Source organism: Dendrobium catenatum, unplaced genomic scaffold (genome assembly GCF_001605985.2).
Source record: "Dendrobium catenatum unplaced genomic scaffold, ASM160598v2 fragScaff_scaffold_665, whole genome shotgun sequence".
In the NCBI taxonomy this organism is placed as follows: domain Eukaryota; kingdom Viridiplantae; phylum Streptophyta; class Magnoliopsida; order Asparagales; family Orchidaceae; genus Dendrobium; species Dendrobium catenatum.
In genome coordinates, this window is record NW_021319127.1 from 3,094,819 (window position 1) to 3,160,044 (window position 65,226).

Here is a 65,226-nt window from a genome sequence, read left to right on the forward strand (position 1 = left end):
AATGGTTGGATTGCAGTATCCTACAGACTCGAGGAAGCACCTAAACATTATTTAAGTATTTTAAATGACAGCTAATTTTATCAACATGACAGCAGTTTCATACAATCCGCCGGCAATTCCTTTGTTTACCTTAATATTAACCAAAGTATATACTTGAAAGGTATGTGACAAACACACAAATGAAATCAAAGTCAGAAGTGGCAAGTTATCCAAATTTATGGGAGATTTCCGTAAATGATAAGAGCATTTAATAAAGTACGTCAACTGTCCAAATGAAAAACAAAGAGTAAAAATATTAAATATCACAGCTAGGAAAAGGTACCACAAAGATCTTCACTATCACGAATCACTCCATGAAACAATACAATATGCAAACAACAATGAAAGATGAACAAAATAGTCAAAAACCTCAATTATCAAAAGAAGTTACAGTAAATTATGTCAATAAAAAAACTGTAATGCCTTGTGAAAGATGTAATTAATATAAGAGCTTGCATCAAATTAGGTTGGTCATCTATAGTACATCTCGCCAAACCTTTCTTGTGATAGAATAGGCAGTTTTGCATCGTTGCAGAAGTTTATGCTTTTTTATGTCTCAAGGAAGTAGATCAAAGGACATCCGGATATCTAGCATATACATGTGCAGACAGATATAGTTTTCTTACTGCTTTGGATAAGCACCCATAGAATTCATTTACTCCAAAGAAAGAAAAATAAACACCATAGAACTTTAACAGAGCTGGAAAATGGGCAAGAATGCATAATAAAAATACAATAATGATACAGTCGACCCTTCACAAATCCAGTCAAAGTCAAAGTCAACTGGGTTCACATGAAATTGATCCAGCTCAAGACAGGCTCGCCAAAGCTTCCAATGAACTCACCGTGGCCAACTCCCTCTAGTCAGCATGGAAACTCTCTCAGGTCAGGCTGGCAACTTCCCGAGGTTTTCAATTATTATACACATACGTAGTCGGACTATATCATTATTTTTGTAGTCATATATGTAGCCAATCTTATGACATCCCAAGCCCTTGCCTGAACATATAAATGGTCTCAGGTGGAGTTCAAGTTACATAATATCTTGAATTCAAGCCTATTTAAGGAAGTCCAAAGCTCCATTGTCTGGAATTCTTTCTCTCTCCTTTTCTTTACGTTCTCCACATCGTGCTCTTAGTAAAATTTGGGTGTGCTTCACATATATTTTTAGTTCCAACAATAACAAGATATAATTAGAGCAACTAACAAATGCAAATAAAACATATACAAGGAGTGTCAATTAGAACTAGAATTAGGCACCATATCATCTCCATATTCACAAGTAAAAACTCCCTCACTGGTGGCTTCTCCGCCTTTTTTCCCATCCATCATATCCTAAATCGTTGCTAGATATGAACCAAAGCACAATAAACTAAATAGTTGCCAGATATGACTCCTAGAACTCAAAATAATTCAAAAATTCCAGAAACAAATAGCAGTCATGGCTAGCAGTTTTAAGCCAAGCCAAAGGATACGAATCCTCAAAGTTGCCACATAACAAACAAACTAAATAGGAAGACATTAACGCCTAAAAAGCCTAAAACATAGCAGATTCCTAAACATATCTTACAGTTACCACGTATTTCAGAAATATGGATAGGTTTTACCAATTATTATAATTTGCCCCCAAATAATGTGATCTCATTCAGAGATTTTAAAACGTACACTTCCTTGTTATGTGTGTTGTTATCATATTTGTTATAGAGTTAGTTGCGTGTTATAAATTGACAGCCATGCCTTCCACATTTATAAAGCTTCTAAAATCATATTGACAAGACAAATGATTTGTATTTAGTTTTACCTTATTAATTGTTGCATATACTTGCGTCTTGAAAGTAAGAATGTTATGCATAACCTATTTTAAATTTACACAATCTTGGTTAATGTGACATAAATCTTGTTCATGCAAAACAAACTATATTAATATGGATAACCTTTGATCACACCCCCAGTAAACACAACAAACTTTGAGGTTTGAGACAACAGAATAATCAGAATGATCAATAGAATTAGATTCCACACATAACAGACTAGTCAACCTAAACTCTAAATGCATTAAAAAAAAATTCAGCGCACAACATAGACCGTTACAATATACAAGTGTTTATTATCTTAACTCTAAAAATATTATTCAGAACAAACCAAGCTACATACTATTTCTTGGAACATTTAAATAAAAAATAACATGGACACAATTCAAGACTTTGCCGAGGATGAAAATCACAAAATGTAGACGAAATTTTCAGCAGTAGAAGAGCATACAACTTTATAATGTCTGCATTACCTATTTAATAAAAATTAAATACGTCTCAAATTTGGGGTAATTGAGAGAAAATATAAGCTCCGCAGAAGCTGTTCGTGTCCATACTAAAAAGAAACACGACGAGACAATCAATATTCTCAACACAATATCCTAGGAGCTTGGAATGATGAAATAAAGCAAATTTAGAAAAAAAGGGTCGCAAAAGACTTTACCCTCAGCAGTATCATAATACTCGTCCTGGCTCCGTGGCTGGTTTCCCGAGCAACCACATCGCAAGCTATCTCCATCTTCAACATCGCTCCCGCTGGGACCAGCATTCGCAGAATCCTGCGGATCAAGGAAATCATCATTTACCTCCTCAACGATTTCTGCATCTCCAACCCATCCAACAAACTTCTTCTTCTCCTCCTCCTCTACCTTCTCCTTCCCTTTTCCCAAAATCCCAGACAAAGCAATCGCATCTCCTCCCTTCAAGACATCCGCCTCCAACTTGTCTTCAAACCCCTCCGCCCGGCTTGGAGCCGCTTTTCGGGATCCCCCGTCACGGCGTTTGTGGTTAACGACATAGATGTTCGGGGAAGAGGCGATCGAGGAAACATCCGGGATCGGCCCAGGGTCCGGCGTTGCATAGAGTGCCGGAGAGTAAAAATACCGCTGCGCCGAAGGCCCCGCCGCTACCTCCGAAGCCGGTAATTCCGCAGCCGTCTCGCGGCTCTCGGATGGTGAGGGTTTCTTGGCGAGGGATTCTTTCCTGTTGTATTGGAACAAACCATCTATGGCCAAGGCGGTGGTCATGGTCGGCATCCTACTCCTGCCTAATCTCTCAGTTCTTCTCCAAAAGTATTTCCGGCAGCTATCCTTCAGCCGGACAACCAAGCTTCGCCGTCGGAAAATTCAGCGGTGGCGGCGGAGCAAGCACGCATTCTCCTTGCTCCTCGTTCCTTGCGCGTTAGGACATGTAAACGTTTGGGCTAAATTTGTTTTGCGAACGAAGAGGCGGACGATTTATTTAGGTGCCGTTCACTGGCGAGACGTGGAACCCTAAAAGCAAGCGATTCGTTTGTACCGAAGCTCCGCATGCGAGCTATGCACAAGCATCGCACATTGTAGAGTAGAACAATTCCAACCATCTATGACAGAATTATGGGTACAAGATTTTGGTTTCGTATGCGGATAGGCAGATGGAAAGATTTCTATGCGGGCTGTTTGGTCGATGGAATTCCGAAAATGCCTCCGCGCGGGTCAAGGTGTCCGTGAAGATTTTAAAAAAGGGATTCTGAATCTCGGATACTCCTGCGGGTCCCAGGTAGACCCAACTGGCTAGATACCGGGTTCGCGGGTCGGATGGAACAGGTTAATCGAAACATGTGAACCCACAATAAACAGCTAATATTTTATAATAATATTTGTGATAATCTCACACAGATATAATTATAACTCATAGAAAAAAATATGATTTTTATTAAAAAAAAAAATTAAGAATAAGAAAATAATATAAAACGATTACTCAACTCTTGAGATGTTGGAATTGTCATTCAGAGGCAATCGGTCTCTTGCTCACTCATTCTTTGTACTAAATGTGAGACTAGCAATCAAGAAGATGGATATTGACCTAAATGGTGATGATAATATGAGTTGCGCGATAATGGGCGTCACCATATTGGCATTGCTCTTATTTGGGAGAAATTATTCTGTGCGGACACTGGACCATTTGGAGGTGAAACAGAATGTGCCACATCACTCGATACACAACAAACGGGTGATGTGGAGCGTTCTGATTAGCCTCCGGTCGGCGTCCGTATCCTCACAGAATAATTTCACCCTTTTTGGTATCGACAAATATCCGCATAAGATTTGATGATGTGCATTAGTAATATTTATAACACTGGGCATTGAAATTTGTGTTAATATGAGTGTGTAGCATTGTTTGTACTGACGAACCTCAAGATTTTATGTGGCACCAATTTTAAAATAAAGTCTAAGCTTAAGCTTCATCTCAAATACCACCTCTTAGTACACTCCTTATGTAAAAAAAAAAAGTGTAGGCCTATTTACAATTTTTTAGAGTGCCACTAATCATAATTATAATTAAAATTCAAAACATGTTAACAGATGTCTTGTATTGATCTCCTCAATTATTGTTTGATCTTTCAACATTTTGTGCCCTAATGATATCAAAATTAAATGATCTTATGCTCGTTGAATTCATATTATTGAGATAAACATATAATATTTGAAAATCATTTAAACACTCAAATTATGTCCCGAAGTATCTAACTATGCTTCAAATACTTGATTTGGGCTCGATCAGGGTTGGATCAAATCAATTTTGATGTCAATGAATTGGTCTCGTTGAAATATTCTTCTAGACTACACTTTGTCAAAATCAGAATTCGGATGGTGATTAATTTAATTATGAAAATTTTCAATTCAAATATGCATCGAGCTTATCAAAATTGTTTGATAAATTCAAATATTGATAAATTTTTAAGGGCATAAAAATATTCGAATTTGGACGTTGAGCTTATTACTTATTTACTTGGGATGATATTGACTAAAACAGCAGAGAAAGAATTGTTCGATTTTTTTTTAATAACCTATTTAAAAAATAAAAAAATATGGCCACACGTGTTGGGTCAAGTCATTTCTTGGCTTGCAATCCAAGCACGCCGTTTGTACTTCGGAAGTCGGTGCTATTTCGTCATCAATGAGCTTTATAGCTACTTGCTTAGAAAAATATTTTATTTTTTGTTTTTATTTTTAATTCTAAGTGATTTTCACTGCAAATTCATATGAAAATTAATTAAATTAGTTATTTTGAATTTATTATTTTCTTAACTCAATTTAGATTTGTGTTTAAGCTACATCTAATTTCACAATTAGTTATGCTAATTATATACACATAATAAGGCTGCTTTTATGACAGCTTTTGATCATTATTTTTTCGTTGCTTTAAAAAAAATTATACTTAAAAGCCGCTTTAGAAAGCATTAAGAAAACTATCTCATATGAAACCTAAATTACTCTTACTCTAATATTTTATTGAGTTAGAATCTTCATATAAGTTTTGGATGCCTCAATTGAGTTAATTGCTATGAGCTTCTTTTGCTCTTTAGTAGCTTCACTTGAGCTTGTTTAACAAGTCAATGCCTTTGGCATACCATTAGATAGCTATAATAATTTAATTATTGTATCAAAATACTTTAGTAGCCTTTATAGGGCTTATGAGGCTAGATGAAAAACATTCATAACGATAGAATATTCAGCTTGATCGAATCTAATAGGGTACATACTTATCTGGTCGAAAGAATAGTTAATTGCATTTAATATTGAAAATAATATATTAGGATTATCAAATAGGATTTTGTTTTAGCTACATGGTAGTCAAGTGTTAAACCCAATTTTATCCGTGTGTGACATTAGGATCTTATTGGCACGACTGACTAATAGTGAGAAAGAAAAAGAGGGAGAAAAGAGCCTACAGAAGTCGGAATCTAAAGACAATGTTTTCGTATGTTTTGTCTCTTATGTTCATAAACTAAAGAAAGAAAATATATTGTAAGCGGCATGATACTAGTTTTCGATTGTTTGATTTCGGCGTAAGGTATGGGTGTATAGATTGAACACTTATTATTATTATTATTATTTTTTACCTCTTTCATTATACATCATAAATTTTGGATATCTAAGATTTAAAAGAAATTTAAATCAAACTATCATTATGAAAATTGTGAGAAGAATACCTTAGAGTGTCTGTAACAGATATTTTCTTTCTTTATTTTAACATTATATATTTATGGTGTGTCTATTATAATATGTTAAGACATATTGACTATACTGACGAATTTTTTGGGCGTGGGCTCGTTGCTATTTGGTTTCTTGGGCCAATACGGGCTTTGATTGTATTCTCCTGATGAGTGGCAATTAATTAGTTATTTGGGCCATAAGTTGGGCCGTGAACCGTTGCTGGGTCATGGAGGTTTCTACAGTAGAAGGGTTGTTCTATTCCTGTAATTATGCATTATGGTTGATTGTTGTTGTGTTACTTTCATGCTTCACATGCATATGGAGGATTTCATGGGATGGAATCAGCTGTGGTACCTATCCGCTTTTCAGTTTTAGGCTTCGTTTGGGACGGCTTTTTTACTGATTATTGAACTAAATTTCTAGTATAAAATTAAAATTTTTGTACTACAAAGCTGCTTCAAGTAGCAGTAAAAAAGTCATCCCAAACGAAGCCTTAGCCATTATTGTTTGTGACGGCTTTTTTACTGATTCTTGAAGTAGATTTCTAGTATAAAATTAAAATTTTTGTACTACAAAGCTGCTTCAAGTAGCAGTAAAAAAGTCATCCCAAACGAAACCTTAGCCATTATTTTTAAGCTGCTTACAAAGAAAAAATTTGTATGTAAGTGTTAATTAGATGTAGATATTTCAAATGTAGCTACAAAAGTTTGAGTAAGTTAACTTTTTATAGCATCATAAGGCATGTATTAGTTTTTGGTTAGTACTTCTAGATGGAAGGGGTCGGTCATTAAAAGGAATGAATGTAGATGGCATCATCCAGAGCTACGACAATACTTCTCATGATGAACAAGCAGACACCAATGATGTTAGCACTAACATGGACGCTCATCATCGAGATTAATGGCGAGAATTGTCGTTGATGTCACCTTTGAGACTATCTTTTGCCAATAATACAGACACTTGGTGTTGCCCTCCATCACCAACAAAGCTGACTTTCATTGTCGTCACCGACGAATCTGAAGGAGAAAATTCAGAGCTATGCTTACTAATGTCAATGCTCGTTGTCACCAATAAATCAAACACCAATGACATCAACACTAACGCTAACACACGTCATCGACACCAATGCTGATACCCGTCATCGACAGTATGCTAACATCTATTGTCACCAACAATGCTTACATCTTCCGCTAACCTCCATGACGCATTAAGTTGACTCCCGTGCTAACACCTGTTGTCATCAACAATACTTCTAGTGAACGAGCATGACCAGCTGTCCAGTTTTCTTCATTTTTCTTCCTTGGCTTCTATTCAATAATAAGTTTTTTATTTCATATTCTTTCCCCTAATGATTTTTTATTTGTTTGGGACAATTTTCTTACTACTTTCTACAATAAAATTCTAGTACAATTTTTTTTCTTAAATAGTGAAAAAAAGGGGTCAAAAGCTGTCCCAAACGATGTATTAATGAGCAAGCATAAGGAAGCTATATGTTTGTCAACCACGGCTTGTCATATTTAGCTGGATTTCCCTGTAATAAAAATAGCAGTATTTCTGGAACATTGAAGATTATATATATATATATATATGACTTTCATAAGATACTTCAAGACTAAGAAAAGAAATTAGATATCCTTTTCATATTCTTGCCCTAATAATTTTTCTGCAGAGTACATTCATCCAATTGTCAAATCCAAAGCTGAATGCTTTCATGGTTGCAAGACTATTAAATTATTAGGCTTCATTTATGTTAATTTTCTTACTGCTTTTTAATACAGCTTTATAGCACAAAAATTTCTAGTTCAAGAATTTTTTTAACTAAAAAACTGCTTCAAAAAACAATAAGAAAGTCGTTCCAAAAAAAGCCTGAATCTCTTTGCACTTTGGCGCTCTTTGATTGCAAATATAACGAAATTCTCTTAAATTTAAATTCTATGTATTAATTTTAAATTCTATGTATTTGAAATACATTGCGGTATTTATTTACTTGTAAATTAATTTTACATGAATATGTTTTGTGCTTACGAAATTTGTAAATAAAAATTTTTTGGTTTACGATGGCGTTGGCAGTGGAAGGTGGGTGATGGCACTGGCTGTGGGTGCAGGTGACGACTAGCGATGACACCAGTGACTGTGTGGAGGCAGGCGAAGCTTCACACACTAATCGTATTTGAAATTCACCCAAATCCAATGAGTTCTACATACGCTACATTTGTTTTTCTTCCAACAAAGCACCTAAAAATTTAAAATATTTAGGGTTTAGCTCTTAATAACCAAACTAGTTAATATGTAGCTTTCAATTTAGATATTATAATATTAAGAAGTCTGCCGCTCTATCGTATGGCTTAAAAATTGAGAGTTTCTTCATAGTTCATTTATCTGCTCATCAATTTCAAAAAAAAAAAAAAAAGGTAAATTTCTATATTATATAAATTTAAATAACATAAATTTTACAAATAAATACATATTTTACTTTTAGAAAATAATTATAAATAAATATTATCCCTCCCATGAAGCAAATGGGTATTTCATGTGGGTGTGATGGTGCACGTTCTACCTATTGTTATTATGTTATATATGTTATTATAAATAAATATTATCCCAATTATTTATGAATTATAATCATTAAAGGTGGCGTTGAGCATTCCAAGGCGTTGAAGCCTTTGGATAATGCGTGAAAGAAACAATTTATTCTATTCCCTTACTTCACCTACTATACTACACCTTCTTCTTCAAACCATTATTGTAATCATCTTATTAAACTAAGCTTACACTTTTAATATTCTTGTCAAATTTGCAATTTAATCTTTGGGTCATACATAACATAAAATCTAAAGGTGTTACTATTTGATATGGCTTGAAAATCTGACTCAAACCCTTACGGAAATTCCGAGTTTGAATCAACCCATTTGAAATATTGGTCGGATTTGAGTTTCAAATCTTGATCAGATTGCGAATTTGAGTAGAATTCAAGTCAACTTAAAACCTGAAATCAATCCGAAAGCAATATGCCAACTCGCATCCATCCTTCATCACACACATGCGCTTGCCTTCCTCCTCGTTGCTCGTCGCACTCGCTGTCACCCGCACACTCTTGCCCGCACATTGCTTGTGCTCGCCCGAACTATTTAACACGCACGCTCTCATGCTATCCTCAATCAAACGCCTGCGGCCCCACACTCGGTCACCCTCGCTTGGGTCAGCGAGTTGTCTGGCTGATCAAATTTGAACTGGATCGGATTCAGGTCTGATTCTATGACCGGTTTCCTTAATTGGGTCAAGTTCGAGTCAAGATATTTGATGGAGGATTATTTTCAAATTTGCCTCAACCTGACCCAAAAAATCATTTTAACACCCCAAATAAAATATTTCATTGAGGTAGGTTGAAAGTTTTTAATTGGCTTGAATGGACAAAAAACAGAAATGTCCCGTTTATTAGAGTGAGAGATAGCATATATTTTTTTATACACATTGTAGAAGTTTTTTACATTCCATGAAACTATTTTTCATTCTATGAATTACATATGATGATAAATTATAATTGTTGCGGGCTAGAAAATACGCGGCGATAGAGGTTTAATTCTGTGTCTTAGCGTTGAACGGATAACTAGCAGGTGGCCTAAAAAAAAGAGAGAAGATAAAAAGAGAGTCGACTCCTCTTTCTCTTTTCCTTCTTTTTTTACTCCATTCAAATCCTTCTCCCTCCATTCTCACCGCCGCCTCCTCTTCTCTTATACGGTTCCGCTTCCCTTCCTTTTCATATCCTCCTAATCTCTTCCCTTGACCTTCCTCTCCCATCGCCGGCGATGGCGTCGCCGACGTCATCGGCGTTGAAACTAGAGTGGGGTTTCCCTGAACACTACATAGAAAAACGCCAGCTTTTCCTTCGCAGCTACCACTTCTCTCGAAAACGCGATACCGCCGCCGAGCGGCTCCGTAGCTCCACCGTGCGCGTCGGCCGACTCATCTGCTTCCGCCTGCGTGCTGCCCGCCGCCTGCCGCATCTGCTCTGGGCTGGGCTACGCGCAGCCTTATACGGCCGCCGCCGCCGCCACCGCCGTTTTTCCCTTCTCCGGCCCACCACCGCCGGTTTCTGCTCATGGTAGGGGGCAGCTAGACGTCCGAATCATCTGCTGCTATTAGGCTTATTTCTTTTTACCTTAATATTGTTATCTTTGTTTCTCGGTGATTTGGTTGAACTGAAAGCTTTGATGCTTGGTATAATTAGAGGGAGGGTTTGATCTTTTGCTTTGTAAAAATATTCTGAATTTGAGCTTCTTATAATCTGATGGAGAGTTCAGGCTGTGCTCATTTTCAACCTTTTTTTTTTCTTTCCATTATGGCTGCGTCATATTTCAGAAAATTATGGTTGATTTACCTCAGGATAATTGATTTATTATGTGGATGCATAATGAAAACCTAAGAGCAAGGTTCCGTTATGGACGATTTTTTACTATTTTTAAAGCAGCTTTCTAGTAAGAAATTTCTTAGTTGCTTTAGAAATCATTAAGAAAATTGTCCTAAAAGAAACCTAAATCATTGGGCTTAGATGGTTTGGCATCGGCAGCATGCCATTCGTGATTCTTTTCTATTTTTGGTTGAAGATTGCGGATCATCATTTGGAACGGCTTTCTTATGACTTATTAAAGTAAAATTTTTAGTAAAAATTAAATTTTTTTATTAAAAAATTATTTTAAAAAATAATAAAAAAGCCGTCATTAGTCACCTCTTTTTTGAGTGTGAATTCTCTTTTCACATTATCTCTAAGATCTTGCACAGTACTTCTTAATATCTGTTAAGGTCTAATATCTACCAAATGCTGGAATACATTGAGGGCTGCGATCATTTACAGGAGGATGTGATTAATGGTTACCATTTGCTGCTCTCTTTGCCTCTATTTACTACATTTTGAAGGAATGTTTGGGCAAAACATTTGAGCCCTTTTTTGCTGTTTTCTCCATCCCTTTTGTTCTCACATTTTCTGCTTATTTTTACTCTGTTTTGAGTTCTAACTGAGCCCTATAACTTGGTAATCTTCTTATATTGTAATGAGATGTCCAAAATTAGACCTTTATGATATTAGTACCACTTCTGCTTTAAAGCTAGGTGGGTTTCTATACCTAACATAAAATTTTTCTATTTAATGATATAATTTTTTTTTCAATTTTAAATAAAATAATAATATATATAATTTTGTTAGATATTATTAATATACATCCTAAATATTTTAAAAAATAGATATAAGAATTAAATGTTACTCTTTAATACATGATGCATGCATGAGCTCTGCAATTAATGAGGAAACGTAAGGGGATGTGCGAGTTAAAAGAGGCTGTGGACGGATTTTAATGCTTGGTCGGACCAACGTCACCAATCGTCAAAGTCTTAAAGTTCTATTTTGACTAATGCTTTACTCATATCTAAACTCACCAACCTTTTTCTTTTTAAATATTAAAAATTATACTCCTCAGAAATACCTTTGCTCTCATAATGATCCGGAGTTGAATCAGAGTGCGCGATGTTACATCACCTGATACACGGTGGGCATATAACTGCGGTACACAACAAAAAGAAGATATAACACGTTCTGATTCGCCTCCGGACGATCTGATATCCGCAAGATTATGAAGGAAGCATAATGAGCAGCTATAGCAACTGTGTTGTGAAGAAGGCCATTTATGAATTTTCTTTTCATTGTAAGTGCACAGAAGATGCTGCAGTCTGCTAAAGCCTATAACACTGAGCTCTGCAAATGATATGCTTTTGGTACATCGTGCAAGGGATGCCCTTTCTTATTTCTTTCGATGATCCTCTTGGCCAAAGCAACCTGCTTGCCTACCACAAACACAAATGCCTTGCCTCTTCCCATAGCTCCTCGAGCTGTCCTTCCGACACGTCGGACATACTCGCTCGGGTCGCGAGGAAGGTCGAATAGTATGACATGATCCACATTTGTAAAGTCAATGCCTCTTGATGCCCTGTTACAAGGTTCAGTAAAAAGAAAATCAATGCCCTGCTGAAAATTTTATGAAAACCTTCTTTGTTTAGATGGCAGTGTTAAAGAGGTTGATTCAGGAACCAGGAAAGTTGCCTATAGTAGAATATTAATTACCTGTCGGTGCAGATGAGAAACATTGATTCCTTTGATTCAGGTTTGAGGAATTCCACCAAGTTTGACAGCCTGAGTTCTTGAGCCAAGGCAGCATGGAAGGGCAAAATCTTCGAGTGAATACCTTGTCTATCAGAGCGTTTCAATGCATTCTCAACCTTCCTGCATGTTTCAATCTGCAATTTGATAACAATTAGCAGAGTTTAATTATGAGAAATTTGAAAATTATAATTTTCCCAGTGCATTAATATGTTGGTGATGCATTGCTAACATTACAGGATGAGTTACAGTTCCCCTATGTGCACATTAAGCAAGAGATGTATATCCAGAAAAACAAGGAAAAAGATGTAGGACAAACTTTGTTGCAGAATACAATAGTTTTTGGAACAGGAGATTCTTCCGCAAGCTGCAGCAAAGCAGTTTTCTTGTTCAGGAAAGCCGTCTCTGGATTCTTTTCCTCTCCCTCAATCCCACTGCAGTCCAGAAGAACCTGCATGCAACACAATTAGCATATATCACATAAAAAACTTCGGCGTAAGATTTTAATAATTAATTTGTTTCATAGATGTCACATTTTCCTAAAGAGCTACAACGAAGCAATAGAGGCAAAATCCTCCATAAAATTTAGAGTCGGCCATCCAAAATCCAAGCGCAAAAAAATAACCTCGTCTAGCCTAGAGCTTGTACGATGCATCCCAGGCCCCATCACTGCTTCAGTGTCTGGAAAGATTTCGATTAATTTGTGGTAGATGTCCACAGGAAGTGTTGCAGTGACAAAGAGATACTGCACCGACAATGGTGCAGATCTGATGAAACTTTGGAGCACTTGTTCAAAGTCTTCATCACCGAACAAGATGTCAACTTCATCTAGAACAACACTGAATACACAGAAGGTTAGATTCATTTACTGATTTATTTATAAGAATATACTTCATAGGACTAAACAGTCGCTGTCATCAATTCAAAATTAAGGTTTCGTTTGGGACAACTTTTTTATTTCTTCTTAAAAGAGCTTTATAGTTTAAAAATTAAAATTTTTACACTTAAAAGTCGTTTTAAGAAACAGTAAGAAAGCCGTCCCAAACGAAACCTGTCCCAAACGAAGCCTTAGACAGGAGGATAAATATTGACTATATGCCTTACCACTTCAGATTGTTTAACTGAATGTGGCCTTCTTGCAATAAGCACATAAAGCGGCCAGCTGTTGCTATGAGGACATCTACTTCTTGATGTAGGGCTTCTAATTGGGTTTTTTGTCGAAATCCCCCGGTCGCAACCACAGACCTAAATGGAACACCAGATTTTGCCATTGAACGGCAATTTTGAAGAACCTAAATGCACGGAATGATTAGATAATATAGGTTTATTTCCACTTACATTGTGCATTATAAATTAAATATACGTTTCTAATCACTTGACTGATTGGGTACCTAATTACAATGTCAGAGAACAACCTGAGAAGCTAATTCAGCCGTTGGTGACAAAATCACAACTCGAGGTCTCCTTGATGAAGATTTACCTAGCCCTGAAAGTTCTTCTTCTCTTAGGCGCTGCACTACTGGAGCAAGGTATGCCAATGTTTTCCCTGATCCACTTTGATCTGCAATGATGCAACTCTTACCTTCTAAAACAGGAATATAAGCCATGGCCTACACAACGATGATGGAAGTCAAATATGCAGTATCAAAGGAGTCATTCTCGTTCAAACAGAAGAAACCAAGGGTCACCTGAATATTTGAAGGGCGGATGATAGACTGTTTTCCGAGGGATTCAATCATAAAATCACTGCAACCCACATCTCTGAAGCTCTTCATACTAAAGAATCCACTATCATGAGGCAACTTTTTATGAAGTTTCTTCCAGGAAGCATCAATGCCTTGTGAGGTATTAGCATCCTTCCATCTTCTAAAGGGCAGATTTGCCCCTAAGGAAGACTCACGTGCATCAGTAAGACCAAATTTCTTTGTAAGGGTGTCTCTAGAGTTCACAAATTCCTTTGTAAGGGTGTCTCTCGAGTTCACAATTCGCTGTCTCACATTTGGCACTGGAAAGCCCTTCGGTTCTCCATCCGTAGGCATGCCTATGCTTGCTTCTTCTCCTGCAAAGTCCGTGTATGAATCCACAGAGTTTGCTTCATCCAACAGTGTAGCAAAAGCACTAGCTTTTGCGGAGCTAATACTGTTTTCAACACCAACCTGTAAGGAGTTCTTCATCAATGCCCTTATTTTGGGGACCTTCAATCTACTAAAACTTCCAAGCGAGCTAGACAGAGTCTTCCGACCTGTGGCATGAAAAATCTCGGCAACCTTTAGGACATGAAAATGGGACAGATCAGGAGAGCTTCAACTCTCATAGCTTATGAATGAATAAGTAGCCCCGTTAATCAGCAAGTTATGGAAATTTTAATTGGCAGCAGCAAGTTGCATTTGCTGATTATACAATTGGCGCATATTACCAGATTTTTGAACTGTGATTACAATTATAAAATAGTAGTAACTAATCTAGGGGTTTGATATTGAGAAAATAGAATGCTTATAGTTCACCTTTTTGACATAAAACACATTTAATTGCAAGAATAAAAAGATCAAACTGGATAAATGATAAATCTAATAAGCAGAAATCAATATCTTTTTTATTCGACAACCGTTTCATGGTTTATTAGCTATATTTGAATACAAATGCCGAACAGAAAGCTACAAATGGATCTGACCTCCTTGCTTAGGGCTACCCTTGGGTTTCAAGGACATTGCTTCTTTGGAAGGGATAGAGGAGTCACCATCATCGATGCCACCCCAAACTATCACATTCTCACCAGTTTCATCATCAATGAGGCGGTAGGCACCAGCTGTGTCCATCGGAATCTGCCGGTATGCCTCCGCAAGAAGCTTCCCCCACCTCCAACACTGGTGGACATCACTAGCTGGAACTTGACTTGCCTTACAAGGAGCTGATAGGGCATTGAAAGGAAAATTCTGTAAAAAGGATGTTTTAACCGGCTCAACAAAGTATTTCTTTCCCTCCTGGAAAATGAAGAAACTCATGAGAAAATGTATCAGTTTGTTTGATCAAGTTTAGATTACGTACTGAAAAATATAGAAGAACTTTGTCATGATGAAATCATTGGACCAATTTATAAATAAAAATAGAAGAAAAATACCAGTGAACTCGCTGATCTATTATAACAGAGTAGAAAGAACTTGCGGATCAATGTTTAGAGTAGAGATAAATTGTTGATTTATGTTTAAGTAGTAAAAGTTTTAATTCATACAATTGAGTACAACATGGCATAGAAGCTTTACAACAAATACTAAGCAAAATGCCAAATAAAATTGAACTTTCTCAAATTTAAGTTATCAGACATTAATGTATTGTTATGATGAAAAAACAAAATAACTAGCATACAAACTTTACTGTTAACTTAGAATATTATGAGAAGTGTGAGTTGCATTTCGTTTGGTCTGTTACCCAAACCTCTCCATGGTAAAAACTTTGAATGGATTTGATCAGTCATTCAATTATTTATATAAACTCTAATTGATCTAGCGGGTTACTAAATAGCACGAATGAACAAATTGACAGTGTCACAAAAATGTTCTTTGAGTGAAAAGGGAATTAAAATAGAAATGTTGGAATGATTAAGCTTTATTTTGTTTCAAGATGGTACAGATGCTCATATATAGGCAAATATAAGAAACAAAATAAGAAGAAGATTACTCTCACTTATGAGGATATATTACATCAATAAAAGTAAATATTGCAAACTAAAAAATTTTCAATCTTAATAAATATCCTATGCCAATACTCTCCTTCAAGTTGGAGCATATATATCAACAAGTTCCTAATTGTTGCAAAATTTAAAAAAAATGGAGTGATTACATTGCCTCACTAGAAATACCAGCTAATTATTATTTGCAGAAGATGTAATGGGCGATGATCTTCGTTGATAGAAAAACATCCTTGATGAAATGAGAATCTAGTTAAATATGATTGAAATTTTTAATAAGCAATGTGGATTGTTGCCTGATTATTGTTGTTAAAGATCATGACCGTGTTATAAGAAAGCCAAATTCTTCTATTAGAGTTTTGATCCACATCATTTTGCAAAAAAAAAAAAAAAAAACCCTAGCCTTGTATTTAGTTTCAAAATTGGATTTAGTGACAATCATTTAATTTTTACGTATCTAGGAAAAAAGATTACCTCCCACAAAAATATAGTATCCTGAAGTTGACTTTCAATTTTTAGTGGATCCAATATAGTTAACATCAAAATAAGATTCAATATTTAAATAATTATGTTTTTAATAAACCATATATTCTAATAAAGATTTCTTAATACATGAAATTCTTAACAGAAAAATCCTAGAGTTTATTCTTTGAGTTTTGCATATGTTGATAAATCATGCCAACATAAAAGATATATCAGGTATTGTGATAGCTAGGTAGATAAGATATGCCAACTAGATGTCAGCAATGAGAAGCATCTTTGAAGCATTGATCATTATTGCATGTTAGCATGGTATCCATACAAGAGTCAACAAGTTTGCATCTGAGAAGCCTAGTTTCCTTAAGCATACCTTTACCATAAAAAAATTCGACGCCAAGAAATTATTTTAGACATCACATGTTTATACTAACAAAGGTTTTCTAAAGATGTTGTTTTATTTCCTCCATACCATAAATAACATTTTTAGTTAGAAGAATGTTATCAGCATACATAGTGAAAATCTTTGTGCGAGAGCATGATGTGATGCATAAAGATGATTGCACAACCGAGCTAATTCAAAGACCAATATCAGAAAAGACCTTGCCGAGTGTAGAAGGATGCCCCATCACAGTAGACAAGATGGAACAAGGCACCTCAAAAGGAGGCAGAAGAGGCTAGTTAGCAGAAAATAGTCATCAAAGAGTAGGCTTCATAGCAATAGGAGATGCCTCTGGTGTTGAAATTACAAGTGTAAGGTGACAGTTATAATAAGCATAAACTAATGCTAGTTTTGCTTGGGATTAATCAAATGTAATGAGAAACTAGCTACTAGATTTAAATGAGAAAAAAAAAAACATGTAGCCGACCCCAAGTAGTGGGATAAAACTCATAAAAGCGTGTTGTATTTGCAATGAGAAACCAGCTAGTGACTATTAATTTTTTTCCTCAAACCTTCATAACTATCCCTAAGACCACTAGTCTTGCTTGGGATTAAAACCCCAACTATGTTTCAAATATGAGGTTGGGAGGGAGGCATAGCTTCGAATATGATTCTTTCCAAAAAAACAAAAAACAAAAAGATAAACAAGAATAACCCCCAACTAACATGGCAAGAAAGACCCATTAATATTAGTAAACATTGATGTTATAAGAAAACATAGATGGGTTGGTCTGGCAGGGTTGGGCATCTCCTGCCTCAGCTAAGGAAGTGGAACTTCAGGGGTGGCTAGATCACTACCTCCCCTTCCAAACCGCAACAGCCAGCAGCTCTCTTCTTGTTGACTATGCCGGTGACTAGAGCTTAATTATTTTGCCGGTCAGCATTCAAAACATCTCTCGGGACAGTGAAAAAGCTATTGCGGCAGCAAATGGAGACGACGTGCAACGGAGGCAACTTAAGTCTTAACTGAAGGTCACTTCAGACATTGACAACTAAACAAATTTCTCCGAATTAAATTATTGTTGATTAAAGCTATTAGATCAAGATAATCAATTGGATAATCCCAGAATACCTTGAGGCTACCTTGATTAAATGGACTCTAAGCAGGCTATGAAAGCTGACGTGCCATAACCGTGATTATCAGTTCAACATCTATAATAAACATCTATCAAAGTGCCAAGAAAGCCCTACACTAAAGCTGTGAATAGAACTCTACGCGGACACTTTTGAATTATAAGAATTGCAATCTTTAGGTTTGAGCTAAAAACCAAAGCATAAGAGCACCCTAACAGGTAAGACCTCCTAGTTCAGCGGAACTAAACCATTTTGGGTTTCCATAGCTGATTTTGAGAATCTATGCGGACAGATTTCATTTCATGCTAACTGCCTAAAAATTCTAGTCCAAGCTACAAGCGCATACGCTCAGATTGTTCTATAAGCGACAATACAAAAAAAAAAAAAAAAGGAAGCGACAATAAAAAAAAAAAAAAAAAAGGAGAAATTATAAGTAATTGAATGACCTACTAATCAACTCCAATGGATTACAGAGCCAAAGCAGCAGGGAGCTGGGCATTTGATTACAAATTACAAGAGTAGCTTAAAACTAGTGATAAATTTTGAAGCACTTGATGCTAGTCTAATCACCCAGAGATAACCTAATAGCAGTCAAATGACAACAAAATAACATAAGAAATGATTCCATGAACACTAACCCTCCAACAGTGTTCGTGATGTGCGGCGCGGTTATCTCCGAAAATCATGGCCTTCACATTGACTAAAGGAACCGCTGACCATGGCGTCGTTTTCCGATCGGAGATTTTGCGGAGGAAGAGGCGCCGGGGCAAAGGGAAGATGCAACTTTCATTGGAGGAGGAGAGTGAAAGAGCTATGAATGCCGGAGAAGCCGTCGATGGCATTGTAGAGATTGCAGACTGCATGGATACAAGCGAACGCTCTTCCGCTTCTTCTTTATTCACCTCGCCCCTTTCTTCCTCTAGTCGAGCTTCTCCGCCTTAAGTCTCCTGAGTCTGACCTTATCCTGCCCGGCACCAAGTCTGAACTATATATATTCTCTCACAATATTGATCAAATTTTATCAAAATTAGTATAAATACATATATAAATTTTTATTATTTTATAACATAAATGTAATACTTAATTTTTAAGCAAAAAATTCAATGGAATTGATCTTCAAGCTGCTGAATTTTTATTTTAAAATTAATATAATTAATAAAATAAATTTAATAATTTTAAAGCTCATATTAACCAGAATTTAATTAGGAATTAGGATACAACTTTGCCAATTTATAAATATCAACACATAACAAATTAAAAAACCTTCTCACCAATCTTTTCTCTTCTCCAGAGAGCGATGGAGTGATGCTTGAAATAAGAATATCTATTTCGCAACAAATCTAATAATATAATTTAAAATAAGGATCCAATAGTTAACAAATTGATAAATCAATGACAAAATAAAAAAAAATAAAAAAATTAATTTAGCAGCTACTTTTATTTTACAAAAAAAAAAAAAAGAAAAAAAAAATTTTTTTTAATAACAACTGATCTCTTATAGATATCTTATTTGCTCAGCTAAATTTTACTCAAAATCTCATCACTCAAATTTTATTGAGTTCTTGAATCAATTCTATAAAGACCAGTTGTAATTTTAGAGATTATTGAAAAATATGATATTTTATTGAAAAATATTTGAAGTTTTTTAAGATCCTGAGATGAACATTCCAAGAACAAACGTACTAAAATAATTATTTTTTGTTACGTTTTTATCTTAATAAATTATAATTTTGTTTTAAATGTGAAGATACTTACAAAATAATTATTTACATTTAAATTAAAAATCATATTCCATGAAAAAATTATGACTAAAAATAAAAATAATGATTTTTTTTTTCAAAATCTTAAGAAAATGTATAATTTGTAACTAAACTATTTAAAAAGTAATGATAAATGCTAAATTTAATAGAAAGTTTCGATATAATTATAATAACTTGAAAAAAAAAAAAAAGAGAAGAAAGAGTGCTCGCCAGAAAAAAAATGGAAATTCACGGGAGAATTAGCCGAAGCCATGTTAGGCTATCTATGCCGGAAAAGTTGTTTGAAGGCATTAAAGAAGCTTTGGGCATTAGAATCCATATCTGAGCCAGAAATAGCATGAAAAAAAAAATTATAGAAAAACAAATTAGTATCAATAAATATCAATTACTTCGCCTAATCAAAGTAGGAAAACGAAAACTTATTTAAGCGCTATAATCAAGAGAGAATCAGACTCCTACTAAGAGATTTCAAAGAGAAATTGGAAAACCACATGGTAAAACATTGATCTAATTTAATTTAGAGAATTTTTTTTTTGGAAGAGATGTACATTTACGCACGAGCTCCAGGTGAAGAAGCTTGTTCAGTAATTCTTTCAAAATACTTCTTCACGTGAAGCACGGGAAGCCAAACTAGAAAGGCGGAGCACGTTCTCTAATGCATCTTTACTACCTTTCATCCTATTACGGTACGGTTAGTTATATGATATACTAGGTTGTATGCTGAAGAAGAAACGAATGAATATACTCTCATTTTGAAGTTACTGTTCTATTGTTTCTCTACTCTTCCGGTTAGCTCTTGGTTCCCTGTTCTGATTGCTACACCATTCTGGTATCAGAGCCATGGCTGTAGGAATTTCTAGGCAAGTTCTTGACGACAATCAGAACTCGGATGCCCTGTGGGCAGCAATAGCTAGCATCACTCGGCAACTTGAAGACCTAACTGCGAAGTTTGTTCTCTTCTCTACGGATATGCATAATGACATGGCGCAGCTGAAAGCGTCGGTATCTATAACCCATGCTGACCGCCCTCCATTGCCGGTAACCTTACCGGTACATCAACCCCCTGCTAGAGGGGCTAGGGGGAGACTACGCCCTATACAACCTCCAACTAACAACTCAGATTTGGAAGAGGATAATGCTCTGGGCATGCGTCAAGAAGGTTCTGAATCCTCTCACGACGAGCAGCTACAATTTTACGGCCATCAACGCAAACAGAGCCATCGTTGTAAGGGTCCGGCGGAATTCCGTGTTAAACTTGATCTTTCTTACTTCGATGGCCATCTTCACATATAAGACTATCTTGATTGGGAAAGAGCTGTGGAGATGTTCTTTGAATACATGGAAATCCCTAAGGAGAAACACAGGAAGTATGTGGCTTTCCATTTAAGAGGAGGCGCAAGCGCGTGGTGGATGCAACTACTTCAATCACGATGCCGGGAAGGCAAAGGGCAAGTCTGTAGTTAGCCTCGAATGAAACAGCTGCTTCGTGGCTACTTCTTACCTACTAATTTGGAACATAAATTGTATCAAAAATACCAGCATTGCTCACAAAGTAATTGAACTATAAGCGATTACACATAAAAGTTTTATCGGTTGAATGCCCACAATAACTAAAATGAATATGAAAACCAACTCCTTGCAAGGAATATTGGAGGCCTTAGAGATGCTATCTAGGATAAACTTGAATTGAATTCCATCTGGTCCCTATCCCAGGCAATTAACTTTGCTTTGAAGGCTGAATCCCAAGTGCAGCAATACTCAAGCAACTATACCTCTGGGCATCAATGCAATGAGGCAACAATTGAACACTCAAAACCTCAACCAGCTACAACTAAAACTCCTGCTCCGCAACAACAATCGGGTCAAGGTTCCACCGACGCCAAACAACCCAACAGAGCCAAAATTCCACTTAAGGACAACCCTTATCCGAAACCCACCACTTTGAAGTGCTTCAGATGCTTCCAACCGGGCCATAAGTCCAACAAGTGTCCTAGTCGGCAACAACTATAATCATTGGAGGGAGATAATCTCGACGAGGAGTCTAGATTGAATATTTCAGCTAAATTAGATGTAGAAGATGTACAAGGAGATGAGGGAGAACCGGTTATCCTCTTAGCCCCACGTCAACCAATCATGTCCCAACATAACTCCTTGTTTAGAACCCATCGTACCATCAATGGGAAAATTTGTGAACTACTAATTGACAATGATTGCACTGAAAATATAATTTCACACTCGATCGTTCAAGCTCTGCAGCTGCACACAGTAAAAAAAACCTAGTCCTTATAAAATTAGTTGGGTAAAACATGGCATCGACATCGTAGTGGCGGATATGTGTCGAGTAAACTTCCCCATCGGCAAGAATTACACATGAAGTGAGTTGTGACGTAGTTGACATGGATGTATGTCACCTCATTTTGGGTCGCCCTTGCTAATTTGACGTGGGCGTCACCCATGATGGCCGAACGAATACTTACTCACTAGAGTGGAGAGGACAAAAATTGCGATTACTACCTCACTCTCCCCAAGCTGCCCCGAAAAATGACAAAGGCAAGCAAGCCACATTCATTATCTCCAATAAAACCTTACTGCAGTCATGTGAGCAGGAGTCCTTTGTCTTGGCTCTAATTATCTCCAACCAAAGTGAAGATATGCACAATCAACCTCTCATAAGGCAGTACAAGATATGTTATTCGAATTTGTTGACATCTACCCGCCAGAGCACCAAATCAATTTCGTTCCAGGAGCCACCATTCCACATCTACCCCATTACCGAATGAGCCCCATGAACATGTTATCTTGCACGAAATTATGGACGAGCTCCAACAGAAACAATTAATACAACACAACCTTCGCCCTTGTGTCGTGCCCGTCTTGATTGGGAAAGGATGAAAGATGACAAATGTATATAAGTATATTGACAGCAAGGCCAACAACAAAATAACTATCAAATATCGTTTTCATGTTCCTAGAATATCATATTTGCTGGATAAGTTGATTGCTAGAGGGGCTGGATCATATAAGATTGTTAGAAAGAAAATGGATAATACTATGAACTTGATCTTTCAATGAATGATGGGATTTTAGAAGTATTAAATTTGTTAGACTTGACTTTAAACCATGAAAATGCCACCAATAATATTATTGATAGTTATGCTTAAAGTTTTCCGGAAAACATGCATGTAAGATCCATGGACATGTCGTCATCACAAGCATCATTGCTGACTTTTCGTTTTAGATCTCACTAGCCTTATCAAATCTTGAACGACCAAATCATATCAAATAAAAATGGTGGAGCCTAACGATTGAAAAGGTTTCACTATTGGATAATTTGTAATTGACACTTGAGAAGCTTCAGCAACCAACTTACTTATAAAATGCTACACGAATATCAAGAACTTCATTCATCTCAGTTGAATCCTTTTGAGGTATGAAGAGCTAATATAATGTATTACTGTTGTTGAAATCATTGTAGAAATTCTTGTTGATCATATTAGGTTATCAGATATTCGTAGGTTGTCAATACTTTAAACACACAAATACTATTGTACATACTTCAACATGCCTTGATTAGTGCTGGACAAATTCCTGAGTATGAAAGTGATTCCTTTAATATTAAGATTTACTTTCATGCACATTGACTCTAATGAATAACAGAAATTTTATCTCTACATACCACATTTTATTGTGAAACTAGCAATTGCTATGTTGACTTTACAATACCTATCAAAAAGTTGCTTATACATAGAGATTGAATGCCTGTGCAATGAATATATATATTTGCATTAAATGGTGACGTCGGACTTTTACTTCTGTCTGCTCCAATATTATAAATGTATCAACTTATGACAAATAGTAAACACAATTTTAGAATAAACCATATGAGAAAAAAATTGTCGAGAAAGATGTACAATATCCAGTTACAATATAGGCCCATATTTATTATAAGATTTGAGGTTCCCAGAGTAAAGTGTGCTTCCGAATCAACAAAAAGGTAGTCTAGGGAACATTGAAGATAATAATAACAAATATCAACACAATATAGTGGAAAAGAAGATAATTATGCCAAAAAAACCATATTAAATATAATAAAAAATGAGCTGAGATTAAGCTAAAACAACTGGGAAGTCAACAAAACGTAACTAGTCAGATCTGATAAAGCTCAAAATAATCCCTCAGAATACCTGATCACACTATGTTATGAATCTCAGCTCCTCAGTTTCAGCAGCACAACTGAGGGAGTACCAATAATTCAAGGTTCCACTATGAAGGTTCAGACTAATAAACTTTTCGTAGCAGGGATAAGCATTTATATGGACATGATAAATAGAAAAAACAAAATTTACTCGCCTTGCTGCTATTTTGGTTGTCCTAGACCTAAAAAATATGTATAAATTACTTGCATGAAATGTGAATTTAGGCTTTTGCTTCTCTCAGGTCCAATGCTACTAGGTTTATATAAAAGAGTGAAAAACATTATTTCAGAATAAACCATATGACAAAATAACAGTCCAGGATATCTAATTATAATACAATCTCAAATTAATTTTACGACTTGAGTTCTTCACAGCGTGCTTCCAAATCAAGCAAACTGAAGTTTTGGGAACATTGAAGATAGTAATAACAAATATCAACATAATAGAGTAGAAAGATTGATTGTAATGACAAAAATATCTTATTGAATGTACTAATAAAATCAAGCTAAAATAACGAAATCAAATCAAGAAAAAGCAAAAAATTCAGCTCTGATAAAGCACAAAAAAATCCCTCAGAATGCCTAATCTCAACATGCTATGAATCTCAGTTCCTCAACCTCAGCATCATAACTAAGGGAGCACCGATCATTCAAGCTTCCACTATGAAGGTTCAGATTACTAAACTTCTCGTCACAGGGATACGCATTTATATGAAGACCATGAGAAGAAAAAAACATTTCACCATTAAGTATGAAATTAAAAGCAGAAAATAATTCATGTCTAAAAAACAAAATAACAACTAAAACGCTAGAATAAACATAACGCAACCCAGAGTTTACAACTAAAACTGAAGTAACATCTTCAGGAAAAAAAAATCCAATAATTAGCTCTATTAAACATTGCTTCATGCAGATTTATTACCTCATTAGCAGGAATGCATGGAGATTGAGGATTCAAAAAGCCAACTCCAAAAGCTTGGAATAAAACTTATGATACTCTCCAGAAGGATGTCAGCATGGCAACACTTATTTTATTTTCAAAGTATGCAACATACCCGATAATCAGATGAATTTTATGTATTTATTTTTTTTAAAGTTAATCGTTATCAGCTGTTCTAACAGCATAGCCATTATTTGGTTTTAATTTTTCTATAATAACTGAGCAACTCACGCAAAGACTAGGGCAATCTACGAGCAAGTTGCTCACTTAACATTTCTTTTTGATAAAAATAATCTAGTTATTTACCTCCAGCCTTCTAACTCCAGCCACCACATCCATATAAACCTTTTTCATTTCTTCATAACAAATTTAAATCTCTCTTCTTTCCCTCTAGCTTACAATCCAAATTATCTTCCTCAAGCCCTCTATAAAGCTTTGAAATCTCCTCTTCAATTCAAACTATCAGCACCATCACATCATCAGCTAGAAATTTGGAGTTTAGTTTTTTATCATTTATTTATTACTGTTTTAACTCTAATAAAAAATTCATACAATGAATATATTGGTGTAGTTTATTAATATATTTCCGACTAATGACAAGAGATTGCAAATTTTCGTTAACATGCAATTAGTTTTTTATGGTTTAGGTAAGATTGTTTTAACCCTCATTAATGTTTTATTTTTATTTATTTTTTTGCATTTTTTCATCAATTTTATAAGCACAGAGATTATTTAAATATAAATAATTTGAAAATAATCTCCCCTTCAAAATTTATCATATTATATTTATAATATTCATTTGATTAGTGTTGCAATAACAGTAGTATATATTTTCTACACAACATGATTAAATTTTAGGATGAGCAGAAAACTCATGATCGATGCTTGTTTTTGGTGGCAAGCTAAGTATTATAGATGATTTCACTCACTCCTACATGAATGGAAGAAATCATGCCATTCAAGTTCAAATAACAACCCCCTTGGATGGTCTTAAATGTAGATTAACACAAGCCTTACACTACGATAGTTTCAGCTAATATTATTTGTTGCTATCTTGTTAGCAGTGGTTATGTGTCGACCAATATTTTAGATGATGAAGTGTGTGATAGTTCAATTGGAGGCTAGTCAACAAACATTAATTATAAATGCGGAAGCAGAGGTCGTAAATACAAGTAGATGTTTTGGGTAATATTGCAACCAACCAAACATTGTTTCTTGCGTTTGCAATGCTCTGGAAGAATTACAAGGGCTTTCAATATTATTACTATACAGCACTGAACAATAATATAGATCAGTAGTTCAGTAGTTCACCCTTATAATAGCCAATCTTCTAAACCTTAACCAGCACTCCACGCATACACCAAAGATGTGATTTTGTCGGAGCATCTCTTCAGCCATCAGAGTTGCAGTTAGATTATGTTAATTAAGCATAAGAAACAAAGGATAATACGTTACCAAGAAGAAGGAATACATCAAAAAGAAACCCTAGAAACTATATGAAGTTGGAACAGTAAGATGCAAGAACTCGGATAAAATTTTAACCAAGAAATCAAACAAAAGAACAAACTTCATTGAATTATAGCTTGGTTTAGTAAATCTTGTAAATTCAGATATAGTAAATTTGGAAACTTGAAAACTGCTTCGCGGATAATTGTTAAATCCTAGAAGATCGTTTGGCCATTTATTTCAGGATTTAAGATTTGTGACAGTAAAATCCTAAAATCCGTTAAATTTTGTGAATGGTGTTATGGTGGGATTTGAAAAATCCTAAATTTAATCAACAACTGGACTGACATAAGATTTATCAAAATATTAGGATTTGAAGTCCCCAAAAATCTGGTCGTCAGGATTTGAGCTAAATCTTGTTAAAATCCTGCCTAAGATAGGCAGCAAACAGCCGCTTATGGTCGCAATCCTAGCTCTTACACAGTAGTCAAATTTCCGAAGCCAACATTCCAGTCATGAAACTAAGGAGATGCAGGTAGGATTTAATTTAAGTAGAATTTCTTAAATTCTCTAAATCTGGATTTACTATATCTTGAGAGGGTTAACTCCTCAGAATTGTTTGTTAAGAAATATATTAAATCTTGAAAAATCCTATAAAACTATTTGACAACGCTATTCAAGATTTAAAAACTTAATTGGTATAATATTTGTTAATAATTCTAATTTTAATTAACACAAAAATTATAATTATAAATCCTATAATTAGAATGTTATTTTAATAAATATTTTATTAATAACTTATTAAGGTGATATTTTAATAAGTATATCAATGCTAATTATAACTATCTAATAAATTATTTAATTATAATTTAAAATAATTACTCATTAATTACCATTTACACTTATTATTTCATTAATTTTTATATTATTTTAATAAAATTAAATTACTAATTATTCTCATAATTATCAAATTAATTGATTAAACATTCCATTAATAACTAATTATTTAATTAATATTTACACTACTAATCATCTAATTAAATATTTATATTTTAAATTATATCAATTAAGCTAATTAAATTAATGCAGAGTTAAGAAATTAAGAATTAATCGAATCGTCATGGTCCTCATGGAGGCGAACTGGCTTTACCTCTTCGGTTTCTTTGTTGCCGTTCGCCTAAGGTAGAGCTTCCCTCTTCGCCTGGGGTAGAGCTTCGAACGAGTCGCTTGCCATTGCTTGTCTAGGGTTTGCTTTTCCTCTTCTGCATTTATTAGTTGTTGTTCTGCTTCGCGTGAAGTAGAGTTCTGAAAGAGTCAAACTTCTATGCCTCCTCCTACAGCGTTGTTCCTTTCGGATCGGAAGTCGCGCCGGGAGCTTGCCGCGAAGGCAACGATATTTCTCCCCTTTGGCTTCGGTCAGATTTACGAAATCCGGGATTTAGGGCAAAATGGCGAAAATGCCGTGAAGTAGAGATTAGACTTACCGTGAGATTTAACTTTGTATTTTTTGGCGTTTGGCAGGATTTACTATTTAGCTCAAATCCTGCCTAAATCTGACCTAAATCCTGCATCCAAACAGGCCCTAAAACTTCTTAATCCGCATTATACGAAGAAGAACTCTAGATGTAGACGAGAATCTTACCAAGAGAAGAAGCATAAAATGTAAGCAGGAGTCGGTATGTACGCTCGGAACGGCGGCGAGCCAGCAACCCTAGCTGTGCGATGACCAGAGTGCTTTCCCTCTGTATCCTCTATCGCTCTCAAATGTTGTATATATATATATTGTAATTTAGCACCTTAAAATTAATTCAAAGAAATTAAATTTAAATCAATTTTATATCATAATTATATTACAAAATATTATTTTTAATCAATTTTATATAATTAAAAATATTAATTTAAAGCAATATTAATACATAATACTCTGATATTAAACTAATTTGAGAATTATTTTATAAATTTTCTATGTAAATAGGCGCTGTGATGATTTTAAATCTAACTTAATGTCACATCAAAAATTTTGTTAACTTTAATTAATAGTAGAGTAAAATTTTCTTAATTAGGCACAAACGAAAATATTATAATAAAATAAGGAGAAATAAATCTAAAAATGATAATGATCAGATTTCTATTAAATATAAAATTCATAAAAATTCAAATTAAATTGAAAAAATATATATCTAATTCTAATAGTATATAATGAAAATCAATTAGAAAATAATAAACAAATGCTCAACTTAATCATCTTGAGCATTAAATTAAATAAAAAAAAAATCAACAACAACAACAATGACATTAATAATAATAATAAATATGCAAAAATCAAGCAATCAAAATCCTTTTAATTTTTATTTTGTAGTTTTACTTTTAGTAAGATTCGATCACATTAAGACTTCGTTTGAAACAGTTTCTTTACTACTTAAAATAAATTTTTAATAAAAAATTCAAATATTTGCACTGAGAAAATTATTTTAAGAAGTAGTAAAAAAATCATCTCAGATTAAGGCTTTATTTAGGACGGCTTTCTTACTACTTTTAAAACAACTTTATAGTATAAAAATTTTAATTTTTTAAATAAAATGCTATTTTAAAAACCAATAAAAAAGTAGTCCCAAACAAAACCTAAACCTTAGTCAATTCAATTATAAACAATTAAAGAAATTTATAAAAATATTTATTCGATTACAAACTTTTGAATTGATTACCATTGAAATCATATATAAGCAAACAAAGGATGTGAAATTCCAAGTTTTTCAATTTTAACATACAGGTTTTATAAATTTATAAGTATTTTTTTCTTTTATCCAAACATAAGAAAATAAAAATAAAATTAAAAAGAGATAAAAGATAAAGTTGATCCTTGACTTTTTACTAAGGGTCAAAATAATCCGACTATTTAAAAATCTCATTTTAATTCTTTGACCCATTAAATAAGAATCTAAATTATTAAAAAAAAACTAATTTGATTCATATTTAAAGAGTAAAGAGATAAATTTGAAAATTTTACATAGTTTAAGAATATTTTGATCATTAAGACAAAGTTAGGAGATAAATTTGATTCTGACAAAAAAAAATCTCAATTTCCATATAATCATTAAAAAAACATTTTTTTTACTGCACATTAATTTAAAACAATACAGCCGCCTCTACAAGAACGCAAATGTGGAAATTTATTTAAACTGTATCCAGACAAAAGTTCATCAACAATGAAGAAAATAGCCAAATAGGAGAGAACATACGCAGCTGCACCCAAGAAAGCTGAACAGTTGAGGCATATTTCCTTAAAGAACTACACAAGGATTGGAACTAGCTGAGACTTAGGCTTCGTTTGTGACGTCTTTTTTGTTACTTCTTAAAGCAACTTTTTAGTACAAAAATTAAAATTTTTATACTAGAAAGTTGCTTTAAGAAGCAACAAGAAAGTCGTCTCAAACGAAGCCTTAGTTTGGGACGGCTTTCTCACTGCTTCTTAAAGTAGTTTTTTAGTACAAAAATTTTTAATTTTTGTATGAGAAAGCTGCTTTAAGAAGCAAAAAAGCTTGTCTCAAATGAAACCTGAGTCATCAAATCAAGATTTTCCTGCATTTGCTTTGGAAGCAGAAGCCAGCTCTGCAGAGAGGATGAAGGCTGCCTTGTTTTCCTCCCTCAGATAACGCACATCTCCATTCATGAGCTTCAGAAGCTTTCTGCAAACTAGCAGACTCATACCCTCTTCTTGAGACTCTTCCTTGCTTCCAAACATTTGAGAAATTAATTCCTGCGGCACTATATTTCCCTCATGGATTATCCTGAGCCAGAAGCAAAAACCATTAGCTTCAGAACGAAGCCTATCTATATACACTTTAAAGAAGATCACTGAGATATTTCTATACACACTTTAAAAAAGTTGCTTCATTAAGCGATAAGAAAATCATTCCAAACGAAGCCTAAGTAAACTATTAATATTTCTACATTAACATTCTGTAAATTGATAAGTTTTATTAGATGGTTAGGAGTTGTTATTAATGATATTTCAATTTAGTGCTAGTTTTCTATAAAATGCTGTGAAATATTTCTATAGAACTAATATAGCTTATGATACATGTTTTTAGTTCTAACTAGGAGGTCTACCTACCTGCAGCAGAACTAGACAGTGCTAGAATTTGGTGAAAGGAATTTGCTCTTATTGTTGTTAGCAAGTAACTCTTGTCCATTTAGTCAAATCCTATTGGTATTGTTTTCCATGATTAGAAGCAAGAATCACTGGATCATCTTGGTGCATTATTTAGTGAACAAAGATTTATCCCATTAATTAGCTGGCTGTTTGTATTATTACAATTAAATAGTTTAATCTAACTCTTTAATTTCTTAATTCAAGATTTTACTAAGACAGTTTTATCATGTTCTAATTGTAGGAAAAGTTATTTGGCAAATTTTAATCTTTAGTTCTTTTAATTCAGATGGTTTACGGGTGCGTATTTGCGACCTTGAAACAACATGTTCTTTTACGCAACTCAAACCCTTAGATTTAATAGTCTTAGTTCCAATCATTTAGAAAAGATCATATATCAGTTGGCAATATTGTAGTGAAGCCTTTATCAGGAGGGTCAGAAAGATTTTAAAGAAAATTAGCTCGTACTGCAAGAAAGTTACAATAAAAAAACACTTGAAGCTCCACCAAAATAACATCCTAACCATTCAGTTCAAACTGAATCTGAACTGCACATCATATTTGTCTGAGTTAGGTCAGTCAAGCAATTATGAGAACCTAAACTAGATTCAACACGTTAAAGATTGTGAACTAGCTTGAACGGTCTAAAGATTGGAAGTCACAAAGCATGAAATCATGTAAAGCCTAGTCACCCAAGAATAACCTTAACTCTGCCATAAATAGCGAGAGATTAAGCTCACCTGAAGAACTCACAAACTCACCTATTCCCCAATGGTATTCGCCCAAGGGGCTTAGCTGCTTGCCCATAGTCCTTGCGATCTGACTATGGGTTCTTGGCAGGAGAACTTTGATAGTGGGACGAGCTCGACGGCAGACAGTGGGACGAGCTCGACGACGATCTCAAAAGTATAAAATTTTGAGCTCGATGATGATCTCGACGACAGACGGTGGGACGAGCTCGACGACTATCTCAAAAGCAGAAAATTTTAAGCTTGACGTTGATCTCGATGGCAGACGACGGGACGAGCTCAACGACGATCTCAATAGCGAAAAATTCTGAGCTCGACGAAGATCTTGACGGCAGACAATAGAACGAGCTCGACGACGATCTCGACAGCGGGAATTTTTTGAGCTCGACGACGACCCCGATGGCAAATGCGACGGGACAAGTTCGAGATGATGTACTCGACGACAGACGCGAAGGCGAGCGATCTCAACAACATACAAACCTCAAGATGTCCACGATTACGCTCAGACCGCTCGGTACGACGATCTCGACGGTAGATGCGACGACGACGAGGAGCCTCGGGAGGACGGACGCTACAACCAGTGATGGATTTCAATCTCGACAGCGGAGCTCGACAGCAAAGCTTGACGAGCTGCTCGACAATAAGACGAGTCGAGCTCGAGCTCGGATTTTGAGCTCGACTCGAGCTCGAGCTTGGTCTTTGAAAGTCAAGCTCGACTCAAACACCCCCTGACTCGAGCTCGACTCGACTCGTTTGCACCCCTGGTGGGGTCCAAGGGAGTGGCCGACTCCCCTCTCTCTCCTTGCTCGGGCCGGCGGTGGTAAACCCAAACCGGTCCAGTTTAGGAATAATAGTCGTCCCCTCTTGGGCCAGAGTAACAAACTTGCTAATGGTTCTTGTCCGCAATCTGGAACTTACACAAAGTTCCTGACTAGAAGTCAACTATCAGACAAACTCACCCATCATACAGCAAGCTACAATGATTTCAATTCATGTATTTTATGTGTAATCGCATTATGTAGCCAATCATATAATATTGAAGTTGACCCTCACCTATTAACAGGAGGTCAATGGTCAAGTGCAGGCGCATGCAATCTTGAACCTTGAGCAAAAACTCAGTCGCATCTAAGGTCATTATAAGATTATTCTAAGATTCTCTTGAATCTCTCTCTTTCTCTTAAAACCACTTCTCAACAACTCAGTTTGACTCAATTTCTCTGTCAAAAAAATTCAATATTCTTTTATAGAATTTTCGCCACGAGAATCATCAAAGCCTAGCTTCTTGCTCATTGTTTCTGCTCTCTAGGCTTGATCCATATCTCTAATAGGATCTTTGACATCTTTTCACAGATCATATTGGATCCAATGTACTCTAAGATAAGGTGAGCGGGGACAATGACCAAGACAAAGAGTCAGATGATGTAGCATCATGAAGACAGAAAAGTCCTTGCACAATGAACTGTCTAATGATCACATAACTTTGGAATAGTTGTAGAACAAATAGGATTGCCTAACTAGGATGGTCCATGGGATCTTTAAGCACTTTCCACTGCTCAACTCTGATGGATCTGTTCCTCATGGTTACTGCTTGACTGGTCCATCTTGAACCGGCCAGGGTATGCACCAAGCAAAACAGAGCCCGCCCGGAATGAATGCCTCCCAGGACAAAAATTTGAATTGTGGTGTTGCGGGGGGGGGGGGGGGGGGGATGGGATATTTGGAATTTGCTAAAATTAACTCATATAGTTTAAGTAGGTTATTTATCCTAGGGTTAGGATTGTGTTATATTTGGCTGAATTTAGTTTTACCAAGGTTAAGAGGACTCTAGCTAGTGGCTAGGGATTTGGGAGAGAGGGATCTTCCTCTCCAATTATATCTTATATTTCTTTCATAGCTATTTCAAACAAATTGTTCTTGTGAGTTCTTCCTATTTTCTTTTGTCGCCAATTTTTTATTTGGCTGAAATTAAATTTCAGCCAAGGGATTTCACAAATTTTGTATCCACTTCCTATCAAATTGGTATCAGAGCGTAGATCCGGGTACCTATGGAAGGAAGAAAGATAGAAGTATTGAAAAGAGAGATCGGACAATTAAAAATTGATTCCAAAGAAAAATTTTCAGATTTCCAATCTCAAATTTTAGTCATCCATGAGAAGATCAATGGGACATTCGCCATCATGGAAGAGATGATGAAAAAGATGCTCGAGGTCCAAACCAAAAAGGCGTCATCGCAGGTGAGGAGAGCCGCTGACAGCCAAGGGAGTGGGGGAAATCGTAATCTGATAAGGAGAGGGAAAGATCCGGAGGTGGAGATTGTGGATAGACAAGAGAGAAGCCCTCCTCTAGAGCCTATTCCTAGGGAGCATACAGGAAGAGAGTATGGGGAGAGGGGTGACGATTTTGTGTACGACCGAAGGGGTGCTAAATTTGAAAGGAGCGGGGATGACTATGACAAAAGGGGTGCTGAATTTGAAAGGAAGAGAGAGAATTTTGATGAAGGGTTTGGGTACGAGTGTAGAAGGAATGATCAGGACACTTGGGAGACCATCGCCTTAGGGAATGTGAGGTTATGGAGAAAATAGGAGGAACAAAGGAGATCCGAGGGTGAGGAAGCTGAAGATGTCTATTTTGAGTGAGAGGATATGTATTGGTGGATCTGCAGGGTGAAAATGTACTTTGCCATCAATGGATTGACGGAGCAGGAGAGACTGAATTTTGGTCGGGCCATGCTTAGAAGGGAAAGCATTGGCATGACAACCACCTTTTTGGCACCCAAGAGGCTGACACCGGGTATTCTTAAGGAGACCCTAAAGGAGAATACTGTAGAATGGAGACATGAGGGAAACATCAAGAAGCTTACTGAGACGGAGTTACAAGAGAAGAGGGCGAATGAACTGTGTTTCATATGTTATGAGAAGTATACATCAGGCACATGTATAAGGGTTAAACTCTTCAAGTTCTCACAGTCTATGATGACGAGGAAACTGAGAGAGGTGGGAGTGAGGCAATGGTGGAGGAAGAAGAGGACTGCATTTAGATATAGTGGAGGTCTCCTTGAACTTAGTGGTGAGATTCACTCCAAATCACATCATAAAAGTGAGAGGAGAGATAACAAACAGGGAGGTAGTGGTGTTGATAGACAGTGGGGCTACCCACAATTTCATCTCTAACTAGGTCGTGTGTAGAGGGATGATTTTGACCATACAGGTGATCTAGGTGAGGGAGAACTTCCTTCGATTGAAGTCAGGAAGCACTGATGTCATCCTGAGGATGAAATGACTGCAAACCTTAAGAGACACCAAGGTCAACTGGAGAGCACTGATGATTGAAATGATGATGGAGGGAGGAGGGTGGTGATACAGGGTTATCCAAAGCCATGATTTCTATCAAAAACATGGTGAGGAGCATACAAGAGGTGGGGGGAGAATTTTCGATGGAGTTTTAGAGCCTGAAGGGGAGTGAAGACACTCTTTTTCAATACAGCTGCTTATACAGCATTTTAGTGAGGTCTTTCAACCACCTCGAGGGTTGCCACCACTGAGGGAGCTGGAGCATGCCATCACCTTGAGGGAGGGGGTTTCACTGATTAGTGTCAGACCTTACCAATACCCTCATATCTAGAAGGATGAGATTGAGAAGTTGATTCGAGAGATATTAGAGACATGAATCATCAAGCTGAGTGTTGAGTCCTTTTTCTAGCCCAGTCTTACTGGTCAAGAAGAAGGATTAGAGATGAAGATTCTGTGTGGATTATCAAGCCCTAAAAAAGGAGATTGTGCTAGACAAGTTTCCTATACCAGTAATCAATGAGTTACTTGATGGTTTTTGTAAACGGTGATGTTCATGAAGATTGATCTGAAGTCCATGTACTATCAGATCAGGATGAGAGAGGAGTGTACCATCAGATCAGAATAAGAGAAGAAAATATTCTGTAGACTGCATTCAGGACACATGAAGGATACTGCAAATTCTTGGTGATGCCATTTTGTCTCACCAATGCATCTACTACATTCCAGTCCCTCATAAACGCAGTGTTCCAGCCATATCTCAAGAGATTTATATTGGTCTTCTTTGATGACATGCTAGTATACAACAGGTTGGATAAGGAGCATTTGGAGCACTTGAAGATAGTATTAGTTACAGGAGCATCAGTTGCGGGCCAACCTAAAGAAGTGTTTCTTTGCACAACTCACTGTAGAGTACTTGGGGCACGTGGTGTCTTAGAAGAGGTTAGCCACTAATCAAGCTAAGATTGAGGTTATGTTGAAATGGTCACTACTTAAGACTTTAAAGGAGCTGAAGGGTTTCCTATGGTTGACCGGGTACTACAGGAGGTTTGTGAGGGGATACAACACTAAATCATGACCATTGATGGAGCAGCTGAAGAAAGATAGTTTTCTGTGGAGAGAAGCAACTACCCAGGCCTTCGAGAGACTGAAGTAGGTTATGACCACAATACGAATCCTGGCCCTACCAGATTTTAGTGGTAGAGACTGATGCATCAAGGTATGGATTGGGGGCAGTGCTCATACAAACTTAGAAGCTCATAGCTTACTTCAGCCAGGTGTTGACAGCCAGGGCTAGGTTGATGTCAGCCTATGAGAGAAAGCTAATGGTCATTCATAAGTAGGGGTGTAAGTGAGCCGATTCGGCTTGCAAGACGGATCGAGCTCTACTCGTTTATGGGCTCGCGAGCCAAGATTATCGAGCTCACGAGTTGAGCTCGAGCTCGAGTTTGAATCAAGTTCGAGCTTGAGCCAGCTCGGCTCTTGAGCTTGCGAGCCAACTCGAATAAATATTAATATTTTTAAAAATAATTTAATTTTATTTATTAAATTTAAATATTAACAAAATTAATAAAAATCACCTAAGTTTTATTTAAATGCTAAACATTTCAATTTTTTTTATAAATTTTGACTAAGTTTTAAAAATCTCGCTTAAGTTTTAAAAATCCCGCATAAATTTTAAAAATCCCACCTAAATTTAAAAAATTCCGCCCATGCCTCGAGAGCGAGCGAGCTCGAGCTCGTTTACAGTGAGATGAGCTCGAGCTCGAGATCGAGCTCGCTTTCCATCAAACAAGCCGAGCTCGATAAGAGCCAAACCTTGACTCAACTCGTTTACACCCCTATTCATAAGTGGCAGCTTTACCTACTGGGCTAACACTTCATCTTCAGGATAGACCAGAGGAGCTTGAAGTACCTCTTAGGGCAAAGAATGGTGACTGAGGAGCATCAAAGGTGGTTATTGAAGCTCTTGGGATATGATTTTGAGATCCATTATAGGCAAGGCTAGAGAATAAGGAGGTTGATGTCTTGTTTAGACGCATGGAAGAGATCCATTATAGGCAGGGCTAGACATTTCGATGTTACTGATATTAGATTGGGGGGGATATTAAGGAAAAAAGTGATCAGAATGAGGAGTTGAGTGGGATTAGGGCATATTTACTGAGGGATGAGAGTAGCCACCCTGACTATTCCCAAAAGGGGGAGAGACTGCTATTAAAGGGGAGATTTGTGTTGCCATAGACCTCGCTCCATATTCCTTACCTTCTGCAGGAGTTCCACGGTAGTGCTGTCGGGATCATTCAGGGGTGCAAAAGATGTAAAGGAGGTTGGCGGCGGAGTTGTATTGTGGCTAGATGTGAGGTGTACCAGAGGACCAAATATATGTTCAGGCTCCAGGAGGGCTACTACAATCTCTGGCTCTTCCGGACAGAGTGTAGGAGGAGGTCATCATGAATTTCATAGATGGGATACCCAGGTCTGAGGGTTTTATAGTGATTTTGATGGTGGTGGATAGATTGAGCAATCATGCTTATTTTATTCTCCTATGACATTCATATATAGCTGTGACAGTGGCAACAATATTTATCAAGGAGGTGACCGGATTGCATGGGATACTAGAATCTATAGTGTTCGACCGAGATAAAGTGTTTCTCAGTCATTTTTGGAGAGAGTTATTCAGGATGCAGGGGACATTATTGAAGAGGAGCACCGCTTACCACTCCCAAGCTGACAGACAAACAAAGGTGGTAAATAGGAGCCTAGAGACTTATATGCGAAATTTTGTTTCGGATATGCCTTGGCTGTGGGCCAAATGGATGGCTTGGGCGGAGTATTAGTGCAACACTCCATATAATTCGACGTCATGGATGACCCATTTCAAAGTGTTGTATGGGAAAGACTCACTTCACTTGGTGCATTTTGGGCAGAGTAATACACTAGCCTCATCGTTGGAGTAGTATTTGGAGGAGAGGGAAAGGGTGTTAGCAGAATTAAAAAGACATTTATTGAGGGCTCAGCAGATCATGATAAAGCAGGCAGATGGGCACAAGAAGGACATGCGGTTTGAGATAAGTGATAATGTATACTTGAAAGCTTCATTCCTACAGACAAAATTTGATAACAAATAAGAGGAATGAGAAGCTGGACCTGAGATACTTTGGCCCCTATGAGATACTTGAGAGTATTGGAGTAGTGGCTTATTGATTGAAGTTACCCCCGACCGCTACTATACACTTAATGTTCCACATGTCACAATTGAGGAGAGCTATTGGTGATCATGAATCCAGTTCAAAATTACTCGTGACACTGATAGAGGATTTGGAGGTGATTTTGAAACTATTGGAGCTAGAAGGGGTACGACGGGGAGACTGAGGGATCGAGAAAGGGCTAAAAAAGTGGAAGAACATACAAGATTATGATGCCACGTGGGAGCCATACGAGAGGGTGAAGCAGCAGTTTCCGGCTTTCCAACTTGAGGACAAGGTGGGTTTTTGGGAGGGGGTATTGATGGACCGGTCCCTCCTGGACCAGTCAATGCTAGGTCGGTCCACCCTAGACCAGCTAGGGTTTACACCAGGTGGAACAAAGCCCGCCTGGAATGAATGCCCACCCCCTTGGGTGGGGCCCAAGGAAAAATTTGAATAGTAGAGGGGGGTGGCTAGGAGGGAAAATTAGTATGGGAGGGTTGTTTGGAGATTTGCTAAATTATTGTATACTTTAAGTAGGTGTTTACCCTAGGTTAGGTTATGTTTGGCTAAATTTAGTTTACCAAGGTTGAGAGGGCTCTAGCTGGCGACTAGGGATTTGGAAGAGGGGGATCTTCCTCTCCAATTGAAGATTCAATTGTATCTTGTCTTTCTTTCATAGCTACTTCAATAATATATGTTCTTGTGAGTTCTTCTTCTTATTTTCTCTTGTTGTCAATTTCTGGTTTTGTTGAAATTAAATTTCAACCAAGGGATTTCACAAATTCTGCATTCACTTCCTATCAAACTCCCACCCTAAACAAGATCATGTCACTATAGCTCAAGAACTATTATCAGTTGGAACAATTAACATCCACTTAAGAAAATCCCTTCATCCCACTGAAAGTTCAGTAAGCCACCATTCGGTTGCTTGAAGTTAGAAAGCATGTTTTAAGAAGTCATTAAGGTTAAATCTACTGGCAGGGTATGGCTGGAAAGTACCATTCACTTGAGCTCAACAAATAATCTTGAAACTAAGTCAAACAAATTTTATAATTTCAAATTCAAGTCAAAATAAAATCAGAATGTTTCAAAACATATTTCAATCTACAAGAGACCAAATGAGCCCGAATATAAATTGCAGACTTTGCACTGGTATCAACAATTATGCTAAGATTAGATCAACCGCCCACCAAGGTTCCAGTCGCTGTATTTCATTACACAAGAAAAGAAATAGAAATCCATTCTACCTTAGTCAACATTATTAACTTCAGACATAGCAACGACAATAAATTCATGCACCATCAAAAACGACCAAAAGAATAAGCAATTATATTTTTTTTTTTGTAAAAACGATTGCATCAATGAGAACAAACACCTGATTTCCATGTTAATAAGCTGAAGAGATTCACCCAACTTATCTTTCATTAGTCCAGCCGTTATCTCAATTTGCCCTCCACCAGGGGAATGCTTCACACACACAAGCAAGAAATCAGCAAGGATTTGCTGAAGCCTCAGACTGTCCCCATAGACAAATTCATTTTCTAAGTCTTCAGGTAAGTCAGAGACTAATTTTATTCCCTTCCCCATGCTTGGAAGCATCACTTGGCTTACTGCAGTAACCACCACATCTTTCAGAGTAAACTCATTCATTTCCAACTCCAAACAGCTACAAGTACATAAACAATGGAATAAAGTTCACAAGATTTTATGCAAGTAAAACAAAAATATATAGATAAGTTCATAGAAGTAAATGCACTGATAAAAAACCAAAAACTTAAAGAGATTTACTAATTTGACAGAAGGGAGTTTGAAAAACTTCATAAGCATCTAATATAAGATTTTCTGCAATAAGTTATGATGCAAGACAACTTAGGGTTACATTTTTTAATGCAACTAATATAATTTTTGGCATGTTTTCATGTAAAAGAAAATAGTAGATTCACATGTCACGAGTTACATATTATACCAACGAGTTACTTTCCATTAAAATAGACAATCGTTCAGTATAAGCCCAATTGATAATGAAGTAGTTATAAATATTTAACAATTTCAGTAAAAATTTGTAAGCAAATAAACCAAGAAGCAAACGAATTAATACACACCAAATTAAATTTCTGATGTAACCCTTTTTGACCAAAAGAGGGCACTAAATTAATCAATAAAAAATTATATTAAAAAGAAATTAACAAAGAATGAAATTATCAAAGTAAATAAAAACAATACCTCATTATGTTATAAGGAGAGGACCTCTTTTGAAATTATGTAACTACACTTATACCGCACTTAAAAGAATCATACATTCAACTAAAAAACACAGGGTAAAACTGAAAAAAGAAATTTTATTAAAATTGAAAATTATGACTTACATAACTTAAACCACTATTTATAAACTTCTTATAGCCTAGGTTAGCAGATATTGGCATAGAGTTAATCTTAATTTATAGTTGAATAATCCCAATTTAATTTTAAAACCCCAAATCAACCAATCCATTATTAAATTAATTTGAAACTTTCAAAGCAACTAAGTCCAAGTCTCAATATCAACATCGAGACCTAAGGTCAGATGAAGAAATTCCGCCACAATAATCCCTATAGCTGATGTTCCCAATTCAAACCACCATCTTTTTAGGATATTTTGAATAATTTCAAATTCCACTGCTTCCACCCAACAACAATTTAGATCAACCGAACAGCAATCCCTCATCAATTTGCCTGCATTGAAAAATCTTGACTATGAGGAATTGAACTTAATGTTCAAAGTAACATAAAGATCTAGTAAAGTTCAACATAACCTCCTCAAAATTTTATGACAATTAACCTAAACTAAAATGAGACTAAAATTATTCCAATCAAATAATCTAACCTAAAGCTTGAAAAATAAAATACAAACTTTCTTGGACACTAAAACCCTTATCGATCAAATCACCAGCAATCATCAAAACAAAAATAAACTCTCAAGAATTTCAACCATTAAAACTCTCCCCGAATAAATGCGGAGAGCCCGGGGCCTTAAAAGCTCAACTTTCGGAGCCCACAATAAGAAGTTTTGGATAACAATTTTAATTTTTAAATTCATTGTAATTTGTAGTTTCCAAGTATTTTATGGGCATTTTTGTGCATAAATACCCATTAGGGCACCAAACAAGCAACCTTTCTAGCCATTCCCTCTTTTCCATATGATAACAACAACATCAAGCCTTTATTTAACTACATGGGTCAGCTACATGAATCTTTTTTTCTCCATTGTGTCATGTTAAGAGTCAAATTCTCACTTAAATTTAATAAAAAAGGACATTTCTAATATTTTTTCTAGTCAAGTCTTCTTAGGTCTACCTCTAACTTTCTTAGCATAGGTCAAATGCAATACATCTACTCTAACCAGAACATCAGAAGGCCGATGTTTTAGTGTCCAAACTATCTAAGACAACTCTCTCTAATCTTATATGCTGTTGGAGGTACTCCAACCTTTTCACATATAAACTCATTTCGCATTCTATCTCTAAGAGTAAAGCCATTTATCCACCTGAGCATCCTCATCTCTGCAACCTTAACTTAATTTTATGCTTCTCTTTTAATGACCAATATTCTGCGTCATAAGAGCATTGCAAGTCTCGCCACCATCTTATAAAATTTTATTTTAAGTTTGACGGGTACTTTTCTATCACACAATAGGCCTGATGCATTCCTACACTTCAACCATCCAAATTAAATTTTACTAATAATATCCTCATCTATTTCACCCTCACTTTTGTAACAACCCAAAATATGAAAATATATTTTAAAATGAAATTTTGTATTTCTGTTTAAACTAGAGCGCTTCAGCACTGTCCTTTGGAGCGCTACGACGCTAAGTTTAAGATCTTATGGCATGACAACTTTGAACAATAGACCCAAGGTATTTAAAACGTGTACTCTTACTACGCGTGATTTGGCAAAATTTTTGAATGTAGGCGCGGGATTTGGCGGAAATAAGTGGTTTCGGGTTGACCCGAACCCGAACCGGGTCGGGTTCGGGTCCAGAAAACTGACCCGTTTTCAAAAACGGGTCGGGTTAGGGTTGACCCGATTAATGCCGGGTCAGTTCCGGGTTCAACCCGAACCCGACCCGAGACCCGAAATTGACAGGTCTAGTCCATCCCTTGTTGTGGTTATTCGGGTGGGGGTTCATCTGTGCCTTTAATCCTGTTTTTTCCTCCCCTTTGGTTGGCTATAGTGGGCGACTGAGCATGACTTTTGACCTTCTTTTCTTTCCTATTTATCGAGGCTGTTTGTGGATATTTTAGAGGATAGATTATGGATGATTTTTGGAGCATGAAACCCGTGGGTTTGGAATAGCTTGCAAGCTATTGTCTTCTACCTTCCTCTCTTCTTAAACTTTGTCTCGAACTTCTAATCTTGTTATTCCCTCCATGATAACCCTTCCTTGTATCTTTCTTTTTTTAAAACATTTGTAAGGTGTTGTAGTGTCTTTTTTAAGTTTGTTTTGTCATATTTAAGTTATTTGGAAAGGAAGCGATTATTTGCATACCTGGTATGCTTCTCGGTTTTTTTTTTTTGTGTATCAATTTGGTATCAGAGCCTTAGGTTTTGTGTCTTCCTTTCTAATTCCAAAAAAAAAATTATGGAAACTCATCAACAAATAGAGGATCCAACTCAAGAAGAAGTCGAATCTGAAGTTGGAAAAAAATCGGCCAAGTTATCTTGAAGAAATCATTCCAAAGAGCAGATGGATCCCGCTGTAAGGAAGTTCTACAGATCCAATCCAGAATGAGCTATACAAAATCCATGAGAAAATGAATTTGTTTATAGAAAAATATGAGAAGAGAAAGAAACTTCTTCCAGCCCAATTTAAGCAAGAAAGAGAAAAAATCCAAAGAAAGAATACAGTCTTAATACATGAGCTGGATGTGGATTATTCGATGTGTAAAAGAGATTCTGAAGTCATCTCATCTGGGGATGAAAACTCTCAACCAGGGGAGAATTGATGTAAGCTAGGATAATTTTGTGAGGGGGGGGGGCGTGGGGGGTGGCTGCTTTGGGCTGTTCGGTTCCTGCTCCCTGCTTTCCCAGTTTCCTTTGCTGAGATGTTCGATTTCTGCTCCTGCTCCATGCTTTCCTGGTTTCCCTTGCTGGGTTGTTCGGTTCCTGCTCCCTGCTTTCCTAGTTCCCTGCTCCCTGCTTTCCCAGCTCCCCTTGCTGGCTGTTTGGTTCTTGCTCCTTGGCTGTCCTAGTTCCCTTACTGTGACTATTCGGGTGGGGGTACATTCGTGCCTTTAATGCTATTTTTTCTTCCCCTTTTGGTTGGCTATAGTGGGCGGCTGAGCATGGCTTTTGGCCTCCTTTTCTTTTCTATTTATAAGAATATTTTGTGGTTATTTTAAAAGAGGAGGAAATGTGCTGGTTTTTTAGAATAAAACCTTAGGGTTTTTTCTAGCTTACGAGCTAGTCTTCTATCCTTTTCTCTCTTATATTTTGTCTCAAGACTTCTACCTCCTCCTTCTAACCATGATACCCACCTCACTTGTATCTTTCTTCTCTAAACTGTATATATAGTGGTAAGGTGTTGTGTTGATTTTATGTTTTATGTTTGTTATGAAGACGTTTAATTTTGCTATTTGCTAAATTTTGGTCGCATCAATTTTTTTTAGTTGCAACACTTATGAATTACTTGATCGCCCAAAGTCACAATCCCTCCACTAAATCTATTACTACTAAAATTACACATTTACACACCATGTAGTCAATTTTAGGTCTACTAAAAGTCTGAAATAATAACCTGTAGACTCTAAGGTTGACATCCATAATTCAAATTTTCTTTCAACTCCCTCTATAATCTTATCAACAAGAAGAATGTTATCAGCAAAAAGCATACACTAGAGTACATCCTCTTGTAAATGTCTATTAAGAAGATTTATGCATAAAGCAAAAAGATATGGGCTTAAAGCTGATACTTGATATAATTCAACTGAACACAAGTAACAGCTCCAACATACATATCTTTAATGACTTGAGTATAAGCATTATTAACTCTTTTCTTTTCTAGAACTCTTGAAAACACTTCTCTTGGAACTTTATCATATGTTTTCTCTAAATCAATAAATATCACATGTAGAACCTTTTTATTCTCTCCAAACTTCTCCATCAAACCTCTTAATAAATGTAAAGCTTCCATAGTAGACCTACCCGACATGAATCCTCTTTTCCATATCACATCAAAGCAAAATTAGGATTCTCTTTCCTAACTTTCCTTTTCCATTTCTTTCTTTCATATCCTAATCATGTCTGGTTTTTCAACTACTTACAAAAGAGTCAATCATTATAAATGAAAATTTTGAATTGCCCTATCAAAATAGAATTTCAAAGGCTACAAACCTAGAAAAAATTACACCTAAAAATCATTGAGTTACCAAAAGGAAAGAAATTTAAAATACAAAACTGATAGAAACTTGATATGGTGTAAAGGAAGGTTAGTAGCAAAATAATACACTCAAACCTATGAGATAGACTACCAAGAAAATATTTCTCCTATTCTTAAAATAAATACAATTCATATCCCAATTTATCAGGTTGCTAACATTAGATTATCATGTAATAATATGATGTGAAAAATACTTTTTTACATAGGCATGCAGAAAAAGTCAATATGGATAATCCACTATGATTCAACGGATCCTTCATAGAAAATAGGTGCATAGATTAAAAAATACATTATATGATTTTAAGCAATCCATAAGACAACATATTTACGAAGGCCATATTTGAAATGAGATATAACATTCTAATGACCAAAAAATTTCAATACTTATTGTGCATATTGATGATATTTTTTAGATAAGATACAACAACAACAACAATAAAAAGAATACTCAAGAACAAGTTCGCTACAGAGATTGAAATCAAAGAACTCGGCAAGCTCAAAATACTTCTTGGTTATAAATGTGGCTCAATTAGAAAAGGAAAGTTTATCTTTCAACAAAAGTATGTCATAAATATTTTGGAAAATTTTAAAATAACTGGTTGAAAGCAATATGAAACTCTAATTAAATCAGGTTATAAATTGGACACGGATGAAGAATGAAAAGAAATCGACATTAAACAATATCAAACAATATGAAATATTGTTTGAGAAATTAAACTATCCCACACCCTTCTTAACATAACTTTTACAATAAATCTCATAAGTCAATTTCTATATAAACCAAAGAAATCTTACCTTTAACCAGTTTGCAAATTAGTTCTTCGATATCTAAAATCAAATTTTGAAGGTTAAATTTTCTATAAAAAACATAAAATCCTACAACTTGAAAGTCATATTGATGTTGGCATGAGATCACTAATGGATAAGAGATTCACTTTAGGATATTGCACACCACTAGGAGAAAATCTAGTAACATGGAGAGGTAAGAACTAACATGTTGTCTAGAGATCAAATGTTGAATCTAAATTCAAACCAATCACTTAAGATGTCCGTGAACTCCTATGGATTAAAATTATGCTAGAAGATTTTAAAATAAAATGAAAAAATTGATACAACTCGCAGCAGCAGTCCAACTGACCAGGTGGGGCCCATGACCTCTTTTATCACCTATAGGAGAAGAGGCTTTGGGAGGAAACTTCTTTGAAAGGAGGGGACTCATTAGGAAAGATGTAAGGGGCATTTATTAGGGGGATTTTGAGCTGTTTAAGGGGGGAGATTATGGTGGGTTGGGATTTTCTATGTTATGTTTGGAATTTCTGCATCAGTTTTTGTGAGGTTTTTGGTTACTCGTAGCTGCTAGGAATTGTGAGAGAGACGATTCACCTCACGAATAGTGAATCAACTTGTACTGTGTCTTGCTTTGTTTGAAAATTAGTACAAACAGCTCTCTTTGTGTTATTTCTGGATCTACTTTGAGTGAGTTGTTGTTTTTTATATTGCTATGTTGTTTTGATCCTCAAGTCCTATCAAAAACCTATATGGATATATTATGAAAATAAGTCTACCATCAATATTGTCCATAATCCAATACAACATGATCGAATTGAACATGTGAAAGTTGATAGGAATTTCATAAGACAAAAATTAGAAAATGAATTGATTTGCACTCCGTATATTCTAACTAGAAGTCAACTCGCCAACATATTTAGAAGGGTAGATCTCTATTGCTAGCTTGAGGAGTGTTGAAAGTATCAAAGGCTTAGCAAAATTGGTAGCCTTAGGATTACTGAATAAGAAATAAAAGGAGCCACAGATGTATGTGTTAAATAAGGAAAAACAAATGTCATAGATTCATATGCTTAACATGGAAAGGAAAGTTAATTTTTGAGTCGGGTCTATTTTGACTTGAAAATATGAAATTGATCTAATTATCATTTGGGTTTAGGTTAAACGGGTCAGGACCAGATTAAGCAAATTATTTTTTGGATTAAATGGGCCAAATTTGTGTTAAAAGGGTCATTTTGATCTGACGATAGTATAACCAATATGATAAATGGGTCAAAACCAGTCGGGCTTAGGTTAATCATGTTTGAGCCAAATATTTTATCCTTTATGATAAATGGGTCGGATTTGAGTCGAGCTTATTTGGGTTGTATCAATTTAAGATTAAACTCAAACCTGACTCGCTAACCTGAATTGACACCCCTATTCTAAATATATATACTAGTAGGTTTTGACAATCATTAATTACTTTAAACTTATCTGAATCAACAACTAATTCATTCTTAAACAACATATATCCTAAGAAGATCACAAATGGAATCGCAAAATATTTACTTCAAATTTAGGTATTTCTTCTCAATTAGTAAAACCTCAAATAATCTCCTAAAATTCATCCAATGATCATCTTCTATCATGTTATTAATAGAAATAAAAAATATCATAAAGTAAATAACTAAAAAATTGCTATAGTGCTCCTACAACACTACTGCAATAACCCTTAACTATCATGATGGCAAATATCATCGCTTGAATGTCACAAAGGCCAAAAAAACCACAACAAACGTCCCTAAGTCACACCATCACAATCAGGTGGGGCCCAGGACCTCTTTTTCATATATTTTTGTTTTTTAATTCCAAACTCCACCACTTCAACCCAAAATTAGTCCCACGTCAGGTCCAGCAGCACACTAAGAAAAAAAACCCCTAATCCTACAATCAGTTTATTGTAAAACCAACACCTGTCCATTATGTTCTCTAGGTCCAAATCATCAAGGATCCTGTTCAACTGATAGTGACACTTTGCTCCAGTGCGCAAGAGTAGCATTCGCTCTTCACCCAAATTGGTCCCCTCTAGCATTTTCCATGAATACATAATACCAGAGAGAGGATTTCTAATTTCATTCCTTATATATGCTAAAGCCTTCAATCTCTTTATTGTTGCTTGCTGTGTTAGCTTCTGAATTTGCATTTCTTGCTGGAGTTCATGGCTAGCAGCATGGAGAAAGCAAAATACTCCAGTGGTGTTACCCTCTGCATCAACTTTTTTGCTCACAGACAGCAAACACTCTACATGTCTCCCACTACGATTAATGAAACTAAAAGAGGACTCTTCTTTCTCTTGATCAATCATTGCATTGTTTATTAAAACGCAAAGATTGACAAATAAATCTTGGTTCTTCATTCGGCAACAAGCCATATTAATCCCAAATACCTCTCCCAAGAGCATTTTGTCAATTACTTCATCTCTCTTCCATCCTGAAAGATTAGCCATAGCCAAGTTCCACTCGGAACACCAGCCAAACTCGTCTGCACCAAAGATAGGAGGAATAAGTGGGCTGGGGTTCTGCACTATGGCCTTGTAGTCTCCTTCAATTCTTGTAAACTTATCCATAATCATCTTAAGCTCAGTAACATCTTGAGCCACAAAGCATACTCCAATGACATTATCATGGATGTCCCGACTAGTGCAAGCATTCACAACCAGAATAATTGGACCATCATCTTTTGGAAGACCAAAAGTTTTTAAATGAAATTCAACATTTTGCTCCTCCTTTCCTGACCAAGAACAAGAAAGGAGGAAAAAAATTACATATTGATCCGCTTTTATCAGTTTTAAGATGAACTCTGAAGAGGAAAGCTATGGAATGCAAAGACTACAAGAGAAAAACACATGAACATACCTTGCAATGCTAAAAGAAGAATCTTCTTCATTGCATCAACAGAAGAATCCTCGGCAAGAGTAAGCAAATGCTTCCCGATGGCTTCATCAACCGAAAGGCCAGTTAATTCAGCAATTTTCATATTCCATCCATTTATGAGACCATCAATATCCACTGCCAGAATGGGCACATTTGCTGTCTCAATCAAACGAACTATTTCATTAGTAACTACTTGAAGCTCGAGCATTCCATCAACTTTAAGATCATTCATCTGAGAATCAATTGTTAACTTCTTGATTTTACTTTCAATGCCATTAAATGTCCCTCTAAGTATAAGCTGCAGGGAGTGAATGGCATCCATCTCATGGTCACTCCATGACTGGCTCTTCATCTTAACAGCATCAAGAAATGCCTTGAATGAGGATCTTGGATGCATCATCCTCTCATCATCCACACCATCTGGGTCATGCTTAGCACCTGCCCATCTAATGTCAGTAGCTGTGGGTGAACGAAACCAGAAAAGTGTGTCATTAGAAGTAATTCTAGCTGCAGCCATTCCACAAACCATATCGCCAAGAGACAAAGCGCCAGGATACCCAGCTTCATGCAGGCTATCTGTACTCAACCCCGTAGAATCCATGTGACATTCATCGAGCCAATAAGCAATGTTACTAATCTGAGACTCGCTTGGAGTAATCCCCAGCCGCCAGACCTTGTTTTGGTAAATAATTGCGGCCCCGTCACATTTGACCAAATCCATAATGTTAGGAGTCTTTGTGATAATTCCTAGAGGAAATGATTCTCTGAGCAGCATATCACACAACATTGTTTGGGTTCTTAGGATGTTCTTTTCCCTTACCCGTTTCTCCAGCTCAAACTCTTTGTTCACATGTATAGCAAAGACTTGCATTAAAAATTCACAGGCATATCTTAATGGAAATGGAACAAACCTTCGAGTCTCATTATGGCAAACCACAAGACCCCAAAGCCTCTTACTCTTCTGCTGCTGCTGATGATTCTGCCCAGTCTCATCATCGTCATCATCTTCTCCTTCATTCACTATCACTGCCATGACCAGAGATGCTATTGAATTCATATTCTCCATATACTGCAGATGGCAACTGTGAGGTGCCCGGAGGGTACTGCCACAAAAACTGATATCAAATGGAAGCATCTCACCTTGATATATCTTTACATGTTTTGCTCGGCAGTCACATATCATTCGAACCTTATTCTTCATAAAGAGAAACCTTGCAGCCTGAGGTATATCAGTAGCCGGATAATGCAACCCCAAATATGATTCCATGCCTGGCTTCGTGATCTCTGCATAAACTTCTCCATGATCATCTTCATGGAACTTGTAAGTCATTACCCTGTCATACCCTGTCAGCTCGAACACCTCTTCAACCACAGTGTTGCAAAGCTTCTTCATGCTCCCATCAGGTAAAGACTGAAGTCTGGCGATTGCTTTAGCAGCAAGCTTGTAGGACTGCAAAGCCCCAGCAGCAGACGTGGGCTCATCATTAGGCTTCACAGGCTCAAAATCTACAACCAAACAACCAGTAACCCTATGTACAATTGCATAGAATGGCCTACCAGATGTCTTGCAGTGAACAAGAATTGGATTCAACAGAGAAACCTCTGCAAAGCCTAATGCTTTCCGAAGTGCTGCAGTGCCAGGGGGAGTGAAGAGGCTCCTCACATCAGTGCCTATGCCAAGCGCTGGGTGATCACCAACACTAGGAACTGCATGGCTTATCATGGTGAGCATCTCAGGAGCATTCTCAGAGAAAGCGATAATTTTGAAGGTTTTCTCATCAAGAGCCAGCAAACAACCAAATGGCTGGATTAGCTTCCCCTTTTGGATGCCCTGCAGGTAAGCTGTCTCCTTCTGAGACTTTCCTTTGTCAGGTGGAGGCCTGACAGACTGAAAATAGTCAAAGAAAGTGCCCATAGTTTCAAAATCAGCATCTAGCTTCACATCGACATTGGTTTGAGCTGTAATTCTAGAACTGTGCTTGCTTCTGCTAGAGCTGGAACAAAACTGTGAAGGACTTGAGGAGGACATTCTTTCTCTCATTTTCTTTTAATTAAAGGAGAAAATTCCTTCCAAGACTGAACACAAACTATTTGTCTCTCAAAGTCAAGTAGGGAGGGGCTCAAGCACCCCTGATAACCAGCTAAATATGTCTAAGAAGAGCAAAAGCAAGCGTAATCTCCACTATAAAGATATCCTAATTTACCAAAGGATAGAAAGGCATACTTTGCAACCTTCAAATCTCTGACAGCAACAAAGAAAAGGTTTAAGGAGAAGAAAAGCCTTCAAGTCTTTAAATTTTCGGTACAAAGAGGCTGTAGAATCAATCACAAATCAAATTTAAACAGCAGTCTCTACAACCAAAGGAATACTTTCAACTCCAAAGTTCATAAAAGGACAAGAAACGCAACGTGTCAGCTCTAACTGGAATAAACAAAACAAAACAAAACTTTTTCAAAACCCGGAATCCCATGTAAGAATAATAAAAAAACATGCACACACAACTCAATCCTCCTTCATTCTACTACCAACTCTCCATCAAACATAAGTTTCGGTAAAACCAAAAGCTATATGGAACTCATCTTCTCCCAGGATTGAAACCGGCGAGTGGCTGACGAAATATAACTGCAAGCCACACTTTGAATAGGCGATGACGTCTTCTGCTAAGGAAAATATAAAGAATTCTAGGTGTAATTGATTTTGTGTTTATTGCTGTGATTAATTTTTACTGATATTATAGAATAAAACTTATTGTATAGGGCTGACCTTTTCGGATTCAAAATCATCTTTCTCACGTACAGCCTAAAAGAAACTTATCATTTACAAAAATCATTTCATTATGTAATCAGAGTAATTTCTAAGCTAGGAGCCTCTCTCTCTCTCTCTACAAAGATGAAGGTAAACATATCAGTGATCCTTCTTCCTACAACAGACTCATTCAAAGGCAGATGTATCTAACCATTACAAGTAAAAGCCTCGTACTCCATTACAAGAATCTGCATAGGACTTCTAAAAGTAATTGATTTTGCATTTATTACTGTCTTTAAGTTTAATCCTGTCTTACTGTTATGAGATAGAACAGAAAACTTAGCTGTGTGGCTGATCTTTAACGATCTGAAATAATCTCTCTCTTCTTTACAGCCCAATGGAATCAAGCGGAGCCATTTTATTATCTTCGGGAGCAGTGAAGGGCGAAAGCGCCTCGTGGTGGCGGTCTGCTGCACGAGGAACAACAGAACCGAGCAGAAAAGGCCGACAAACTCCATGGCAAGTGGATAGCAGAAATCAATTAAAAATTGCGCCAAGAAGATGACGCAGATTTCGAGGGAATGAATATTCGTCGCTGTTCTACAAGCGATGGGAATAATCGATTAGATGTGATGGCATTAAATATAAACAAATGATACAATTATTGAACTGAAATATACGAAAAGATTCAGTAGAATACCAACAATTTTATAATGAATAAAAGGTTGATAATTTCTTTTAGATTCTTGAAAAAAATTCGACAACCAATTTTTCATTAATTTGGGCCGATTAAGCCATCGGTTTACAATTCTACTGGATCGGCTAATTTTATTCAATTTTGAAAATTTTTTGGTAGAAAGCGAGGATTTAGGGTATGGTTGAGGAACAATTATTAGGTCAGGTGACCTGACGTAGCTCTACGTTCGGACGCCAATAACATGTCGCCACGTTGTCTTACTCAATACCGCGCAGCCCAACGACTTGACCCGGGATTGCTATGTTCGTGTATTGCTCTGTATTGCTTGGTATTGCTATGTATTGCTCGGTATTGCTAGGTATTGCTTGACAATAATGAAAAATATCGTTCTGTGAAGACCAATACCGAGTAATACCGAGAAATACCGAGCAATACCGAGAAAATTGCTCGGTATTACTCGGTATAGCTCAGTATTGACCTTCACAGAATGGTATTTCTCGTTATTGCCGAGCAAAATCGATCAATACCGAGCAAATACAGAGCAATACCTTGCAACACGCGAACATAGCAATCCCGTCTTCGTTCCGGGTCGGGGTTGTCAGGCCGCGCGGTGAATAGTGAGAACACGTGACACTATTTTAGTGGCGTTCAAACGTAGAGCTACGTCAGGTGATCGGACCAAATAAAAGTTCATGGTTGAGACTGCCATAATATTTTATAGGTCGTAATTTATTTATTTAGGTTGTAAAAAATAAATTTTCATTAATTTTTTTTTTAAATAGTAATATGACAACAAAAACAAGGAGAAAATTGTTTCAATTAAAATTTTAAATTTTTTTTAATATTATTGTATAGCGTTTGGGATAACTACATTTTTATAAAAGTTATTATAAAATTATTATGGAGAATAATTTTTTAGAAAGCTATTGTAAAGAGTAGATTCATAGGAAAAAAAATCATTGAGAGCATGAAAAAAATAATGACTAAATAGAAATTATAGTTGCAATCTGAAAGTTAAACCAATAAGAAAGTTGCACTCGAAGAAGTTTTAATCCAACTAATTATGATAGCTAAAAATAAAAATAAACCAAATTAAAATAGCTCAAATAATAGAGTCAAATATTTTAGTATTAAAACATAAGCATTCAAAGACCTACATAAATGATGCTTTTAAATATTTAAAATTATTTATAAAAAACTAAAATAGAAAATATGCTTGTTAAGTTTTATGATATGTTGAGTATTTTAGTCTTTTTATGTTCAAACATAATAGCTACCGGTTTATCAAATAAATAATAAATTATTTTTGTTTATTTAATCATCTATCCTTATTTTTCTCTTGCTAAGATGTATTATATTTATTTCTAGGATGATAAGCCAATACTTAGTCACAATAAGGGACGTGTGTGCTCGTCTAGTGTGATAGAAGTCTGATCTCTTTCATCATAAGATGATTTAGGCTCGCACAGACATAAACCATACAAAAGAAGCTTTCAAGATACTTGTAGGAGATAAGAATGTCTTTCAGAATAGATATTATATTATCGAAGGCTATAAAAGAATCCTACGTGTTTTTCGCTTATTATCAAGAAATCGACAATTATATCCAAGTGGCCCGTAATAAACTATTTGATGCTCCAAAGTATTGATAAAGGCTTTGCCTATGACTTCTTGAAAGAAGATATACTAGTACAACGTAAGATTGAAGTTGTAGTTGACGAGCTAACACCCAACCAAGCATTCAAAAATTATCCCGCAAATTCAGGCGAAGATAGTAATGAAAGTGAGTTGAAAAATGTATTTTCAAATGATAATGAAGATGTTGTAATATTTGTAGTATGTTTAATTACCTGATTATCTCTCTTTATTTATCTTTGAGAATTTTATAATATTAATGTTTGCTTGAAGTGATGAATAATTTTGATTTGTGAACTCCGTCCCCTATAAAAGCAGTTAAATTAGATGAATTATATTTCTTACATAGTTTTTATCCTTCTAAGCTTTTTAAATAAAAACTTCCTAGGCTTTTAACTTTCTGAGATTTTCATGTATCTATACATTTTGAGGCTTTTAGCCTTTTATGATTTTTTGTATTCCTATAACTTTTGAGGTTATTAGCCTTCTAAGGTCTTTAATATAGTTGTGTCTTTTGAGGCTTTTAGGCTTCTATGGACTTTGAATGAGTAGCAAACCTATCAAACACTTGCTCTTATGAAGTCTTTCTATTGAGGACCTTGTTCACTACTAGCTACCCTTCAAGGCTACCTCATGGGCATACCTTATTGGGGTTATTTGTTAGAGCATTGCTCATTGTCGTTAACTTGCATTTAAAATGTTGAGAAATCACAAGGGATGTTTGACTTATTCAAGGTTATTTATCAGAGCATTACTCAATGACATTAACCTGTGTGAAGGAGACCAAGAGAATCCATCAAGGATGTTTGGCTTGTCTGAAATTGTTTGTTATAATATTGCTCGATGGCATTAACATGTGTAGAAAAGGCTAAGAGAATCAACCAATGATGTTTGACCTATCAGAGATTATTTGTCACAGCATTGCTCAATGACGTTAACCTGTGTGAAAGATGCTGAGAGAATCTATCAAGGATGTTTGATCTATCTGAGGTTGTTTGTCAAAGCGTTCCTCGAACACGTTAACTTGTGTGGAAGAGGCCGAGAGAATCCACCAAAGATTTTTTATCTATCTTAGATTGGTTGTCAGAGTGTTGCTCGATGACATTAACATGTGTGAAAGAGGTTGAGAGAATCCGCCAATGATGTTTGACCTATTCGAGATTATTTGTCAGAGCAGTGCTCGATGACGTTAACATGTGTGGAAGCGGCAAAATTGAATCCCTCTCGGATTGATTATACCTTATTTGGAAAGGGGCGAATGCCAAGTGTATCTCAAATCAAATGTGAAGATTGGTTTGTCATTAGATTGTTACTGTCTTTTCAAGATTAAGACTAATACATTGACCAAGGAATAGAAATTCATCTGGGGACTTTATAAAGCTTAAAGTTTTCTAGAAGCATCTTTGCATTTGTTGAAAAATGGTTGTCACTAGTATTATCTTGGATGTTGAAAATATTGGAGGAAATTATCTTGCCACAAATACATTTGAGGTTGTAGCCAACTAGCCAAGGTTACCTCTTAATCATAAATCAAATTCCTACAGATGGTGTCAACCCGTTACGTTCTGAAATATGCGTGGTGGTAGAGAAATATAGAGTTTAACTTATTAGCTTTTAATGAAGATCTAGAATAGAAACATATAAAAGAGTATGGAGCATCATGCATAAGAGACACCAAATTTTTAATAAGGAAAACCCTAAAAAGGGCAAAAACCATATGACCTAACCCAATTTGAATGAATCTACTAGTATTTATGATTGATTACAAATAAAACCCTTCATTGGAGGAGGGTGTTGCTCCATGTAGTAAATGCACATTGTATAGATCACATTATATAGCTGAAGAAAAATATGGCAGTTGTTCTTAAGAGAGTATTAGCATATTTGTTTGGTCAATAGGACTGTAGTCGGCGAGCAATGATGATTCGAAGGATCGTAGTCGGTAGGTGATGGTGGTCAGAAGGACTATAGTCTGGCAACAGAGCTCGGAATGTCCGTAGTCGGAAGGTGACAATATTTTGGAGGAGATTCGATGTTCATAGCATCGAGGAAGGTTTTCGACGATAGTTGGAGAACAGGCAGAAGTTTGTCCTCGATCGGTGGTCCGGAAGAACTTCGATGGTGGCTGCGTTGGATGGAGAAAATCAAGAGAAATCAATGACATGTTGGGAGTGTTCCATCAGACGGTTGATATTAATTCCATTGATCATAAACTTTATCAAGTATTTGAGTGCTTGAATGATGTCAAAATTGGGTGATCTTAGGCTTGTTGGATTAGTCTCATCAAGTCGCTCGATTCAACTATAAGCATGTCATATTTGGATATTATTTGATCATCCAATTAATGTTTTAAAGCTTCAAAGAATGCTTTTATCATGTGATTTGAGGTCATTTAGGCTCGAATTTTACTGAATTTGATGTCATTGGGTTCATCTTCTTGAGATGCTCAATTTGTCTATAAGCTTGCAGAAATCAGAGGTGATTTAAACATCTTTTTGGGTATACATTAACAAGTTTTTACACATTTGGACCTCTGCACATCACTAGGGATCATTTCAATAGCTCTTCAATATATTAAGAACAAATGAATAATACTCGAAGTTATTATCATACATAACTCACAACTCATAATCATAGAAATAAAACATATTTATTAATTTAAAAACGGTTGCATATCAAAACATAAAAAATAAATAAATAAACAAAAAAGGAAGAAAGAATCTAAACAAAACAAAAATACATATTATGCATCCGTATGATAATATGTTGGTTGGTGTCAGGTAGATCCTATTCTATGACCATCCACTTCTCGGTGCTCATCAAAATGTTCTCAAGTATGTCATCATAATCTTTTTTTTTTTAATCTATAGCTCTCTCTATAGTTGCTAATTCTTCTACAATCTCATTCTAATATTAAGCTATGAACAGAAAATTTTGGCTTCATTTAGGATGACTTTTTTACTAAAAAGTTTCATTAAAAAGTAATAAGAAAGTCATCTGAAACGAAGCCTTAAACTACTGCTTGAAAGCTTCATTCTGGTGAGGTTCTGAAGTTGGTGATTGGGATTCTTCAACAATTTTGAACACTATTTATGAATATATATATGCATCGATGCAATAGTCAAAGAAAATAAAGATCCTAAAATAATATGGTAAATATGATAAAAAGGAAAAAGGTAAAAAGTAGCTAATCTTCAAAGATATATTATTAAGAGAAGCAAATTAGAACTTGAAGGAAATTTGTAACTTCAAATATGAGCCTATGAATTCAGATTCTTCAAATAAATTATATAGAAATCATTGCACTTGGGACTAATGATGGAAGGCACAAAATAAAGTGCAGAAAAAGGAAGTGCTCTGTAAAGCTGGTGGTTGGCATGGAGAATCTGAGAGATTATTGCTCCTTCCTGGAAAAGATTAATGAACATTCTCTTGCAACCTTGCATTCTGAAACTTATATATGAATTAATCACATCGTTACAAAGCTCGATATTATAATTTAAAGATTGAAATATTACTTCAGATGCTGAAATTAATATTTATGTACAAACACTGTACTTCATTAAGAATGGATCTAGCAATCCAAAAGCTTCAAAGAACCGGTTGAAAACTAGGCTTGTTCTGCTTTCAGATCAAAGGTGCAAACGCTGGAAAGCAATAAGTACAAAAATATATGGAATCGTTTTCCTCACAAGATGTAGAGGGGGACATGATGGCTTCTAGTATTTTGTATTTGACATCAATGGCAGGTTCCTGCAAGGTGTACCAAAGTGTACATGCAAGAGTTTAAACTTAAGACTGCATCAGAAAATAGAAAAGGGCTTTTTTTTTTCTGCATGGAAGATATTAGATATACAGAAATTAGCAGTCTGAGAAGACCAGCCAAATGATGTGGTCCAATCTGATTGTAGAACATATTGTACCATTTCATTTAGCTGATTATTAGACCGACTAATTTTGTTGCAAAAAAATAATCTTCTTCTTCATATGTTTGTCACTGTGATTCTGATGATTGCTGTCATTCTATAAGCAAAAGACTGTATCCTTGCACGTAAACTTCTGAAAATAGCAAACTATTCCTCAATCTGAGAAAAAATAGCAACTTTCATGGAATAGAATTAGAGAAATTATATCAAGATCCGATAACTAGGGCTTCGTTTGGGACCGCTTTCTTCCTACTTCTTAAAGCAACTTTCTAGCATAAAAAATTAAATTTTTGTACTAAAAAGTTGTTTTAAGAAACAGCAAGAAAGCTGTCCCAAACGAACCCTAAGATTGTTTGGATTGATTGTGTACATCCAAATATTCAGAAAATCTGGTTCAAACAGATTGCACAAACATGTAGGATGACTGCCAGATGATTCAATCTGATTATAATAATCTTGTTTTTTTTTTTAACATCAATAGCATTTAAACCACTTATCATAAATTTTAGTTTTTTGTACCATTTGGCTTAAAAACAACTGATTATGTTGTTAGTAAGAATAACATGTCATTTTTACCTATGCAGCAAAGGCTTTCTAATATATAATATTCTGCTGAGAAATAACAGCACATAAAACATACCTTTAGATCTGAAGATTAGCAACCATTCCCTTCAAGCGCCTAGCCTTTTTCTCTTGCTCTATTTCAATCCGCATAGAGGCAACCTCTTTCTCCATAGCAGTTTTTTCCCTGCGTAATTTCCTTGTTTCTACCTCCATTGCCTTGTGCAGTGTATCAACTTTCTTTGACAGAGACTAGATAGCCATTTAAAATTTTCAAAGAAAGAAATCATGGAGTTCTGGATAATGATTCTACATAAATGATTATAGAAAAATGGGTTATACCTCTATAGAATTATCCTTGTCTTTCAAGTACTGGTCCTTCTCATGACAAGCATTTCTTAAGCAAACCACCTCCTTTTGTAGAATGTCATAAAGAACTCCTGAAACGAAGTCCTCTCCCATAGAAGCTGTAGGAATTGATGATCTTCCAATAAAAAGCTCCTTATTTGCATCAGGAGATTTCTCATCAAGTAATAAAATATCTCTCTCCTCTCTCAAGGAGTTTATACTGCATGCACCTCCACAAGTTTTAGTTCTGCAGTTATCATATTCTGTTGATCTACCTCCATCAAATGACTTAGATGTTCCCTTTGCGTGTTTAAGGATTGCACTGGTGGGGCTAGATAATGACATTGATTTTACAACAGGAAATGATTTTCGCATTGAAGTCCCATTTGTTAAAGGACCAGCAGAAGTATCAGTTCCAATCTCTGAGAGGCTCCTCATCAATCCATTGTGAGTATTTCTTGGTTCACAACGAATGCCAGATCTAAGAGAGCATTTTAGTCCATCCTCAAATACTTTCAAACGCAACTGGAATCTCTCCTAAAAGTTCATAAGCATATGAGGGCACAGTACATCACATCACATTATTGGAAATATTGATAATACAGATTAGAAAGTTCATGAATTATAAAAAAATAATAGTCATCATACTTTCAGCTGAGCTTCTGCTTTAGCAGCGCGCTCCGCTATTGCTAGCTTGTCACGAAGTTGTTGCATTTCTCCCTGAAATACAATCATTTAGCATATTCAAACAAAATTTTCCCTAACACCACCTGCAATATGTTTAATTCAACAGAAAATACCATTAAGATGCGCCGTTCTTCGATCCATTGCTTTGCGGGAATAACTTTGTCATTAGCATCTTTCCATTCAGTAGCAATAGCTGCAGCAACTCTATTCTCTGTAACCATCACACGAGATAATGTCCTTTCAAGAGTTTTCTTTTCCCCCTAGGAAGAAAAGTAAAAAAACAAAACTTCATTTAGTGTTGGGAGAGAGATCCATAAATGGCCAACTTTAAATTTCCAAGAAGTTGAAATTTTGATTTTTAGGATGATACCTTCAATTCATTAACTTGGCGTTGATAGTCGCGCACAGCATTTGCTGCTGCAGCCCCTGAGAGAAGAGCTTCCTCCAGTTCATGGATAGTCTGGCCAAGCTTCTCAACCTCTGCAATCTTCTGCCGGTGCATTCTATCAAGTATTTTATATTCTTCCTGAAATGGTCAAGTTCATAGAAATAGCTATATCAACTCTTATGTGATTATATGAATAAGATCAAAATTATTGTTCCTCGTAATCTTTATTCATCCAACTTGGGGACTTCAATATTTGAACTTCAAAATAATCATGAAAATCATAACTGTTACCTGGCATATATCGTTCTGCTTTGTGAGTTCTTGATTTTTATTCAGTAAATCATCAACTAGAGCAGCCTTTACATTTGCAAGCTGCACCTCTCTTCCAGCTTCCAGCAAAGCCACTTCCTTAGATTTTGTTAATCTCTCTAAGGCCTTATTATCATCCTGCACCTTTGTCAACTGAAAGAATAGGATAGATTATTCAGCCATGGATCAAATAAGAACACTTTTCCTGCAAAAAAAATAAGCCAGCAGCCTCAACCAAACCTCTTGTCGTAGAAACTTAATCTCTGCTTCAAGTGGGGAAAGAATAGCCTCTAAAGGAGGCAATTCCTCATCCTTTTGGGCAGCATGAACTCGGCGCAAAGTCGCCTCAGCAGCAAACTGTGCTGAGAGTGCTTCTTTCTTCTCATCAGTAAGTCGCTTGATTTCTAGGTTCTGATAAAAGCATCAGTAATTCAAATACTACCATTAAGCTTGTTACAAAAAAAAAAAAGATTTTGGTGAACACATTGAGATCATACCTTGTCTTCAAGAGCTGCTTCTGAAGCCTGCAACTTGCCTGACATTTTCTCAAGTTCTTCAGTAACCTAAAAGCTCGGAGATTATAGCTTGATCAGCGTTGGATATAAATTGACACTGTTAATCTATCTTAAGTTGATAGCTGACATAAAGAAGAGTTACAGACAGGATTACCTCAGCAAGAGCCTTATCTTTTGCTCGCTCTATCAATCTTAGGCTCTTAATCTCACCATTGGCATCAGCCAGCTCCCGATCTTTGTCTGTGTATTAAGGAAGAGAATCAACTCTTCCATTTAAAATAAATGCAGACATCAATTATATCCTAGAGAAATTACAGATGGATGCTAAGCCTCATTGAACAACATATCTCCACACATACCATAAATTACAGTTTAAACTAATTAAAATTCAACTACCGGGTGCTTGATTCTATGATTATCAAAAGGAAATGACATTTCTGTAAGACTGCAAAGATCAAAGCTAGATGATTTCCAGACCATACCAGACCTAGACTTTAAATTTGCAAACTATAGCGTAGAAAACTAAGAATGGAAAAAGCTAACCGAGCTGTTTACTATCTCGTGGAATCATGAATTCCATATAACTAGATAATCCAAATGAGAGACAAAACAAACAATTCTTTAAACTTTAAATAAATTTAAAACATTAGAAACTTCGGAGAAGCAAGCGACTACCTTTTACTTCATTTTCCAAGCGATTGAGCTCTATCTTTACAGGATCTGAGCCATGCAACAAGCTCATGAACTCCTCCTCATCAAGACTTAAAATTTTCGGGCATCTCTTCTTCGCAGCCAATATCGGCTTAACTTCCGCTGACATAGTCATATTCACCGGAAAAGACGAAGCAAGATCGGATCCGCATAGTTCTTCCAACCCTTGATTCCTTCTATTCTCCTCCATCATCACAATCTTTCAGCCCACGAGCTCTTCAAAATGGGCAAAACCTAAAGCAAAAGGCCAGACACCGAGCAATTCGAAGAAACCTCGCCAAGGCCACACGAGCTTCCAAGTTTAATCACGGGCGACGGGGAGAAACCCTAACCCCGACAGATTTTGACAAGGAAAAAGAGTGAACTTTGTTAATTTCTGTGAAGTAAATGTGAGAAAAATTCCCCCTTTATCCTCCTCGCGCGTCCGCTGTCCCCAACTGTATTTAACTGTCAGCATTGCCGACAAAACTGTGCAGGATTGAATATTTGATAATATTGCATTTCAATTCTAGCTAATGTAAATGAAAATAAATATTATTATTTAAAAGGGCCATTAGCGAAAAATAAATATTTTTTAGCCACAAAGCTTGCAAGCAATCAATATGACCCATAAACAAAAGCTAAATTTTAGTCTTAAGTTGATTTGCCTCAACGTTGCTTGTTGAATTGAGCTTACATTGGTACAACATAAAACATTTTATATATTATAATTATGATCATTTAATTAGATATATATTTATTAGACTAATATGTTTCTTATAGAAGAGATGAAAGACTTCACAGTGTAACTTAATTGATTTTTGGTTAGATCAAAATAAAATATTGAGTTAACAAAATATCATCAATAATAATGTATATTATATTATGAATTATTTTATATATGACATTATAAAAATACAATGTATATTTGAATGGAAAAATTTTAATAATCAAATTCACGACCATTCAATTATGATTTTAGCAAATTTACAGCTAAATTAAACGTCTTGTTGAGATGAATCACCATATCAAGAGTGGTCCAATTTGAGTGAAGGAGTCCAAATCAATCATTTGGAATTACTGAATGATGCACAGTTTGAAAAACAATTAATTGTCTAAACCCAACACGAATTAGTGGTTACAAAAGCTTTAATGATGATGTTGTTGTTTTGTTGGTTGTCGTCGTTGTATGTGAAACAAAAAAAAAAAAAAAAAAAAAAAAAAAAAAAAAAAAAAAAAAAAAAAAAAAAAAAAAAAAAAAAATTAATTGTGAACTTGAAATATAAATGAAAATGCTCAATGCCAACTTTGACTTGTGATGTTAGCAACCAAAAATTTATATTAGAACTTCTTTATCTCTAATTCCTCGTCCACTAGAGAGAGAATGACAAGTATATATAATGATCTATTAGTATGATAGCTATCCATAAAATATTGCTCTTTTAACTAATCGACCACAATTTATTGTTATAATTTCTTATTACTGTATATCTATAAACATATTCTTCAATTATGAGAAAAACATTATTTAAGTATGAATAAATATAATGAAATCTTTTCAACATGGGTTATGCCTATGTATTTCCAGTTTTGGGTTTTCCGCACATAAAATTCTAGTGTATCTTGTAAAACGTTTTATTGTATGAAGTTAAATCTTTGTAGTACTAAATGTTAATAACTCTCTCTTTGTAAGCTCTTAACATCATAAATTTTCTTAGCACAAATTGAAATGCATTTAAGGGCTATTTGCGCTCGAAATAAATCCGTTGAAAGTATTTCAAATAGAATAGTGGTTTGAAAAATATTGTATTTGTGATATGAGTATGCCAAGAATATAATAATAAATACTTGTCATAAAAGCTAATCCAATGGAATAATTTACAGCGCAGTTATTAACCATCCACAAGTCCATGCACCTCCTGCACATAGAACCCCGCAAGCCGGTTCCATTTTACGCGAGTACAATTCGCCAATTAACGATGAAGACCATTACATAAGCAGACGTATCCATTCATTTGTATCTACCAAAAAAAAAAAACATCATTTCATGCGTTTTTAAACTTTACATTGTTACAAACAACGTTTAAAGTATTCCTTTTACATGCATTCTCTGTTTTTGTCAACCAAGCCAACCTCCTAGTACAAATAATTTCATAAGAAATGAATAAAGATGAGAGTTCATAAATTCCAAAAAAATAAAATAATTTAATTATGACAAATGATTGAAAATTTATTAATATTCTATTGTATGATTGATTAAAAATTATAATGATATAGTTTAGAATAATAAATTACTGCTAGAAAAATATCATGGATTCAAATTAAAAAATTAAAGTTATGCAATGAATTTTTAAAACTCTTGAATCCTAATTTGAGCAGAATATAATACGTATTTTATATTTTACCACTAATCTTAAAATGTAAATCTAAAAGCCATCCCAAATGAAAGTCTGGTATGGAAATGTCTTTTTTTATGAAATTTTAAGGAATTTTAATTAATATATAAAAAATTTTAAAACTAAAAATTATTTTAAAAAAAAGTGTTTAAGAAAGCAATAAAGAAATATAAATCTCAAACGAATCTAAGCTACACAATTAAAAAAATAAGAATTATTAATTATTATCAACTTAGTCAATATTCTCCACCAAAAATGTCAAAAGATAACCATCAATAGTTTAAGCAACCACGAGACATTTAACAATACAAACAAAGCCACCTCCTTATTGACAAAATATAGCCCCACTTCCTCAATCACCTATATCAATACCTAAAACCCTTTTTAAGGACAAGTACCAACACATTTTACTTTCTTGTGCCCAATTGCCAATACATTTATTACTATCTTCACCTAATAAGTTGTCTATATGGCCCACCACCTTAAAATCCAATTTTTGATGACAATGCACTATGTTTGGATGGAAGACATGACACCAATCTCTCAATGTGGCATTATATATAATAAAAAAAAAATAATTTAAAATTATTATTCATTTAGCATAAATTTTCGAGTTTCTGATATAAGTATTTTATTATAAATAAAGTATACATTAATATTTGTTATATGCATATTATGATAAGCTTTGCATGATTTTATGATATTAACAAACAAAAAGTATTTGAGAAGGCTTGATATTGAACAAAAAACACGAATCTAATTTACAATCGAAATTTGGAACTCATACTCATTAGCCAATGTAATTCGTTCCACTACATAGATTTTTCTATCCTTATTATAATTTTTAAATTATAATGAAAAATGAATGCTTCGAGAATCAGTCCATACCTGAAATCAAAATCGCAAGCATTATATCTAACTCATAGATTAAACATAAAGTCGAATATCACTGGGACCCACGAATTTGCTATAATTCAAAGCTCCTAATAATGTGTTATATTCCACTCAATCTATCAACAAAATTAAATTTTCTAAGATTATAATTAAGATAGTATAAGCTTTACTCACTTTAATGTCGCAACAGTTCTTCAATTCATCATTGACGATACCAATGCTTCAAACCCACCACATCTGTGATTTTTTTTCAAAATCTTTATTTTGGGCCATATGTTGTTCATATTATATGCTTGCATTATAGTCATTGTACTATATTATACCTACCTCATCTTTATCCTTGCTTGCACCATTTAGAGCAAAATAATAGATTTTTTAATATTTGTATATTATATGACTAAGGATATCGTTTGGAGACGGCGCTCTAATTCGCTCTTGTAAAGCTATTATCATGTTGGTCCCTATGATTTCTTGAAGATAGACGACTTCTTCATATGGGAAATTCACCGAATAGGGACTATTCGTCCTATCACACGACGTAAATCCATGAGTTTCTTATTAGTCTTAAGCGCAATGATTATTTCCTCAAGTCAAATTATCCCATTACTTGATCGTATAATTTCTTTTATGAGAAAAATAAAGTAACATGACATCATATTTTTTATAGTCATTTAAGAAAGCATATTTTGTAGTACTACCAAGACATGCTAATCCAAAATATATAAATAGGTATTCTGAGAGAAAGTATTATCAACTGATTAATAAAATCTACGATAAATTCTCAATCTAAATAATTTTCATGACTTTTTTATGTTTACCACTCATCACTCTTTAAAAAAATTGTTGACTTGATTTCAAGAATTATATGTGATAGAACAATTAACTAATAAATATAGGTTACCTAAAATTAGAAATGCTAATTATAACAAGTGATCCTTTCCATGCCTTAAAACTCGCTTAAAACCCAAAATTTTCCCTTACTAAAAAGTTCTAGTAACTAATCATAACGTGATGAAATCTCTATTACTTACAAATCTATTCTTGATGTTTCAGCAATTAAAATTAAACCCTAATAAAGACAATTATTTTATTGCCATTATTTATATTTGGGCTTAATTTTGTATATATTTACATTTTATTTTTTTAAGTAAACTCATACGATATGTTGGTTGAAAGTTTCACTATCAATAAATTTTTTATTGATACAGGATGCATTCAATGACTGTGTGGAATTTATCATTTAATTAAATTAGCCCTAAAATGGCTAAACTGTCAAAAAAAAAAAAAAAATTACAATTGCTTAGCTTGGTCTGGTGCGAGTAAAAATTAAGAACCGTCCAACTCGTTGCTTTGGATTCCCTTCGTAGTGGCAGCGCCTCTTAAGTGGTCCAAAAAATACGGCATAAAAATTTTTGGCTTGGTAGTTGACTCTTTACATCAAGCTGAGAATTAGCCAATTCAAATACCCTTTCCGAGGTGGCCAAATTATTGCCGGTCAGGTGAACCGAACGCCAGAGATGCCGTTCGTCTCTCTCTGTCTACCATAACCTGCGCTTTAACTTAGCAGTTGCTACAAGTTAAAGCCGCAGTATACTGTAGACAGAAGAGACACCCCGAACGCATCTCTCTGTCAAGTGGACCTGATGCAATAATTTGCCTCGATGGAGGGGAATGCGCCCTTCACCCAAATAAAATCTTTTAAGAAAGAAAATGGCACAGTGCACA

The 65,226-nt window shown here is 35.5% G+C and overlaps 4 protein-coding genes and 1 long non-coding RNA gene across 8 annotated transcripts in view; all 5 read right to left on the bottom strand.

Annotated features, from left to right (window-relative positions):
* Nucleotides 1-3,306, bottom strand: part of LOC110092126 — a 6,420-nt gene extending 3,114 nt beyond the window's left edge. Inside the window, exon 1 of the mRNA XM_020816518.2 lies at nucleotides 2,515-3,306. Within this exon, the coding sequence (XP_020672177.1) occupies nucleotides 2,515-3,106 (592 nt within the window). The 5' untranslated portion in view covers nucleotides 3,107-3,306. The remainder of the gene's footprint in view (nucleotides 1-2,514) is intronic.
* An 8,160-nt stretch (nucleotides 3,307-11,466) lies between these two features.
* LOC110092152 (DEAD-box ATP-dependent RNA helicase 50) lies at nucleotides 11,467-15,214 on the bottom strand. The gene is made up of 8 exons (XM_020816565.2): nucleotides 14,869-15,214; nucleotides 13,886-14,439; nucleotides 13,613-13,807; nucleotides 13,302-13,489; nucleotides 12,823-13,036; nucleotides 12,517-12,648; nucleotides 12,162-12,334; nucleotides 11,467-12,027 (listed from the first exon to the last, which is right to left on the bottom strand). The coding sequence occupies exons 1-8, from the start codon at nucleotides 15,197-15,199 to the stop codon at nucleotides 11,781-11,783; spliced, it is 2,034 nt and encodes a 677-aa protein (XP_020672224.1). The 5' UTR covers nucleotides 15,200-15,214; the 3' UTR covers nucleotides 11,467-11,780.
* Nucleotides 15,215-26,071: 10,857 nt separating this feature from the next.
* LOC114579836 lies at nucleotides 26,072-27,980 on the bottom strand. Its single transcript, XR_003701043.1, has 3 exons — nucleotides 27,859-27,980; nucleotides 27,367-27,781; nucleotides 26,072-26,158 (listed from the first exon to the last, which is right to left on the bottom strand). It is a non-coding gene; the product is annotated as an uncharacterized LOC114579836 (long non-coding RNA).
* A 1,677-nt stretch (nucleotides 27,981-29,657) lies between these two features.
* LOC110092146 (phytochrome A1) lies at nucleotides 29,658-51,097 on the bottom strand. Its single transcript, XM_020816554.2, has 4 exons — nucleotides 47,692-51,097; nucleotides 46,750-47,566; nucleotides 38,966-39,256; nucleotides 29,658-30,004 (listed from the first exon to the last, which is right to left on the bottom strand). The coding sequence occupies exons 1-4, from the start codon at nucleotides 49,748-49,750 to the stop codon at nucleotides 29,785-29,787; spliced, it is 3,387 nt and encodes a 1,128-aa protein (XP_020672213.1). The 5' UTR covers nucleotides 49,751-51,097; the 3' UTR covers nucleotides 29,658-29,784.
* A 5,107-nt stretch (nucleotides 51,098-56,204) lies between these two features.
* LOC110092149 (microtubule-associated protein 70-2) lies at nucleotides 56,205-60,678 on the bottom strand. 4 transcript variants are annotated; one of them, XM_020816558.2, is made up of 11 exons: nucleotides 60,197-60,676; nucleotides 59,676-59,761; nucleotides 59,504-59,569; nucleotides 59,247-59,417; nucleotides 58,989-59,159; nucleotides 58,680-58,835; nucleotides 58,423-58,569; nucleotides 58,271-58,342; nucleotides 57,617-58,159; nucleotides 57,354-57,526; nucleotides 56,205-56,540 (listed from the first exon to the last, which is right to left on the bottom strand). In XM_020816558.2, exons 1-10 carry the CDS (start codon nucleotides 60,423-60,425, stop codon nucleotides 57,356-57,358), a joined length of 1,812 nt encoding a protein of 603 aa, XP_020672217.1. In that variant the 5' UTR covers nucleotides 60,426-60,676; the 3' UTR covers nucleotides 56,205-56,540; nucleotides 57,354-57,355. The 4 variants fall into 4 exon arrangements, with proteins under 4 accessions (XP_020672217.1, XP_028551504.1, XP_020672220.1 ...); XM_028695671.1 differs by having other exon boundaries at nucleotides 59,676-59,823; nucleotides 60,197-60,338; XM_020816561.2 differs by lacking the exon at nucleotides 56,205-56,540 and adding an exon at nucleotides 56,548-56,846 and having other exon boundaries at nucleotides 60,197-60,678.
* Nucleotides 60,679-65,226: the final 4,548 nt, after the last annotated feature.

Bases quoted from the DNA above. Each gene is read 5' to 3' on its own strand.
- LOC110092152 (XM_020816565.2), bottom strand. From the start codon at position 15,199: ATGAGTTTCTTCATTTTCCAGGAGGGAAAGAAATACTTTGTTGAGCCG. The intron at 13,490-13,612 runs GTTGTTCTCTGA...CCGTGCATTTAG, and splicing joins CGGCTGAATTAGCTTCTCAG to GTTCTTCAAAATTGCCGTTC. The intron at 13,037-13,301 runs GTAAGGCATATA...CTGTGTATTCAG, and splicing joins CAGTTAAACAATCTGAAGTG to TGTTGTTCTAGATGAAGTTG.
- LOC110092146 (XM_020816554.2), bottom strand. From the start codon at position 49,750: ATGAGAGAAAGAATGTCCTCCTCAAGTCCTTCACAGTTTTGTTCCAGC. The intron at 47,567-47,691 runs GTATGTTCATGT...GTTCTTGGTCAG, and splicing joins TCTTCTTTTAGCATTGCAAG to GAAAGGAGGAGCAAAATGTT. The intron at 30,005-38,965 runs GTGTTTGTTCTC...CTTCTGGCTCAG, and splicing joins CTTATTAACATGGAAATCAG to GATAATCCATGAGGGAAATA.
- LOC110092149 (XM_020816558.2), bottom strand. From the start codon at position 60,425: ATGATGGAGGAGAATAGAAGGAATCAAGGGTTGGAAGAACTATGCGGA. The intron at 59,418-59,503 runs GTATGATCTCAA...TGCTTTTATCAG, and splicing joins AAGCAGCTCTTGAAGACAAG to AACCTAGAAATCAAGCGACT. The intron at 58,343-58,422 runs GTATTTTCTGTT...ATTGTATTTCAG, and splicing joins AAGAACGGCGCATCTTAATG to GGAGAAATGCAACAACTTCG.